The following is a 71,482-nucleotide window of genomic DNA, read 5'->3' on the forward strand; positions in this document are numbered from 1 at the left end:
GTATGCCTAAAACTGAACTAATTACTCTTCTCTAACCAACTTTTGACCAAAACAGAAAAAATGACTTAACTAATGGCCATATTTATTTATTTATTTAGTTGTTAAAACTTCACTAATATATTTTTGCTGAAAGTACCAAAAAATACATCTCCTCTAAATATCATAAGACAACTCATTTGATGTATGTTTAAGTAATGTTGACTGCCTTGTTTCATCTTACAAGCATGTCTCTTTGGTGGTTGTGACGGTGTTCTCATGAGTTCTATATAATGTCATCGATTTTAACCATACACATGTTCTTATATCTTTTCCACTGGGAGAGCCATCGGTGCTCGTGGGTGATGTGCACACGACCTTTGGAAGGGCACCCCTAAATATGGGCGCCCTTGGAGCAAAGGCACTTGGAGACTGGCATCAACGGATGATGGATGCGGACAAGGTTAGTTAATTTATTTTCTTTAGTACGTATCAATTTAATCTGAGGTGCGTTAGTGACTTGTATATCACATTTAGCTCTTAGTTATCTAAAATGTATTAATTTGGTGAGCAAAAAACACTTCTTATGTAAAGTTTTAGTTTTAAAAAACATTAATTTATATAGATTTTACACAATTTTAACTTTTTTGTAGAATACCTTTAATATATTATTTTACTAATAAAGTATTTGTGTATTTTAATAATTAATTGAACATTTCTAAATAATTTAATTTGATGTAGAAAATAACTTAGTCACGGCCGACTGAACATATTCTATTGTTTTTAGGAGTTTGCATCAAGGATGCAACTCCTAATCGTCGTTTGTTAGAATGTCATGTACATATGATTTTATCTAATGCTTAGATCCATGTTTTTGGTTTCATTGTTGAGGACAACAGCTTGATTATTAAATAATGCTTGTAGATCAACTATTGAACCACATGATAATGTCATTCAATTCTAACTAGATACCTTTCTAAACCATTTGTTTATTAGTTGATTTTGTACCTTAAGGTAACCATTTGTGGATTTTGTTCATTTTGTAACAAGTCTAACAAGTTGTGCTTTAGTACTTTTCTTCTTCTTCTTATTTTTTTTTTTGGAAAGGCGGAAATTTATTAAGGACGGACTATCAAGATGCTAGACGGATATAGAAAAACAAACACATATGAAAAACATACTCTGTGCAAGAAACCTGACTTATCTAGAGTAGTATCTAAGAATCGTTACTTTCTGTTGGACCTTAGGTAAAAATGTTTTTTTTGTTAGTTTAAACAATTAAATTTATTAATACGCTTACTTGGTTATGATTTGAGTTATGTAATTTTTTAATGAAAATATGAGTTGAGTTGAGTTGAGTCATTGGGTTAACATTGCATAAATATATATATATATATATATATATATATATATATATATATATATATATATATATATATATATATATATACTAGGTTAGAACCCGTGTAACACACGGGTTGATAAAAAGATAAAAAAAAAACAAATTCTATAATCCCTACATTAATATATATAATATGTAAGGCCCCGTTACCGGTGCCCTACTTTGGACGTTGGATTTACTCATAAACACTGTTCTAGGAATCAGAGTTAATAAAAACATTCGTGGAATATTAAAAACATTCAAACCAATGTATTACATGACCATAAATCCTTGTCTAAACGAGCATTCAAGTTATTTAAACATAAAACATTGTCTTTTAATTATCATAACATAACACTTCATTGAGATGCCAGTGTCTTCAAATCCATGCCATGTGCTTCCTCTCAAGCAAGTTGACTCAATCTACTCACATGCGTGCATACTAAAAGTCAGCTACGCTGAGTGAGTTCTAGTTAATCACATAACTTACTTTTCATACATAAAAACGTGCCCGAAGGTACGCATTACATACATAACCGGTACTTCATTCATCAATACATATTTATAGCTAACCTTACATTATAACGGGCATTTCACCCTACATACCTTGGATATTATTAGGGTCCGGTATCCTCCATCATCGGATATTATTAGGGTCCGGTCTCCCTTCATCCTCGGATATTATTAGGGTCCGGTCTCCCTTCATCCTCGAATATTATTAGGGTCCGGTACCCTCCATCCTCGGATATTATTAGGGTCCGGTCACCCTTTCTTCCATACCTTCATACCATACCTTTCTATATACATAATTGTAAGTTTCATACATACATACATACATCATTCATTCTTTATATATAACAATTTTATCATTAAACATTTACCTGGCAGTACATGCAATATCCGAAGATCGTTCATGTACCGACAAGCAGTCAATCATACCTTTTCACATAAAACATATATGGCATACACTTATCACTTAGGATAAGTGTATTAACTAATCACATCGAGTATGCACACAGCCCCGAAAACATAACAAGGAATGGGGCTAGAAAACTCACCTCAATGCGGTTGCGTTCACCGTTTACGGTCATTCCCCTCTTTAGCTGTGCACGACTAACTGTATAACAATTACGCATATTAATTATTATCACTATCCATGTCGTATTTTTAGTCCAATTATAACCCTCAACGAACGGGGTCCGGGGTCAGCGCCCCTGGCAGTGGGGTTCTATGGGCGGCAGCCCCTAGCAGGGTCCAAGGGGCAGAGCCTCTGACTGGGGTAGAGCTGCCAGGTCAGCTTGGAAAAATTTTATTTCCACTAACTGTCTTAACACATTTTCCATTAGAATTTTGAATCATGAATTAATTTACTAACTTAAAAGTTCAAGGGCTTCTTTGTAATTATATCATTCTTTACTAAGTTCAGGGACTGTTCTTGTCATTCCGTTAAACTTCTAATTCGTTACTGGTTCATAACGAATTGGCTTATCTTAGCGAACTGGTTTCTATAACGAATTGAACCCTTTAACAAACTGGACTCCTTAACGAATCAGTTCCATAGCGAACCAGTCCATATAACGAATTAGTCCATCTAATTCGTTATCTCTTCTAACGAACTAGCTATAACGAATCAAGGGTGATTCGTCATCCTTTCCCCTTTACGAATTGAACACGAATTGTAGCTAGTTCGTTATGCTCCCGTAGACGAATCAGCCAGCGAATCACCTTTAATTCGTTAAATTTCCGTTAGCGAACTAGGGTTAGGTCAGAGAATGTCAGAAACATTATCTGACATTCCCTTCCTCGTACACGCCGCCTTTCCGGCGCCGCCGCCGGAAAACCGCGGGTTCGCCGGAAAACGAGTTTTAACTCGTTTTTCACTGTTTTTCGTCCTGTTCGATCCATATCTGAGCTATGGTGACCCCTAAGCTCATCATAGGTTCGGTTTATACCCGATTCCACCCGGATCTCGTGACTTAAATGGTTTAACGGTGTCGGCTCGTCATTTCGTAACTATATCTAACGGGTTTAAGCTCATACAATATCATACTATCATTACCTTGGATCGGGATCGGTTTTCCTTGGCGATTTCGGCTAGAGAGAGAGCTTAGGTGTGTGTTTTGAGGGTGTCTGGAATATGTGTGAAATGAAATTAAATGGGTGATTAAAGGTTTATATATTTATGGATCATGGGCTTAAGCCCATGGTCTTTTCCTTCTTTCATAACTCAAGTCCATAACTCATATTCATTTAACCCAAAACTAGCCCGACTCATAATAACTCATATTTCATTTATAAACCGAAACTAGAAAACGGGATGTTACATAATGGGATCATATAAACAATTGACAAAACCATAAAAAACATACAAATTACAATTTTCTAAATATTTCCTTATATACAATGTTTGCCGTCTTTTTTGTGGCACTATCAACTTTAAGATCCTGAAATAACCGGCTAGAAATCAACATTTAACCCAAAATGTCATTTTGTTATAATTTTGACATGTTTGCAATTTTCAATACCTTGATTGAATTTGATATAATTTGCAACCGTTTGTCATCTTGTACCTGAAACATTTGATATTTATATGTTATCATCTTGTACTTGAAACATTATATAAACCATATAAATTGTAATATGGTTCTAGTTTTATTTTAACTAAGTTGTTTCTTAATGCCAAATGCAACTTATTTCTAACTTTTTATTGCTTGCATAATTGTTTATTTGAGATTTTCAAGAACTAAAACAAATAAAAAGTCATGTTCTTTGTATTATTTAAAGTAGAATATACAAAAAGTATGTTGTTATTATACTTACATTGAAGATAGTTGGAACACTAACTTCAAAAAAATGTACAAATTTCTACCTCTGCAAATTATAATGACAGTTAGTCCCTGAAGGAAAAAAAAATAAAAAAACCATATTGATAATATAGTATATACCAAGCACAAGAAGGTACATACATGAGAGATCATAATGAAACATACAAAAAGACCGAAAACACATAAAATATTTAAAAAGTATCAAAGCCCAATAAAAATCAACATTTTGATAATTTGCAGAAGATATATAATATACTGCTTCATATTCAACAGTTTTGTTTTTGATAGCGGGTTACTATTTTCTTTAAAACAATATGTTTGTGTTGAAAGTATTTAACATTTTGTAAAGTCGGTTGCCAAAAATTGAAACAGCGGAATCTTAATAACTTCTTAACTTTATCTTTGCAATAACATGACAAAAATATGATGAATATTAAATACAATAAATGGTGGTCAAATCATAGATAGTTGAATGCATATATCACCTCGTTTTTCCTTGAAATGCATCCATCTATTGTCTCCCTCTATAGCACAATATGATACATCAAACAATTGACAAAACTATATGATCACTAAGGCTGAGGGGTGTGGGGGGCGCGAGAGGGGGCGCGAGTGGGGGCGCCAGCCAATAATATTGTGACGTGTGGCAGAGAGAGAAACTTGATAAGATGGGTGTTGGTAGTGGTGATAGCGCCCCGGGCTATGGTGTGGAGGGGCGCGAGAGGGGGCGCGAGCGGTTTATTTTTTTATTTTTTTATAAATGTATTAAAAAAACGTATTATTAAAAAAACAAGAAATTATTTAAAAAAACACAAATTTTTTTGAAAATTCATATAATAAAAAAAACATACTAAAAATTAAACAAACAATAATATTTAATAATAAAACTAATCTAATACAAGATCCTCTGGTCGCCTCGCCCACAAATGTTCAACCAACTCATGTCGAAGATCCCCGTGTATCTCACGGCTCTTGATATTTGCTACGTTATGAAGTTTTTGTTGATCACTGATTGTGGACGGTTGTGGCGGAATGTCACCTTGGTAGTTTTGGCATATAGCTTTGCCCTCGTCTTCTAACGTCATGTTGTGTAGGATAAGACACGTGTAGACGACGTCCATTATCCTCTCCCGAGTCCAATAACGTATCGGGTTCGCCAGAACATAATATTGTTTTTTTATAGCTCCAAAAGCTCTTTCAATATCTTTTCTAGCAGACTCTTGCTTCTTCGTAAAATACTTCCGTTTGTCGGCGACTGGATCTGTAAAAGCTTGAACTAACACAGCCCATTCGTTGTAAATACCATCGACCAGATAGTACCCGTACTTGAAGAGTTCTTCATTTGCAACAAAAGATTGAGGTGGTTCAACCCCGTCGATAAGGTCGTTGATCAAATGTGACTGATCGATAACATTAAGGTCGTTATTTGACCCAGCAACACCAAAAAAAGCATGCCAAAACCAAAGATCCTGTGACACCGCCGCCTCAAGTATGAGGGTCGGCCCTTCATGATCACCACGGTGGAACTGACCTCGCCAGGCCGTTGGACACATAGCCCATCCAACATGCGTACAATCGATGCTACCTAGCATCCCAGGAAAACCATGTTTTTCTGCGTGCACCTCATATATGCGTTGGATGTCATACGTTGTAGGTTTACGCAGATATCTCCGAGCGTAAGTCGATATGACTCCTACGTACAATATATATTAAAAAATGTAATAAATATTTAATAAAAAGTAAAATTAATGTTTTTTACCTTGGCTAAAATAATGCCTCATCAAAGTATCGTTAGCACCCGATCGATCACGATCACGAGGTGGTGCTCTAACCCTCGGGAGTCGGGGTTGATGGGCTTGATTTTGCAAGAGATTTACCACGGCTGCGGTCAAAACTCCCCCTACATGAAGAAGCAAATCATCCTCTTCGGAGGAGTCGGAATCAGACGAGTACGACGACATTATTTTTAAAAAAAAAATGGGACGATGGGTTGTTTGGAGATTGAAGTTGTGTTTGATATGGTAAAAATGGGTTGATTTAGGGGTATTATATAGGATTTTGTAAAGGTTTTTTTTAAAAAAGTTTGAAAGAAATGAGTAATATATAGGAAGTGTTGTATAAAGAAATGGGTAAGTTTGGTGTTTTTTGAAGTTGTGTTAAAGTGTTGTATAAAATGGGTAATATATAGTAGTAGAAATTTTTTTTTTTTTTTTAAATATTAAGAGCCAACGGCTCATTTATCTTTCAAACGGCTATATTCACAAAACCCCAAGCACCCTAGCGCTCAACCTGTCCCGCGAACCCCCTGGCGCCTGCCTCTTTTTCCGCTCTCGCGCCCCTCTCGCGCCCCTCTCGCGCCTCGGTGGTGTGGTGCTCGCGCCCCGGGGCGCGATCGTCTGGCCTCTTGCGCCCTTTCTAGCGCTCCACACCCCTCAGCCTAACTATGATTACTAACTGGATTCAACTGGTTATTCAGAAACAACCTGCTATTCAATCTTTATCAACATTAGTATAAGTGATTATGATTCAACGTATGCAAAATAACTATTTTTTTTAAAATGGTTATTGACCCATAGTAATTATTTATTTTTATAAAGTATAGACATACATATAGTAAATGTATGAAATTAAAGTTTTGTATGCGGAACATACATCAACGAATGGATCGAAAAGGATTCTAAAGGATTCCGCCATAAAGAAAAAATAAATCAACAACATAAAAAATTAAGTAGAACACAAATATTCAGCGTTTGTAAAAAGAACACAAACTAACAATTATTTTCAACATTACTTGTGAGGTTAAGGATTAACATAAAATTATAATGTTAATTGAATTTTAATTGTCATATAATTAGGGTTTTTAAGTGAATTTAAATTTGGAATTAAAATAATTAAAAAATATATGAAATGCCATGTGGCACTTTGAAGCCATTTGGTTAAATATAAATGAGGAATTGGTGGAAAACCCATTCTTTTATTATATAGAGCGATATAGGAGAGAGATATTTTGATAACTTGATGAGTTGTAAAAACTTTGAGAACTCAATTTTAGACCACACATTTAATTAAATGGTATGAAATATGTAACTGATATTAAATTCAATTAAAAAATGAATCAGGAGAGAGAATAAGTATTTTTAATGATTACACAAGTTTAAATGTTAGTTACACATGTGTAATAAGTCGATTCGGTGTGTAAAAAAATACTGTAATTTTTTGTACATTACTTACACTTACGTATTACACATGTGTAAAAAAAAATTCAAAAAAAAAATTGTTACATTGAGTTCTTTCGAGTCCTTAAAGCTCAAAGCGGTTCTCAAAAGAAATCAATCATATATATATATATATATATATAAATCCGGTCCTACCGGGTAATCAGGCCGGTCGACCACCCTGCCCTCCTTCGAAGCCGACACTGCACTTATAGTTATTCTTTCTACTCGAGAGCCAATAGAAAGATAAATGCATAACATCATAAATATCATTCGGAAGCTTCCAAATAATCCACCAAAACACATATATAACTACATTCATTCACAACTTTTTTCTTAGCCACACTTAACGAAGAGTCGGTGCTTTTAGTATGCATGGAAAGAATCTTGAAGAAAGTACACTTCATGGAAAGAAGTCCATCACATGGTCAGTTGGTGATTTTTAAATACTAGTACTAATGTGCACCAGTGCTCATAAGACCAAAACTGTCACAAATAGTCCTTAAACTAAAGGAGATTAATTAGAGTGATGATTAAGAATTTCTTAACATGTGATAGATATCATGTGTATATTATATTAGTATATTAGATTAATCTTTGTGTGATGCACATTCCTATAAATATTAATTAGAGATATATTAATACATATAATTTTGATTTGGAATCATGTGTCATATAAATTTTATTTTGAATTTGTAGTACACAAAACATAATGATAAGAACTGATATATTTTGTATTGGATAATCGAATCAGTCTTATCATGAATCGAGCTACTTAATAATAACATGTTTGATTCGATGCATTCCGTCCTCGAGCTCCCATTACGACACAAGATGCCAGGTGTTACAAGCTATATTGACGGTAATGATTTGGTTGATTTGAAAAGCAAGAAACGAGAAAAGTTTCAAGCACGAGGAGAGTTTGACGACTATAACACATTAGCTTCTGAAGCGCACACAACCCAACATCGACGTTAGCGCTATGATGCTCCAAAATCGATGAGAGGACAACATAATTAATCTCGATGACGAACTTCAAAAATTGTCTCGTCCAATCGGCCAAAAGAAGTTAAATTCAAAGACAAAAGCAAAAGCAAAAGCGACAACGTTACCTGTCAATAAACTCGCTGAACAAATGAAAAATAAATTGTATCAAAGAGGAAACAATGGAAGTGTTTAAATGGCAAGTGACACAATTTTATTTAATCAAGACATTATTATACTAATGATGGAGCAACCGCATATGGATCCCGAATCGTGTTTAAATTGGCAACACGCTTGACGTTATGTGAAGAAATCAAGAAACGACATATCTTATTTTTCATTTTACTTTATATAAGCTTTTATTTTTCTAGTGTGCGTATGTTTATATTTTTATTTTACGTCTGTTTTTAAGTTTAATTTAACTATAAAAACAACTTTATTATTTAAATTATATATATGAAATATAAACAATTAAAATATTGTAAAAGTAATTTGATTTATATAAATTGAATTATAAAAGTAGCTGATGATGTGACGTTTAAAAAAAGGGTTTAGCGTTGTAGAAGAAATGTAGAAATGGTAAATTGCACTATCTATAACTTCAATTATACATTTATGTGCCAATAAACATGTATTACATGCATATTAAAATTTTTAAACAAGAACAGAGAATCAACAAGAATAATATATCATCAAGTAGAGAGATACAAAAAAACCAGTTTGGAATCGGTTCACTGTAAATCGACTTGAACTGGTGTGACAAATAACCGGGTTTAAAGTTTAAACATACTGGGTCCCAAACCGACCCAACCCGCTGAATTTATCACCGGTCCCCCCTCTGAACTGTCAAACCGGTTTTAAACTAGACCCATTTAAGAAAAAAACAGTTTACCGAATCGAATTGATTTGGAGTGGGTCGACCTTTCATGCTCCTAAACCGGTTTTGACCAAACCGTTTCAGTTTGACAGAAAAAACTGATTTTGTACACCTCTACCATCATCAAGGTCTACCAATGGGCCTGCTTTGCTTATTTGTCTACATTTTGGACTCTCTCTCTCCTTTTTAGGCCATTTCAGCCCATTTTTACATTTTTGGCCCATATTTAAAGAACTTAACTAGTTGTCTAGTATGGGCCTTTGTGTGTGCCAGAATAGAACTTGTCTAGTTTGGGCCTTTGTGATGTCTAGTTGTCTACCTAGAGGAACACAAGAAAACCCGTATTGAAACCGGTTTGGAACCGACCCAACTGTAGGGTTGATATCGGGTTATACACTAAAACCGGTTAAAACCCGGTTTCAAACTTGTGAAACTCGATCCTTCCTCCTCATAAACCGATTACAACCGACTCGGTTTTTCCAGAACCTGGTTTTGACTTATGTTGACCAAACCAGGATAGGTTTGTAACCCAAATCACTTTGGGCCCAAAACCCGATTTGTGCACCTCTATCAGTCTAGTAGTCTACCTAGGAGTGTAAACGAGTCGAGCTGAGCTCGAGCTTGGCTCGTGGGGAACTTTTTGAGCTCAACCGGTTTCTTATTTATTATATATTCAATCATTTTATTTTTTTAGCCATATAGTTATTTTTGTTATATTTAAATCTATAATTTTATGTATATAACACAATATATATTATCAAAGAATTTTAATCATAATTATATATCTTATTAATGACAGTTATTATGTGCTATATATATTAAATAATAAACATAAATAAACACACTAAAGGCTCATATATGTGAACCTCAGGGTTGGCTCAAGTAGCTCACGAGCAACTCTTCTCGGCTTGGCTCGTTTTCACCCTTATGTCTATCACTTGGTAATAAAATTATTTTTATAAAATTGGTTTGGTTGGTGGTTTGATCCTAGTATTTTATTTTTCCTAATGCAGCCATTTTAATAAATATCAGCAATATTCTAACAGAAATATGCATTGCTAAAGTAAAGGCTACAAACAACCTCCCAATAAATGAATGCAATTGCACAACTCAAGGAGACAGATTCCAAGTTCTGTTACAGAAGCACTAGAAGACATTACTGCCAGCTTTTATGACGAATACCGTAACGAAATATATACCGCGAATAACTTGGTTTGATCCATGTGTCATGTGTGGTCTAACTAAAGCTTCAGTTTATAACTTCGTTTAACTTTTAGTTCCTTGGTTAGAAATTATTCATATATGCAGAGTACTTAAAGTTTTCTGCATTATAACAGTGTGTTGCATTATAAGGTGTGGCCATTTACTTTTATGGAAAATGACCAAAATACCCATTTAACCAGTTTTTTCACGTAATGTCCACCCTCAATCTCGTCGACCTGCATACTTTTTAATCATTAGCCAACGAGTTTTTCAACCGACAAGATTCTGCCACTCGTCATAAAAATCTCGTCGGAAGCAAAAAAAAAAAAAAACTTGTTGGAAGACCTCGTCTTCCAACGAGAACTTTTTGCTTCCGCAAAGATTAAATGACGCGTGACAGAATCTTGTTGGTTGAAAATCTCGTTGGCTAATGATTAAAAAGTATGGAGATTGAGGGTGGACATTACGTGAAAAAATTGGTTAAATGGGTATTTTGGTCATTTTTTCTTTTATCATAATGGTGGTGGCCCACAAGGGTGGGCTTATAAGTTAAGATTGGTAAAGACAACATAAAGATGAGAGGCTTTCCTTACTATGTTAGATAAGTGTGTGTACTAATAAGGAATTGTCAGATTTACAGCACATATGCAACATGGGCTTGGAAGTGTGTGGTGTAAGCTGATGGTGGTGGCCATAACTTGACCATTGGCAAGAGTATACTACCACCCAACTACCCATGTTCATCATTCACATTTTAAATTTGGTGTCATTTCATATCCTTATTCAGGAGTCATGACATGTAAAAGTTGAATGGTATGTGCAACATTATTGAGTGTTGAAAATTTGAAATATATTGGTACCACAAGTAATTTAATTGATTTATTGTACAGGAGAATTATTGAATTGATGTGGACTAATAATGTTTTATTATTTTCATAAAAAGAAAAAAAAAAGGTACCATTGAAGCATTAAATCATTAATTATCACTATGAAGTTGTATGTGGTCTAGTGATAGGAAATATAAGTTTTTTAATAGAGACTCAGGTTCAACATTTTGGGGAACATGAACGAAGACTGCGATATTTGTGTTCTCCAGTTCGAGCTTAAGGGCGTCAGGATTTTACCGCTAGCGAGCGTTCTGACGGGTGAGTATATCCGGAACTGGAGTGGAGGCGTTTAAGAGCTCTGTACGGCTGGGTTGTGCAAGCTAGTGGTGGTCTTTTGCCATTAAGTCACCTCATACGAAGTACCTAAGCAATTCTCTGTTGGCCGTTAAAAAAATAATTATGTAGTTTTATTGAATGAATAATTTTGTGCAACCACCAAATTTAATTACAATCTTTTAAGAAGTCTATCAACTATTTAACCAAAAAGTTTAAAAAAAGGTAAGTTACAGGCTATAAATGTCTTTTGGTAATTGTTTACTTGGTAAAATAAGTATGATAATAAATGGCATAAATGCTTTTATAAATGAATATACTGTGCTCTCTTTGTACTAAAAAAGTATTGAGTAATTTGTTTTAAAATAAAAGAATGATTATTATTAATTTTAGTCAAATGAAAGTCTAGTCTTTTAGTCAATTATTAAATGGTTCTTAATTATGGGTAGTTTGAGATTTGAGAAGTTAGCTAAATATATAATTATTTTTAAAACACCTTAATATAGTAAGACAAACAATAATTATTAGATAAGGAAAGAATATTTTTTCTTTTATTTTTTCTTTTTTTCTATTTTTGAAATAATTGGCCTAAAAGACAAGTTGGAGACAAATGACAAATAAAAGATAAAAACATGTAACAAGGAATGTCGATAGTCTTTTGTCTAAGTGCAATTAGTAGTTAATCTCCATCAAAGTAAAATAATCAAGGTTCAAACCTTATAGAATGGGCCGAGTGGCCATCATGTGTAAGATTTAGGGACGTACATTCTTCGTTCAAAATATAATGATAATCTCAAACTGAATATAACATCTAGGCAAATTCCACATCAGTCGTGGATCATTGGTTCATAAGTAAATGTCTTGCCTCTTCAATCACCAACGCGTTTTGGGCTCAACGGTAGTGGACGAGAGGAGAGCTCCACAGTTAAGCGTGCTAAGCTAGAAGTAGTAGCAGGATGGGTGACCTCCTGGAAAGTCTCCACCTGAGCAACCAAAAACAAATCCGTGAGCTCGTCGTGGGCAAAACGGACAATATTGGTGGTGCGAGGGACCGTATGTTACACCGAATGTCTTAAGAAAATGAACGTTAGATGTACACCCCTTCTAGCCATCGCATTAAATCCATCACTTAAACGATATACACAGTAATAACATTTGTAAATCATCATATACTATCACGTTGGCTGTTCTATATAGCTAGTCGTAGACTATACTATACAAGGCCACATAGAAGCATATACGTGTACATATGGTAGGGGACGACTGTAAACAAGCTGAGTCAGGTTGGTCTCAGGCTCGACTCATTTATCTTAACTAGCTAAATGTTAAGCCGTTTATTTACTAAAAGAGTTGTACGCTTTTACCCATAATCAATAAACTTAAGTAACTACGTGTCCGTCTTTTATAATATGTCGTTAAAAAGGTGAACCAATTGTTCTCATTTGTGTAGCTATCTCACATATATCATCATATAATTATAAACTATATCTAATTTAATTTTTCAAAGTTTGACCAACGGCCTTATTGATATTGTGCAAACGGCCGTTCTGACCAACAGTTTTCAAAATTTGACCAACGGCCTTACGGATAGTGTGAAAACGGCCGTTTTGACCAAGAGTTTTTAATGTTTGACCGTCTATGGTCAGAACTGGCATATGGATATTGAGCAAATGGCCATCCTAACCAATAATTTTCCAAGTTTTGCTTTTTTGGCCCAAACAGGCTAATTGTGTTAAATCAGATGGGGTGGTGTAGCTATAACATGGCCCCTATCATTCGGATACTATGCAAAGGACCGTTCAGAGCAATAACTTTCAATGTTTGACTTTTTTGGTCAAGACAGCCGTTAGTGTTTTGTGGAGCTGATAATCAGATGGGGGTGGTGTAGCTATATCATGACCTTATCAAATTGAAAGAGGAAATTGAATTAAGTTAAAAGAGTTTTGCTAGTGTTTCAGGTGATAGAGATGGAGGGAGGAATTAATCCTGACGAAACGCTTGATTATGTCGAATTTCACTTATTTCCAAGCCAGAACAGGTTATTAATATTTCTCTTGCATTAATCTAATCATCTTACTTGTAATGTATAATATATCATCATCAACAAGAGCGAAAAACAAGCTAAAATATTACGTTGATGCCATTCACAAAACAGCATCATTTATCATTGTTTAAATGCAATTGTTCCATATGTAAATCGCTTTTTATCTTATGCAGGTATGAGGCAAATGCATGGAGTAACAACCGAGACGAAAATGTTGCATCCGGACCACTGGAACAACTGCTTCTGTTGGATTCACCCGAAATCAAAACTTTGTCCGCCAAAGGCTCCGACACAAAGGTCAAGATTTTACCGCCCGAGGATGTAAACGACGCCAGCTGGTTTACAGCAGCCACACTGAAAAGGTCCATATTCCAAATTTCTTTGTTCGCATTGTTTAAAGGCTGCAATTCTCTTGCTGCTTACCTGAATTTGTTTTAATTTGTTTAGATTTCTACACGTTATCGGTTTACCAGACATCCTTACTATTGGAAAGGAAATTTTACAGTTAGAGGAAACAAAAAATTTTCAACTCTCATTATCTGATACGGTATGTTGTAGATTATTTCGTATTTTATGTCTGCGCCTTTGCATTAAACATGCTTTTTAAAACCTAATGTGTGTTTTGTGTTTTTACAGGCTGAAGCTGATATAATTGCATCAACTGAGTCAAAGTATTTTATTTTTATTTTTACTGTCTTTCAAATTCTTATCTTACATGTTTTATTACTAACATGTGTTGTGGTTACTTATAGGAATGAACTACTGCTAGCAGTTGATTTGAGATTAACAGAACTGAAACAAGAAGTAGCTTCTGTGTTTAAACGGGCTATTGGTTCCAATTCGTCGCCTAAGGATATTTCAGACATTAAAAACTTCACCTTTCATTTCGCAACCAAGAATCTAAGGTATTTATCCCACATTGCCAGTCATTTTTTGTAGGGGTGTAAACGAGCCGAGCCTGAGCTCGACTGGGCTTGAGCTCGGTTCATTTTGAGTTCTTTTTCTAAAGATCGAGCTCGCCTCATGAGTTGCTTTTTAAGCTTGTGCCCGGCTCGTTTATTATTTAATAATTAGTTTATATATTTTGAGAAAAACCTTAAAATGAGCCTAAGCTTAGCTCAAGCTCGTGTAGTATTTTAAACGAGCCAAAGCTCGGCTCTTGCTCTGCTGTGCAGTGTGAAATTAATAAATATAAGTCCAAAGTAGGTACAACTTAAAAATACACAAGGCTCGAGCTCAGGCTTTATAAATAACCGAGCTGTATTTGAGGCTCGTTCTTGGCTCAAGCTCGAGCTCGAGCTTGAAAAAGCTCATTTTGTTTCGAGCTTTTTATCGATCTGAGCTCAAGTAGATCAGTAGCAGCTCGGCTTTTTTGCACTCCTATTTTTTGTCATGATTTCCCATTACCAAGTTCTGCAACTGTTTCAGGGATTCATTACGGAACTTAAGCACAATATCAACAGAAGTTGAAGATTCAACCGTTTCAAGTGAGGAAGATGAACCGTCTGTTGAAAGAAGTCGGGGTCTTACAAGATCTGCAACGCCTAGACGATCAGCGTCTCCAATGAGAAGAATCCAGATCGGGCGGTCGGGTTCTAGAAGAGCAGCCTCACTAACCATCAAAAGTCTTAACTATTTTCCAGTCAAAGAAAAGTCAACATCCCATAGAGATGCAGCCGGTAACAGTAGTGAAGAAGAAGATCCACAGGGACCCCCTAAGAAACTGAGTGTTCAAGATAAAATCAGTTTATTTGAAAGCAAACAGAGAGATCAAGGTGCAGTCGACATTCATAAGACAAAAACGAGTGTCGGTGCAAACAAAGCTGTACTTAAAAGATGGAGTTCGGGAGTTGGTGAAAAGGCTGATGTTTCTTCTCCAAGCAGTCCTAAAAATGTAGAACCTGATAGTAATATTAATATTAATAAAAATGAAACATGTGTTGAGTCATCTGAGCAATGCAAGGTGGAAGTTGACACGCCTGAACATGGAAGAGATGAAAGTTGTGAAAAGAATAACACCACCGTTGACTGGAGTCAACAAAAAGGAGCCGAGTTGAATGAGTTGTTCAATGAACTGATGGAAAGCAAGTCGACCGTGCGTCATAACGATAATATTAGAAACAAGAGTCCTAAAGAGCAAAGAGGAGGTTTTTATGAACTTTATAAGAAAAAGAGAGAAGAAAAGTTACAAGGGGAAGCTTCTAGAAAGTTAGTTGAGAAAGAAGCGAAGACGGGTTCGGTTTCCACCAAAGTGATTGGCACTAATAGAAGACTTAATGCTGCAAATGAACATAAAAAAACTCAAAAGAACTCGACTCAGTTGAGTAGTTCCAAAACAACAAAACCTTCTTCTGTGAAGAAATCTGCATCAAAACCGCCACCTTTGTCTGCTACACGCAAGTCATGGCCTTCAACACCGTCACCTGCTCGAACACCAACGGGCCCCACCTCAACTAACTCTACACCAACGAACCGAAAACTCCAATCTGCTTCGCCAACTGTCCGTTCGAGTCCAAAAGTTGAAAATTCACAAAGTAAATTGAAGACTCGAAATCAACACAACAAGATGCTAACAAGACAATTAAACTTACAAATGAGAAGAAGCAGCCGAAAGTGACTGAAAACAAAAGGATGACAAAAACCAATGTTAAGATTGTTAAAACCGACACCACTGCTTCTGCTACTAATACTCTTAAACTGAATTTTTATAACAAAGTTACCAAGAAAAGCAGTGTGGTTCCTTTGGAAACGAAGCCTTTTCTTCGTAAGGGCTCTGGGACGGGTCCCAGTGTTAGTCCAGTCATCAAGACCAAAGTTATGGCTCAGAAAACTGAGGAGAATAAGACAGTTACAAAGATTAATATAACCGGTCAAACTCAAGAATATGAGTATGAACCACCCGAAACATGTGCTAACATAGATTTTGAACCTCGGGTTGTTAACCTTAGCCTTAGCCCAACAAAATGTGAGGAATTAGAAAGTATTGGTGATGGTGACGGTTCAGGGGTAGAAATGTCCGAAATTAATATTCCAACTAAAGAAAAATTAGAAATTTCGCAAACTGCACGGCTAGTAAGTGAAGAGCATGAACAGGATGAGATAGTTCCATGCAAGGAAAGCCCTCCAGCCAATGTGGAACCTCCAGCTGGATTTGTCTGTCCACGTGTACTTCACTCGTTATCTCAAATGCTTCTCGAGGACAACAATGAAGTGGAAATTGATGAGTGGGGAAATGCGGAACACCCTCCCACTATGGTCTACCAAAAAGATGCACCGAGAGGGTTCAAACGACTCTTGAAGTTTGCACGAAAAGCTAAAGCTGATTCTCATCAAACCGCTGGTTGGTCCAGCCCGTCTGCATTTTCTGAAGGAGAGGATGATACCGAGGAGTCTAAAGGTATAAAATAATACACGGTCCACTCTCGAAAATATTTAATATTTTATAATGTATTATCCATGCAGGTCAATCAAGTTTGACTAGATATAATGTGCAGAATCAAGCTTCCATGAATACAACAAAAGGTAAAGTCTACTAATTTTTTTCTCATACGATCTCAGGTTAACGGGTCAAAACATGTTCGGGTTGAAGTTGAACATTAGTAAAAATAGGTCAAACGGGCCTGGTTGACCCACAAACATTTTTTTGTCCATTTAACATTTTTTGTAAATATTTAATATGTTAATTATGACTACATAAACTATATTGTTGTAATCTAAATCTAAATCTTTGAATCTTAGTTTTTATACCTCTTGTAAATTCCGATATTCTGTGCTACTTTTGTTTTTCAGCAACAAGGTCATTCTTCTCTCTTTCAGCATTTAGGGGCAACAAGACCAATGAAACCAAGCTTCTTCAATATTAAAGAATAATCAAAGAAAGCAACCGAACTTTATATTATACATTCTACCTTTTTTTACACAGGTGAACTTTGGTTCTTGGCTTTTTACATGATTTTGACCAATATACTCATGAACGGGTCAAATACAAAACGAAAAGGGTCAAACTTGCTAAAATCCGCACAAAATCATTTTTAACAAATACTACCTTAAAAATCTTAACATTCAAAAATGGACAAAAAACTGTTTTGAGAGTCAGCCTATTACCAACCCGGCCCGGCGCGTTTAAAGTTATATGTTTCAACTGATATCGAAAAACAAAATTCTTATTTTCAGTGCGGTATGCTTCTGGGACATGTAAATCCGTTGGTACGAGTAATTAACCAGTTGGATGCTTTTTGGAAGGGCTATGGGCGAAATGAGCTGGGACGGAAGATGAGTGTACAGAGCTGCACAGAACTCTTGTTATATAACTCTTTATGGTTATTTTGTTATTTTAGTTTTCGAGATTGTTTATTATGTGTGAGTTCATGTACAATGCAGGAATGCATGTTTGTAGTTTTCTCTGGTTAGTTTTGTGGGATCTTGATATTTGTCTGTTGCATGCGTTTTTAATCATTTTACGTCTGGTTTTTGCGTTTTCTTTATTCAAAGTCACTTAACAAGAGCGTGTTCGTGTTCAATACGCAACCACTAAAAGATCCACATAATCATTTAGAGGAACAGATGCTGTTATGTACATTCTATGTGTCACATCTAACACAATAAGTGCACAAACTTTTTTAAATATGTTTATCTCAATGGTTGTATGAGTTGAAGGTCTAGTCTTTTAAATTTCTTGCATGTTAACTCACTTCATTAAAATATTTATATTAAAATATTTATATTTATATTTATATTATTATTTTATTTTTGTTTTTCCTAAATAACAATATTATTATCGTTAATTTACTTTTCATAAAAGGGTAATGTTATATGGACACCAATTTTTAGGAATTTCTAGTTACTTCATGTAGTATCATCACATCACTCCAGCAATCAAATCAACATTACCTTATATATTGTCTTATACGTATGTATACCATCACATTCCTATACGCCCATATACCTTTGTTATATGGGTTTTATGACATTGTACATCTTCACATCAGTCATATTTTTGGCAGTCTAACATATTATACAATTTGTACGATATAACAGTCACTAACTCATACAACCCATATAAACATTATGGCTCGTATGATGCCTCATTATAACACGTTATATAACCCCTTTATAACCACTTTTAACCTGTCATATGGCCCACATGAAACATTATGTTTCCTTACCCCTAACCCTTACTAAAAATAGACAAAAAAAACTGTTTGCAAATTAAACCTGTCCCATTTGACCATTTTATCCAAAATCTAGTTTGCTACATTACTTAACTTTTAACAACCCAAATTAACTCATCATTTCATCTTGTTTAAATACAAACAATATTTTTACCACTACACTTTGGCAGTTACAACCCACTTTATTTTTCTGTTAAAACTTAAAACAAACCCAATTTTGGCACCAAAAACCTTATTTCTTCCTCCACAACTCATCCCAGCACTCAAATCATGAAACTTGAATTAAACCCACAAACATTAACACACTGGAAACCGCAATCGGATTGGTACTCTCCAACTCGCCTCCACCACACCCCGGTCGAATACGATTTCCCGGTAATATCATCCACTCTTCACTTACTTGATAATCAAATAATAATAATAATAATAATAATAATAATAATAATAATAATCTAATGTTGATTTCCTTTATGGGTTTTGTTATTCAGGGCGATCGGTTCATACCCAACAGGAGTTTGATGGATCTTGATCAAGCTTGCACCTTGTTGACCACAAGAACCAGTTATCCACCCAAATGCAATTTCAGTGTTAGTTTTCTTCATTTTCTTGTTTTTTTCTTTTTTTTTTCTGAATTTCAAGATTCTTGTGGGTTTTGTGTTTTTTGAAAAGATTTTATCTTTTTTGTTTATTTTGGGCTTTTTATTAAAATTTATGCAATTTGATAAAAGGGTATTTTAATCAGGATTTTTGGGTTATTTTTTTGTTTATTTTTGGTTTTATTATTTAAATTTATGCAATTTGGTAAGAGGGTATATCAAATTGGTATCCGGGTCATGCAATTTCAGTATTGGTTTTCTTCTAATTTTATCAAATTTTGTCATCAATTTTTTTTAAATATTCATTTTCTTGTTTATTCTTCTGAATTCCAAGATTCTTGTAGGTTTTGTGTTTTTCGAAAAGATTTTTTTTTTTGCTTATTTTGGGTTTATTATTAAATTTATTAAATTTGGTAAAAGGGTATTTGAAATTGGTATATGGGTCATCCAAATCTTGAAATTCTTGAAAAGAGTTTGACCATGGTCAAATCAGGATTTTTGAAGTTTTTTGGGTTATTTATTTTTTGTTTATTTCTTCAAATTTATACAATTTGATGAAAGGGTATGTCAAAAACTGTTATTAGTTGAATTTCTAGTGTTTTTTGGGTTTTGTATTTCTTCAAAAGATGTTAACTTTTTTGTTTATTTTTGGCTATTTTTTACATTTATGCAGTTTAATTAAAAGTGTATGTAAAATTAGTATATGGGTTATGCAAATCTTGTAAATCTTGAAAATGGTTTTCATGAATCTTGAAATTCTTGCATTTTGTAACAGAAAGAATACCGAAGAATAATGGAGGGAAATCTGACGTTAGATAGCGAAGGAAGACCCTTTAGACTGCTTGTTTTTAGAGGAAGCCCGATATCAAGTCGAAAATCGATTAAATACGTTGATGAAATCCGTCGCGATGACGAAGAAAATTTCCAAAAAAACAAGCATCATATAAACCAACAAAGAAAATTACCAAAGGTAATATCTATATTCAGGTTATTAAACTTTTTATAAAAGTATTAACTTTATCAATTGTTGTTTTGTTGTTCAGAAAGAAACCAAAATACTGGATGCGCCTTTGATTCGGGACGATTTCTACATGAATGTGATGGATTGGGGGACGAATAACATTCTTGCAATTGCATTGGGGCAAGAGTTGTACTTATGGAATCCGGTGAATCAAGCCGTGGATTGTTTGCTTTCAACCGAGGGTTCAAATGACCGCCCGTCTAGTATTTCATGGTCTCACGATGGCAAAATGCTCGCGGTTGGTCTTTCGCAGTCGCAAATTCAGCTTTTTGACTCGCAGACGAGCACACTTGTAAGAATTATTATCTCATTAAAGTTGATATAAGAAAATGTAATTTTAAATTTTAAGAAAAATGTTTTTGGCTTGTCAAAAAAAATATAATAATAATAATAATAATAATAAATTAAGAAAAATGAACATTTGTGCAGATTAATAGACTAGAAGGTCATCATGCAATGGTAGGAGCAACTTCATGGAATGGTCACATATTAACATCAGGCAGTAGCCAAGCCATTTTGAACCATGATGGTATTATTATTTTTACTCGTTTTTCGTGATAAAAAAGCATTAAATTAATAACGAACAAAATGTAAAAAAAATTATTATTTTTGATTGGCAGTGAGGGTTAGAAACAGTCTGGTGTCGTGTTTAAAGGCGCACAGGAACCAAGTTTGCGGTTTGAAATGGTCGATTACGGGAAACTTACTAGCTAGTGGTGGTGATGACAGTGTTGTGTACATATGGGAAGCTTCAAGGATGAACTCAGCCCGGTTTGTCCACCGGTTCACGAACCATGTGGCTGCGGTCAAGGCACTCGCTTGGTGTCCTTATAACTTTGAAGTGTTGGCTTCTGGTGGTGGCACAAATGATGGGTGCATTAAGTTATGGGACACTCAACAAGGCACATGTATTAATAGTATCAACACAGAAGCACAGGCAAGGTTTTTTTTTTTTTTTTAAACTTCAATCTCACTGCTTTGTGTAGTTGTAACTTGTGCATTAACAGTTGTACTTTTTTATTTTTTAGATTTGTGCATTGGAGTGGAACAGGCATTATAAGGAGATAGTTAGTGCACATGGGTATAGTATACATAATGCAAGTAAGAATAATAATCTGTCTCTATGGAAGTACCCTTCGATGGTTAAAGTCGGTGATTTAACGAGCCATTCAGCTAGGGTGTTGCAGCTGTCTCAGAACCCGGATGGGTTGACTTTGGTTTCGGCTGGTGCTGATGAGACGCTTCGGTTATGGGAGATATTTGGGCCACCGCCACGGTCGAATAGAGAGCATAGTAGTATTTTGTCTTTAAAAACATCTTCTATAAGATGATAGATACATGTTGTATATGATAGAAACTTGTTTGTACCACATTGGTACTACAGTTAATATACAGTTTATAATATTACCTATGTTTTATGTTTTATTTGGAGATATGTCACATGTCATATTATTCTTACTTAAATTTAAAAATATGTAATTTAGAAGGTATAAATATAATATATTATTATTGCATCTGCGTTTTGAACTTTGGTCATAATACTTTTACCATAACGAATTAAACCAATATTGTCTGAGTTTCTCCGTGTCCTTGCCACAACACACGCTAACTTTTGAACATGCAATGCATATAATGTGTCCAATGTATTAAAACTTAAGCTTTATTATTTTATTATTTTTTTATTAAAACTTGAATTAATATATTTCAAAACTATTAGTGTTTAACCCTGTTTAAAAATTACCTAGATAAAGTTAATACTTAAATTTAAAAAGATCTAATAAATTGTTTAGGAGGTAAAAAGTTTGATAATTTTGAATTAAAAGATATTATATACACCACGCAATTTTCTTTATGCAAATTACATAATTTGTCCATTCATTTTATTATCAAATGGTAACATTATTATTATCATCATAACTTGTTTTTGTATCCATAACACCATTACATATATACACTTCTTTTTTGGTATGTATAGACAATTTCATAGCTTCATTCATGGCAGATCAATTTGAAAGCTTCCAGACTTCTTAACACCGCAAATCGGGCAGTTCTTAAGCCTCCGCTCGCACACCAAACACACACACAAATGCCTACACGGTAGCCACAACATACACGCCCGTCGACTATTGCACTTCCTACATTTAATATCCACTGCCGTTCTTTGTCCCCTATTCGGATCAACAAAACACGAGTGTGCATCTTCCTGAGGTGCAACGTTTCTGCTTGGTTCGCCTACAAACCGAGGCTGGTTTATGTTATTTTCCAAACAAAATGTTTTTTCTTCATAATGTAGATATAACTTTCTTAACAACTCCACTTGTTCCTCTTTGTCTTTTAACCTTCGTTCCATTTCTTTCCTCTTTTCAAATTCGCCCGTGACGGTTTTTCGCCAGAAATCCTCAATGCTTTGTACCATTAGGTTCATCTATATACAATGCATCATAAAACATTTAAAAGTAGAGAATATTAGTTATAAAGAAGGGTTTTTTTATGTATCAAATCAACGTGAAAAAATGAATTATTAATCTTTTTATGTGTCAAATTTAATCACAAGCATTTCGTTTGGTATATAATAACCAAAGGAAGCAATGAAATAAATAAATTAAGATGTCAAGAAATATGTTTTTTTTTTCTTTTTTTGCACTAAATTTGTGTTAGCCCAGGCGGATATTCAGATAAAACAAACGAACACGAGATATTTTCCGTGTTTGAAACCAGGATTTGTTGAGAATGAACATGTACAGTTGGAAACTTGCAAAAGATTGTGACAATCGTGTTTGTGTTTTCAAACCACGGCAACACTATATGTGAAAATTACGTCTCATAAACAAATACCAAAAACGAAACAATTTCTAAACTGTTATAAACCAGATATACAATACCCTATATAACTATATGTGACAGTTATATTCTTGTATATATATATATATATATCCTAATGTACTGAACATTTAAGATTAATCTTATTCAATGCTATACTGGATTCTCTGGTTTATTTTATAAACAACACCTTTGAAAGAAAAGAAATTCATCAAATAAATAATTATAATTAACGGGAAATAATAATAATAATAATAATAATAATAATAATAATAATAATAATAATAATAATAATCATTTTGAAAATGAAATCAAACAAAAGAGAGAAAATATATATAGTATATATTCACTTACATGATAATTGACAATGAAGTTATGTTGTGGAACCAAAGCAGACACAAAACCATCATCTTGAACCACTTCTTGTGATCGAAACGGCGACGGTGGTGAGATTCGTAGATCGGTTGCGACAGCATTGCGTCGAGGCTCGAGCATGTGGCGGGACGGGAATTGAGTGAAGGGGTTTGTGAACGGGACTCCACTCGTGCGGTTTAATATGTCCATCCGCATACGTTTATTTGCGGCGGCTGATGTTTCACACTCGTGGTTATTATTATTAATCTTGTTCTTGTCCTTCCTTTGCGCCATATTATTTTAAAAAGTGGTTGAATGTTGTTTGGTAATATGAATGATAATAATATGATAAATGTTAAGTGTGAATTTGGCGGGAGTGTTGAGGGTTATATAAGGGTATGAAACGGTGGCGGGACGGTTGGAGGAGTTGAGTTTGGAAATATTATTAAAATATAACTAAAATAAAATTACTGTTTTGTGATTGGAGTGTGACAAATAGGCCTATTATTAAAAAATTAATAAACGTATTTTATGAAATTAATATTTTTGTTTTTTCAAAGTAGAAAATTGTGAGAAAATAAAAATATATTATGTTAAGTATTGAACGATTATATTGAGTTAAAAGAAATTGAACATAAAATTTTAATTAATTAGTTAATTAAGGTGAAAATTTAAACTTTATAATTATGATATATGGTAAAGTATTAAACTAAATTCAATAAATTAAATCACATTTCAAATATCTATGAATTATGTATGACGTCTTTTTTACCTTTTTTTTATAACGAAAAGTAGACATGGTAAAGTTGCTTCAGGTTCAAAACCGGTCTATTTAATCAACACATGATCAAAACCGGTTTTGGGTCAAACCAGTTTTGAAAGACAAAACTTCAAATTTATCAATTTGATGGAGGCCAAGTTACAAACCGGATTAGGAAAAAGAAACCGGTTTTAACCGTTTTTTTTTACTACCGTTTCGGGTTATAAACCGGTTTGAAAGATCGAGAGTACGAACTGGTGCCAAACCTACGGATTGGGTTGGGTTACAAACTGGTTCTAAACCAGTTTTGGGGGTTAGGTACCGGTAAACCGGGCCCAAACCGATACACCTCTACCAATGGGTATTCGAAACTTGGAAAGATGGATCAAGAATGGGCTTCCAAAAATAAAGAAAAACATTGGGCTTTTTGGATGAGGGCCACCCAGCCCGGAATCGCACCCATCCTATCCGACTCGCGGATACAAGCCAGGTTCCAATTCCCAAAGAATAACGATACCCGAAAGGCCAGAACAAGTTCCACCTCTACCCGGTCAAAGCCCGTAGCCGACAAAAACTGATAAAACCCGGTAAAAATCCAGACCATACCAGGAACAGGTTCCTACCTGACCCAGTTCAAAAAGAGAAACCCGATTTACCCACTCTAAATATACCTATCTAAAGAGGTTATTGACAGGTTGAACTCGTAAATTGGGATATTTTATCCTAGTTTTTAAACAAAGTAACAAGTCCCTCACTACTTAATACAATACCAAAACTAATTAAAAATTTAAGTACATCAAATTTAGAAACTACATAAACAACCAAGATTCAATTAAAACAAAAACATTTTTTAACTATATATTTTTAAAACTTACACATAAATATTTGTTTGGCTCTTAATAGTTAGGCATTTAAAAACCACCATCAATAACTGATTTATGTTCTTCCAGTGGGACAATCAAATCAACACAATGTGTAATTATAAAAAGTTCAAAATACTAAACATAATTAATACATAAAAAAAAAAAGAAAAGAAAAATTATATTTTCTGCAAATTATGCCCAAGCTCTTTTCCTGGGAACAAGGTCTTTAATATTTATTTCATCAATTTTTGAAGCAACAATGAAATCATTCAAACTCAAACCTCCTGCAAAAAGTTCAACTCAAAATCAGAAAAAATAAAAATAAAAATAAAAATTGATGAGTACAGATAAATGAAATGGTGGTTACCGATTGTGGCGGTCCAGAGCTCGGCCGTGACATTTGACTGATCCTGTTGAATGTTAAGAGGATGACCCGTGGATTCAACGGCTTTAGAAATACGGTTTATGAGTTCTGCTGCACATCCAGCATCTTTAAGCTTCCACAAGCACTGCAGCTTTAATATTCCGTTTTCGTTTACTAGTTTCCAACCAATAACCTACAGGGCAATGCAGATACAAAGATTATGATAAGTTAACCGGCTTTATATCGAATTCAAAGTTGCTTAAGTTATTTAACAAAATCCAAAATTTTTAATAAATTCGTATGATGTCAAATCAACTTTGTACACCAAAGTTTGTCACATTATACGGTCATATAGGCCTTATGAACGTGTCAATGCTCACACGAGTCATTTTGGTGATGTTTGTTTAGCTTAAACTTCATAAGTCTTCTTCGACTTTTGAAGTTAAACTATGACCTTGCAAATCCTAAATTACGGGGGTGTTTGGCCAAGCTTTTTTAGCAAAGCTTATAGCTTTTTTAGCTTTCCTTTATAAAATAAGCTTAACTTGGTGTTTGTTTGAGCTTTTTTAGTTTATGTTTATAAGCTTATATAAGCTAATTTGAATAAGCTTTCTTGAAGATGGTTTTTTAGCTTATTTGAAGAAGCTTATTTGTTTAAGGGGGTAAATTACTCATTTGTCTTCAAATGATGATGGATAAATAATATTGAAGCAACTTATTACTAAAACAAATTAAAGAATGATGGATTTAACAACTTATTAAGAAGTATAATCAACTTGTAGAATATAAGCTAATCCAAACACTTAAAAAGAGCTTATCAAATATAAGAAAATAAGCTAAAAGCTACATTAAAAATATAAGCATAAGCTAAAAAATGAAAGCTAGGCCACACACCCCCTACAATGAGATTCACAATTTATTAAAAAAAAAACAAATTATCCACTCACTTGTGGCATATGTACTTCTGTACTTTCTAGTTTCTACTGTCAATACTTCCATTATACTTTCAAGTAGGGGTGTAAACGAGTCCAAATTCGGTTCATTTCAAGCTCTCTCTTTTTTTTAAATATGAGCTCCGCTCTTGAGTCATTTTTTCAATCTTGAGGTCGACTTGGGCTTGGCTCATTTATTGTTTATTAATTTTGTTTTATTTATATGCATTTTTAATTTACTTTTTATATATTTTGAGAAAAACTTAAACGAGCCTAATCTAGGCTTAAGCTCATGTGCAGTACCTTAAACGAGCCAAATCTTGGCTCGAGCTCCGGTTCAATAACTAAACGAGCTTTATTTGAGGCTCAATATTGGCTTGAGCTCAAACTCGAGCTCGGATTGGGTTCGACTCATTTATTATTATTTAAATAGTTTACATTAATTACTTTTATATTTAAAAATAGGGGTGAGCACGGTTCGGTTTGGTTATTGGGTAAAACCCAAACCGAAACCGAAACCGAATCTATCGGTTATTTTAGAATACCAACTAATCGTTTTTCAGTTATTCGATTATTCGGCTATTCGTTTATTTTTGGTTGCGGTTTCGGTTTTTTTATTGTGAGTAGACATTAAAAAAATAATAAGAAGAAGAATTCAAAAAAATAGAGTACCTCGTATATATTGAATTCAAAATACAAAAATAGGCACGCATTACGTGGAACCAAACAAATACAAAGTTGTTTTAGTGGTAGAGTTTAAAATTTAACAAAGTTCTTAATCAAAAAAACAATAAAAGTTTGACCCGAATCTTCATTCATTATCTTATAAGATTAGACTCAATCTTCATCATCTTCATAATCTTCATCACCGTCAATGGTAGATTCTTTTAGTGTTTTGTTTCCTGTCATAACATCTTAAAAAAACACATAGAAAACATAGGTTCAATTAATCGGTTCGGTTTTTTTTTGGAAAAACTAAAAAATTAACCGTCAGTTAATGCTTCGGTTTTGTTTTTTCTGGTTATTCGGTTAATTCGATTTTCTCCTATTTAAATATACAAAACCCTTAAATGACCCTAATCCCGGAGCTCGTGTGCGGTCGGTTCGATAACTAAACAGGCTTTATTCGAGGCTCGATTAAGCATAACAAATTAACAACTAAACAATAGACCAACAACAATCAAACATAATAACAAACTAACAACTAACAATATTATTAACAAGCTTACCTTTCTCAACAAACTCTTGGCATCATCCTCCGAAATCGGAGGCTGTGATGGCGAAACCGGAGAGCATTGTTGTTGAGCCAAAGACAGAGCAGCAATATTGGGAATCAAAATCTTATGTTCAGTATCAAAAGTTGCAACATTATCACTGAAATTAGTCTCAATTTCAGCTGGATACGGGTCCCTAGCACCAAAGTCTCCTAATAAGTCGATTCCACCCGAAGCGAATATTCGGGTGGTTCTTGATGCTTTGAACCATGGATTATTATTATTATTATTACCAACTTGACGATTGGTGGTTAAGTTGAAAGATGATTTATTAAGACTAGTGTTGGTGTTGTGGAGAGTGAGTGGTGGTGTGATGGATAAAGTAGCAAAAGAAGAAGCCATTTGATTTGAGAATAATAATAATAATAATAATATTATGAGAAAGAAAACTTTGTTGTGGAATTGGATGATGAATGGATATGATAAAACAGTTGGTTTGGTTTTGTATGTATATCATCTTGTTTTGGGTGGTTGAGAATTGAAAACAAGTTGATGGTCTAAATCAGCCGGGATTTTATTATTATTATTATTATTATTATTATTATTATTATCAGTAGTTTATTACTCTTTGGGAAAATCGAGGTGGGTTGATAATATTATTATCTTTTTAGGAAGGGTTGATAATATTATTATTTTTTTAGAAAAATTGATTTTTATCGTTCTTAACTTTAACTATCTTCTTATGGTAACTGCTAGTTTTAACTAACGAATTGGCTGATGGCGGTCCCAACTTTTAAAGTATTTGTTTCTAACGGTCCACGACTAACGGAATTATAACGTCGTTAGTTTCAGGTCGCCGGAAAAATGTTTTTGGCCGGAAAACACACTCTTACCTTAAAACTCAGAAATTTTGTCCCAAACATCATGGTAACTTTGTATCGTACCTTTAGAAACATTTTTCATGAAAAAACCCCAATTATTGAGGTCGTCGGAACCCTAGAACCATCGTCGGAATCAGTTGATGGTGCTTAAGTGATTGTGGTTAGTTGGCGATGAGTCAATTGGTGGTGGTGGCGGTGTTCAAGTGGTGTTTTCCGACAAAAAAATTGACTTTACCGGTCAAAAACATTTTTCCGGCGACCTGAAACTTAACGATGTTAGGATTTTGTTAGCCGCGGATCGTTAGGAACAAATACATTAAAAGTTGGGACCATCAGTGACCAATTCGTTAGTTGGGACCGACAATGACCAAAAGGCAATAGTTGGAACCAATAAAAACCAATTTTCCTTTTTTTTAACGGCCAACAAACAAAGAGAGAATTATTTAGGTAGTTCGTATGAGGTGACCCCGAGCTTTAACATAAACACACTTTTAACCTACCATTTTATGCATTTTTACCAACACATTCAAACACTTGGATTAACCGAAACATTTTAACTTCCAATTAGTTCACTTCAGGAAGTTACTATAAAATTCATTTACTTAATTACAAGTAAATGTTAGCTTAACACATTGTTTCGCCGCATACATCACATATGTTACTTGGTTACACATCCACATAACTTGCACCATTAGCGTAATTTCAACGCTATCAAGCAATTTGGCTACTTAATCAAATGTTACTATGCTGGTATGAGAAAGAAACAGTTTACATCTTCACAACAACAGCTACTTGTCCGTCGTTTTTGTTTTCGGTAATTTGGTGTCTAGCTGTTTAGTGTTTGTATCCAGAAGCCCAATGCCATTTAGCCAAGACCTGCAGCCAATTCACAAACACCTTTTTAATTTAAAATGCTATTTTATCTATGGTTTATATTTATAGCATATTAATCTATTTGCATGATGATAAGAAGGGGTTGGATACATACATAAGCAACTCCGGAGACTGGATAAACTCTTCTTTATGCTGTGTGCAAAACGCTTCACAGGCCCAGGGCATATGACCATCAGCCAGCACCCTAACGCCACCATCACTAACGATTTCAACTTTTACTCTTTTAAGTTAAATCGTAAAAACATATTAAAGTAGAGTTGAATTACCGTTGTTCCTTCTTAAACGTGTTCCACAGATGCATCATCCGCTTCTGATGTTCGGTAACACCACCAAACCGATTCAAATTCTGAATTCAAGTAAACATTGTACGTTATTTATTATTTGCTATCGCATGTAACTGTTATTAAACTTATTATCTGTTACCAACACTTACCCTTATGCCCTCGATAGCAGCAACCTCCTTATCAACCTCGTCTTCACTGTCTGCCTCAGCATACACCTCAGCCAATGACATTGGCTAAAAGTAGAAAAACCAGAATTAGATACTGATTGCGTGCTGTAAAGTTAGTTACAGACAATAAAGAATTAGAGGATTAAAAGGTGAGAACCTGAGCTGTATGAGAATGCACGAAAACCCGTCCCTCCAGCCGGGATAGGCTGAAACAAGAAAAGAAGAAAATCATGTTTAAAATTCTGTAAAAAAAAATTGAAAATGCTGAACATACTTTCTAGCACTGTGTCTTCTTGATCTTGCAGAGCGCGGATCGGAGGTGGATGGGACGCTGGGTCCAGGCGCTGATGTGGAAGGCGGTTCTTGTACAGAAAAAATGCCACCAGCAGCTCTTGACTGACCAGCTGCGGTAGGACTTTATAGCAATTCCCAATCCAGAGGCTCAGAACCAACAGACATTTGGAAAGAAGTGATGCGTGTTTCTGATGATCTTCTTTTTCTTGCAGATCGCGGCCTGGTGGTTGGTGGATGCCGAGTCCAGATGCTAATGTGGGAGCCGGTTCTGGCACAGGAAATATGACATCAGTAGCTTAGCAACAATATCATCATCAGCAGCAGCAGCAACACTTGACTCACCAGCTACAGTAGCCGCAGTAGGATTGCGTAAACCACCTGAAATTTGGAAAGAACCAAAACCAAAATTTCAAACTTAATTTCAGAAAAAGATCAATGAACAGTTGTCAGTATGATCTATCCTATCTTGCCAGGCATATTTAAGTCGAAATCAAGTAGGAACGCACGATTTGCATTTTGGTTTAGTATCGTTGAACCCATTCTTCTCGTGGGCCTTCGGCTGTGAAAAATGAGCTTACGTTTAGTTAAATATAAAAATGAATTTGCTTGAACTTATTCAAAAGCAAAAGCCTATAAAACAGCCTCACTTACCAAAAGAAAAACTCCCTTTCTCCAGTATGAAGTTTTTCGCCAACAGTCTGAATTCAAGAATAAAAAACGTTACAACAACAAAACAAAAAAAAAACAAAAAAAAAAATTTATGCAATCATAGAAAAGAAAAAGAACAGAAATATGACCTCAGATGATGATGTGGGGATAGATATAGCCACAGGCTGATGACCCCCTTCATCCTAAACAGCAGCATTATATGCTATGGTAAGTAAGTTTTTTATTTTAACGTGGAAATTAAAAACCATGTTCGATTCATGAAATTAACCAACCAAGAACTCATAGTTAAAAAGATCATGAGAAGCTGGAAGGTGACGTTTAAGTCCCTGAAAGAAGACATCAAGAAATACATATCAACATCATAATACTCTTTTAAGGGAAATAAGTACTGAAAAATATTATACACAAATAAGTCCATATTTACCATGAAGCTTGCATAATTCAAGGTGCAAATTGGACAAGTGTAATCCTCTTTAACTGTATAATATTTAACATGATCTCAGATAGTCAGATTTCAACAAGGAAACATATTAAGAAAAGTAGAAACTTATAATACAGTAAACAAAAGATACCTTCAGTCCTCTGCAACTCATTATCGTAGTATTTATATATGTATACCACCTTTCCTGTTCTTGGCCTGACAACAAAAGCATAACCAGCTGTAAATTTGTTTCCAGAATGGAATGCAAAAAGATACACTTTAAACATTAACTACCTTACAAATTGAAGCGGATTATGTGTAGAATTCAAGTCCAGAAGGGGTATATCTTTTGCCCAAAGCTCCTGTGCAGTTATAGCAACAGGTACTTGCTGCAATATACTCTATGGTAAGCGATTATAATATAACCGATAAGAACACAATCAAGAAGATACGTACCCCTTCTTCTTCAGAGTTTGGTTGAAATTTAAAAGATACGAACTTCTTCCCATCTGAACAGCTCAACTGTAAATCAACCCAACACCAATCAAGCTGACAGTCGTTGACATCAACTGTGTTGCACTCTAGTATTGTTTCATTAAATATACTCAATAAGTTTACCTTCATGCAACATGATCTCAAGCTTACAGTTGACCTAAGCCAAGCTTTCTCTCCTAGACTTATATCAGGAGAATTTTCCTTTGAAAAATGAACGAAGTCAACTGGAGACTTCCCCATTAAACAGTAACCCTCTTTAGCTACAAAAGCAGGAACAAATCATATATAAGAAAATAAACCAAAGAAACTGAACATCGCATGATATCAGTTATATGAATTGTATCTTACAGGGAAAAACCCTTCGACGATCAGTCAAATCAATCTCCGTTTGATTAGCTAAAAGAAACAAAGACGCTCACAAATTAAACGAACAAAAACAGAATATTCTTCAGAATACAGTCAAACTAGCAAACATGCCATACCAAAGCTAACCAGAAGTACTGCAAGAGAGCCAGGTTTGACTTCTGATAATTTGTTAATCTCATGAAGAACAAATTTGGAAGCCATTGTCAGTGCTCCATCAAAAGCAGTCACCTTGCAGGCTCGTTTGAACCTATATTTGCTAGATTGCTGCGTCTAGAAACCAACCAAGAAAATCAAACACATGGCATTAGTATAATCCAAACACAACACACACACACAGAACTACCTCCCCATCTGGCGTAGGCACTGATCTTGCCAATAGTACATACAGAGGAAAGATGGACAATGTTTGCAGTCCATCATCACGAAGTCTGTTTGTGGATACTGATAATTGTACCCTGAAGAAAACACAATCCAATCAACAAACAGTGAGCATTTAACCTTCATCACTTAAATATCTACAAAAAATGTTATTTTAAGCTTAAACATCAGGAAACAAAGGATTTATAACTGACTTGTTATGTAAACGACATAAGATATAAAGAAACAAGATAATGTTACAGTGAATAAAATATATAGTTGATGAGTTAAAAAGGCTTTGAGATTATGTAATATCCCTTACTTTCTTTTGTTCTTCTTTTCTATCTTGTAACGCAAACATCTTGTTAGAAATGATGGCTGCACAAAGATCATACAAACTGTTAATAAACTCTACATATGTATCATCAAAATGGAGAAGAATGATAAATAAGTAAATTACATTTCTAGAAGCCTGGTCTTGAATAAGGTCGTAAAATCCTAAAGGCCTCAAATACACTGACAAGCTTTCTTTCGCTGCTTCTCTTTCTTCCTCGGGCAATTGAGAAAGAATGTGTTCCGAATCACTGAAGTAACTGCAAAAATGATAATTTGGCAATCAGACACAAATAACTGATTGGAGAACCAATAGCAATATAAGAAGAAACACAAACAAATAATACTGCACATGCAATGGACGCCATATACTGTCTAAAGAAAGCTTAATTGTCAAGATAGATACAACAAAATGCAAGGTAAACATACTCGATTTCATGAGAAACAACATGTGAGACTGGGGTTGTTCTTGTTTGACGCCAAATCACAAACTCCGTATTTTATGCACTTTGGTCCCCTGCAAACCTGCATATTACAAATGTTGAACTGATCCAGTTATAAAGATGTGTATTTTAAAAGTCCAAGACTTTCCCCTGTTTTAAAACACTTTCAGAAAACTATTTCTAAAGAAAAGTTGTAGATAACATTTTGTGATTCCGACAATGAAGAGTGTACCGGATCGGTATTAAAATCGATTTTATATGAACTTTTTTAAAATCATTTCCTTTTCTTGTATAGTTTCGACTGAACACAAGAACCGAGATCTTGACCACTTTAGAAACAAATTTCTATCTCAAAGATTCGTAAAAAACATATCAAGGATTTCGCACACATAACTATTGCAATCCACATTACTGATCGATAGATCTAATCAAAGAGAACTCATACAAGTATAAACCAAAACAACAAATATCTAATCGGGCGAGAAACAAATGAAAGTAACATAAAGATATTAGATCTAATCGATTAACAATTAACGCATATCAAACGAATAAAAGGAATTTGTACCCTGAACTTGTCGCTACTGACGCCATTTTCAAACTCTTCAAGATTGGTTTTACTTCAAACCCTAACTTTTCCCCTCTTCAAATGTATGATGTAGTTTTTAGTGTGTTGGGCTATAAATCTAACATCGTATATATAATCGTACAAATTTCAACTCAACCCCCACATCTTAATTAATAACAATCAAATCTCACATTAATAAAAATGCAACTACAACCCACAAGGCCCCAAAGGCAGAATAATTAAAACTTAACACCCTACAAGATAGTAAACACTAAAGTATCGTGTAATACAAGATATATCTCAAATAATAATGTATTCATTGAGGGCCTAGTATTTCAAATACCGACACTATAAACAAAGTGACACAGATTCACAATAGACAAGGCCTCGCAACGTCTCATAACCATAACACAATCATACAACCAGTGTCCTAAAGTTGCCATTATGAATCAAGCAATTAACAAAGGGTGCCATATAATAACTTCATGTAGCAGAGTTACCAATCAAAGTGGATGATGTACTGTAGGTTGTGACTGAAGAGAACCATTTAAGAAACAACTTAAAATGTAATCCAAATTAGGTGAGTTTAAGAAACAACTGTCCTGAGATTATCAAATGACATTGTCTCTCATAGTAGGCAATCTTATAGTAAACCAGTAAATAACTGTTTTACAAGCTTTATTCAACTTGAGGGAAATTAATCATGAAGCTAACATTTGTTTTAGAGGTGCCATTAAATCACTTCTCTTATTTTGCAGTTGACAGATTTTCGTTTCAACTTCTGTTTTCACCATGATCCGAAAGATCAGGAATCAACTCAATAAGATTATAATAGATTTTGTATTAATTTACAGAAGCCAGTTACATTAAATGTTGTTTTAAACCTTCTAACGATAAAATTTAGGCTACAATAGTCTCAAGATTAATAGCAAATTTAGAGGACTTCATTATCTCAGAAAAGTAAAAACTAAAATTTATTTTGTGTACGGAAGAATTCAATAAAAGATTCAGCAATCAAAAGCTCTCAGAACAATGATATTTTTATTTTAGCCCTGTACAGTGTACATGTTTAAAATTCAACAATCAATTTTTATGTGACTCGAACAAACAAAGAGTGTACCTAACTGGAATTAATCACGCAAACTTAAAATCAGTTGCTTGTTTTGTCTACATTTTGACCAACTAGAAAGACAACAGATTTGGCCACTTTAGAAAAATTTCAGGTTCATTCATCTCAAAGAGATTCGTAATAAACATCTCACGGGGGGTGTAAACAAGCCGAGCCCAAGCTCTACTAGGCTCAAGCTCAGTTCGTTTTGACCTGCAAGAGCTCAGGCTTGGCTCGTTTATTATTTTATATATATATATATATATATATATATATATATATATAGAAAAGGGTTCAAATAAGAATAAGGAGTTTCCTAGGAATGGTAAGAACCAACAAATTTTTGACATTTGGCATTACAAATGATGGTGAAAGAACAATTCTAGGAAACTATGTCGGTTATAATGATGAAAGAGTAATTCTAGGAAACTATGACGGTTATTGGTAATTTTAAATCTCAACCATTGATTAACATGATCCAATGGCTATGATTTATTCCTAGTCTTCATAGGAAACTACTTATTTTTAGGATAAACCTCCCATATATATATATATATATATATATATATATAGGGGAAGGTTAACGTGCAAATGAAATTAACGTGCTAAACGTGAGAATCAAGTAGAGTAATTATATATACAAGTAGAGTAATTATCATAGAGTAATTATGTAATTACTCTATAATGTAATTACTCTACAATGTAATTACATAATTACTCTACTTGATTCTCACGTTTAGCACATTAATTTCATTTGTACGTTAACCTTACCCTATATATATATATATATATATATATATATATATGTTTTTAGTTACTTTTATAATTTTGAGAAAAACCTTAAACGAGCGTAATTTCGGCTTGAGCTTGTGTAGCACCTTAAACGAGCCAAAGCTCTCGGCTATGCAGTGTAAAATCCATAGAAGTCCAAAAGAGAATAAACTTAAGAAATATACAAGGCTCATCAACGCTTGACTAGCCTAAATTAAAAGTTTTCAGAACAATTATATTTTTATTTTAGCCATGCACATATCTAACATTTAACAATCAGCTTTATGTGATTCAAACAAACAGAGAGTGTACCTGATCGTAATTAATCAAAATTATACGCAAACTTCCAAAGCGGTTTCTTGTTTTGTATACATTTTGACCAACTACAAATGCACCAGATTTTGACCACTTAAGGAAAATTTCGGGTTCACTCATCTCAAAGAGATTCGTAATAAGCATCTTAACTGTCAAGCACCCCAGTCTAGGGGTGTAAACGAGCCAAGCCAAGACCGAGCTCGAGCTCGGCTCGTTTTGACCTACGGAAGCTTAAACTCAGTTCGTTTATTAATTATTCTATACAGATTTTTTTGTAATTATATTTATAACTTAGAGAAAAACCTGAAACGAGCCTAAGCTCAGCCTGAGCTCGTGTACCTTAAATGAGCCAATGCTCGGCTCGAGTTTGTTGTGCAGCGTAAAACTAATACATAGAAGTCCAAACGAGATCAAGCCTAGAAATATACAAGCCTCGTTAACGCTCAACGAGTCTGAACAAGCTTCCCATACAAGGCTCGAGCTCAAGCTCAATAACTAAACGAGTTTTCTTTTAGGCTCGTTTTGACCTATGATAGCTTAAGCTTGGCTCGTTTATTAATTATTTTATACATGTTTTTAATTATATTTATAACTATAAACAAGCTGAAGCTTCACTCGAGCTCATGTAGTACCTTATACAAACCAAAGCTAGGCTCGAGCTCGGTTGTGCAGTGTAAAACTAATAATAGATGTCCAAACGAGATTAAACCTAAATATATACAAGCCTCAATGAGTCTAAACAAGCTTCCCAAACAATGCTCGAGGTCGATAACTAAACGAGCTTTATTTTATTTGAGGCTCAGCTTGAGCTCGATAAACCTCGGTTCATTTCAAACTTTTTTATCGATCCGGTCTCAAGTAATGTGATTCTCATTACAACTGTAGTCCAAATTACTAATTGATACAATTACAAACCAAATCAACAGTCAACAGATACATATGAACGAATACTATACTATCGAGTAACCCTAGGTTCTACTTCAAGCCCTAATTTTTGCCTATTTAAATGTTTTAGTGATTGATAATAGATTCAACTTCACAAAATTAAATCAACGATAGATTATTATTATTATTATTATTATTATTATTATTATCTGAACAGTGTGAATTAGCTAGCCCATGGTGACGTGGAGAGTGTGTTAATCCGGCGAGATTGAAGATGAAGACTTGTATCTGTATTTGGTAATCTAGCCATGAGTAAACGGTACGGTTTGGTACGGGTAATTTTTGAATTCTGCGTTCTAAATTTTGCATTCGATATGAGTACCCGAGCTCATCCTGATTTGGTATAACAAAGTTTGGTTGCGCTTTACCTAGCAGCTGTGGTGTGAAAAAAGAATAAAACCATAAAACCGAACTGTGTCTATAACCCAAAATAACGAATTCGAATCGGGAATTTGGATTTCGATTCAGTTATATACTTATACTAGTTTTAGAGCCCGTGTAACATATGGATTATCCAAATTATAAAATTACAGGTAAAGAAAATAATTACATAACGTATATAAAAAAATGTATTACATCTATACTATGTGTATATAAATTTATTTTACTTATACCACAAAATGATCTTTTTTTTAAATGAACTTAATAAAAATATTCACGTGCAAAAACGTATCCGAGAACGCTCGTTTTATTAAAACTTTAATTGTCAGTATCATATGTGTATAATTGAAAGAATTCAAGGAGAATGTTTCTCATACAATAGTAGTTCTGACCGCTCAGCCTATATACTAAAGGAGTGTTACATTTATTGATATATTAATCAATTTACAACCCATAGAAGGAAAGAAGAACATTATTTTATAACGAAGAATGTTCTTCAAGAACTATGTTTTTCTGAACGAAACCATAAAAAAGATTTTGATAAGTTTGATAAAAATAACATGTTAATCCATTCAATTTTGTGAATATTTTGCTTCATTTGAGCATAGTTTTGCATGACATGTTTCCCATATAACGTTCTGATCACCATTGAAGAAAAAGTTAATGCTGACACAAATATTTCAAATTTGATACAAGTTATAAGATACGCTTTGGGGTGACATGTCGTAAGTGTTCACTATCTATTCTAAAATTTTAATAGTCGAGGGAAAAATAGTCAATTTACCAAATCCTGAACCTTTTGAGTTTTTCCAACAATGTCATTGAAAATAAATTTGAAACCCAAATCATATTTAAAATTCTAACTTTCATACATTTGACATTTTCAAGTCAACACTTTGAACCCGTAACAAATTTGACGATAAATTTATTTGCATTCTCAAACTTTTAAAAATACTCAGATTTCTCATTTTGGCCCATAACAAATTTTGAAAGTTTGTACCAAACAATCTATTTACCAATTTTTTATTGTAAAAACAAAATTTAAGTTCCACAAAACCCGAAACAATTCATAAAAAACCAAGAAAATAAATATGATAAACTTTGTTATATATGAAAGTGATTGGTATATATTTACTAAATTACCCAAAAAAATATAGTTTACTAAATTAACCGAAATAATTAATTGATATATTTAAAGCATATATTTATAATTTATAGATTTATATGACAATTTAAATAATAATAATAATATTAATAATAATAATAATAATAGATAAATGGATTGATTTAAAAAAAATGAATCAACTTTTAAGCATAGATTTATGATTTAATAATTAAGAAAATTACTTTGTAAAATAAAAGCATGTTCGAGTTTTGTTTTTCTTTATAATCTTCAACAATATACATAGTAAATATGTTAATGATAACATTTTAAATTGCATATTCTTTTCAATCTTTAACAAACATGGTTTGTTGTTAATTTTTGAATTTCACAAAGTATTTTGGAATATATAGTAAAATAATATGTTAATATTTATTTTTATAAAAATGTATAAATATAATATAAATAAAATATAAAAGGAAAGTGAATATGGACTGGTCAATTAAGATTTGAAGAGAAAAAAGTTGTAAGGTTTAACCATAAATTGACACGTGCCATAATTATTTTATTTTATTAGAATATGTAGATTTGAATCCGAATTTGGAATAGTTTTTGATTTTCAGATGTAGTAGCTGGGTGTGAAAAAAAGCAGGAAAAGAAAACTAAAAACCGAATCGTGTCTGTGACCCAACAAAACGAATTCAAACTAGGAATTTGGATTTTGATTCGGTTAAACCCGAATCCAAATTTGGAATTAATTTTTATGATTTTCGGATTTGTATTTTCTTAATGCGATTTGTTATGACCTAGTGTGGATTTTTATAACCAAAGCAACTCACTAACACATAATAAGGCGCAATAGTGTAAAGTATTCATAGATGCGGATCATAACATCCGATATGACGTGTTATTATCAACTAATGTGGGTTTAAGAAACCAAAAAAGCGAACCAATATATGACAAGACCCATTAAAACTAACCGTGTTAAGTAATCAAACACATTGATTAATAGCTAAAAAAGGATTTTTTATTAATCAACACGTGTTTGTATAGTTAAAAGAACCCAAAAACAAATGATAACGTCCATCAAATACCATTATATAAAATTCTATAAAAATTGACGATTTTACATGTTAGCAACATAGGCTAACATACCAAAAAAGAGTTCTTGTCTACAAGTAGTCAAATACTCCACGAATATTCACTTTTAAATGATTAAATTGCGAACATTTTCAAATAACTATGAAAATAGTTTGTTACATCTTACAAATTAAATAAAACAAAGTCCAATAGTCCACATATCAAATGCCATTGTCAAAACTTATAAAATAAACATAATACAACTTCTGATCAAAATAACTTGTTACACATTGTACAAAAGTTTACAAAAGATATATACACACTCCATTGCTCTCAATTCTCAATATCATTGTTTCCATGAATGTCGACATGCTGCGTGATCAGACCAGTGAAACTCCAACATATCATCCTCACAAGAACCCTTAAACCTTTTCCAATCATGAAGAACCTTGATCAAATCAGTGACTTTAGCTTTAATACTCTGGCAACAATTCGCATGAACCGTCGAAACCTCCTTAACATCTCTACTCTTTTGACAAAATCCACTGAAACATATCGTGTCTAGGAACCTAACTCGAAGGCCTAACCGTTTAAAAGCGCCTTTTCTCATTAAATCATATAGAGCATCTTGTTCTTTCTTCCCTTCTGAATTATCTTTCTCTTGATACCATTCGTCGTACAATGCAATGGTTTTGTTGTTTGATCTGATCATGTAGAAACCCGTGTTGATCGGGTTGTTGTGTGACCATTGATCACCGTTGAAACGATCTAAGCTGATTTGAAGATCCAAGGTTTCGTCTATCATCAGCTGTGGAAATGGATTCCTTAGCCATAGTATATCCATATCCTACAAATTTGAAGAACAAAGAGCTTGAATAATGAATATCATCAATATGTTGAAGAAAATAAATTACATCAAAATTTAACATATCTTTTACTTTTGTTTATCAATGTATAAAACTTGCACTTATTTTCACTACATATTGGATGCAACATATTTAAAGTCTTGTCCAATTGTGTGCTATATTATATTAAGTGGTATTGATGCGGTTATTATAACATCCTGGGCAGATTTCATATCAGTCATGAACGGGAGATATTCGGTTTATAAGAAATTTGGTGTCTCAAATAACAGTAACGTTTTTGAACGCATTACGTAACGCTTTTGGACGCGCTGAATGTGGTTGAAAAAAAAACTCCGTTTAGGTGATTGGTAACATGAGGATGGGTGACCTTCTGGCTGATAAATGCATGCCCAACTAGATAAACTTTAAAAGAAAGTTGTGCGAAATTAATGGACAAAACAAATAATATTGGTTGATATGAATGATCGGACGTTAAAAAGCATTAAAAATTGCGATAATGCAAGTATGTTGCATGCACTGGATTAATACACAAAACAATATATGTTTTAAACAATTAGAAAGGTGAAACATTTTACCGTGAAAATAAAGTTGTAACCATGTTTAAGAACATCTCCAAGAAAAAGTGTTCTTCTCCACATCATCTTTATGAAATCATCGGACATGAACATCTTCTCACCACCATCAAACTCGACACCCTCAGTTTCCAATTTGTAGCAGTGTAGTTTTAGAAACATGCATTTGTCATAGGCAGTTTGATCAACCGCAACGATCAAAAGATGTTCCTTAAGCGATTGAGTGGCTTCACCTAGCCAAAAGGCGTCTAGGAATATGTCAAGCATGGGTTTATCGCCTTCGGTGTAGGCTTTATTAGCAATGGCTATGATCACGGTATTGGTTTCGGTTGAAGCTCCTGCCAATGCCTCTCCTAACTCATCTCTATATGTATTTTCGTGCATGTCGGGCTACAAAATGTTGACATGAACATATCATAAGGGATCCATGAAATCATGTATAGGGCTTGAGGATATATCATGAGGAAGCTCACCATAGATGGTTGTGATTGTGATGGTAATTCTGATTCTGGTTCTGATTCTGATGGTAATATTAGGGGATTGGAGCGGTAAAATTTATTGGTCATGTTTGTTATCGACAAGGATCCGTCCTTGTTTGATCCAAGATAAATGACGAAAAGAGTAAACAGGGAGAAAGACCATAGGCCAAGAAGAATTCGAGCCTTGGGGTGTTGACCACCTGATATTTCGTGTTCTACTACTTTCATGATGGCGCCGATGGTGTTTTCCGGTTGATTTGGCCGGAGGGATTGATGGATTGTTATGTGATCATTATGTTTGATTGGTAGAGTATGATGATGAAAAGAACCAAAAGGTTTGAAGGAAATGAAGAACGTAATTGATAAAGAAACTAAGGAAAAGAAAAGAGGAAATAAGAGCCATTCAAAACATAACTAACGTAACTAACTTATGTGGGATGTGATGAAGCTAAATGGACTAAGTGACTTGCGTGTCTAAATATGAAGACATCTTTTAAGTTTAATACTAGCTTTTAGCCCGCGTGTTACACGATTTATCTTTAAGGGCTTTTTTTTTAAAAAAAATATAATATTATGAATATATATTTTTAATGCATGATGTACTTAGGTATTAAAATTAAATGTTACATGAACATATAAAGTATAGTTTGTTTTATTTTTCGTTCGTATATCAAATGAAGTCCATGGGTTTTCAATTTAGCGTGACCCAAGATTTTGTTGTTTAAGATAATTTGGTTATTTTTATTTGTTTTTTTGTATGTTCATTTGCGTTCTTGTATGTTTTCGAGAACTGCTCGTTTAGGTTTTAAACAAACGAGCATGATCAACATACTCAGTTTTTTAATGAACGGACATGGACACCAAATTTTGTTAGAATATATGTACGTGTTCGGTTAAAGTTAAATATTCGAACACGGACATGCCATAATTGTCCAGTTCTCCAAAAGAAGGTGCCGGTACATGCATGTTCAACAAATTATTCTAAACCACAAAGACACTGTAATCACATTTAGTGAAAAGAAAACCTAAACAGTAGCTTCGATCTTTGATATAAACAAAGTTTTGTTTGAATTAAACTTAATATAAAATATAGATAATTAGATATAGGGGAAAGTTAACGTATAGTGATAACTGTGAGAATCAAATAGTGTAATTATATATACAACATAGTGTAGTGTAATTATAATTACACTACGATGTAATTACATGCAAAGGAAGAAGCTTGTAATGCTCTTGATTCACCCATGTATGCCAAAACGATCCGAATTTATACAATCGTCTGCAAATTTGGATAAAATAAAAAAAATCCCCCAGTGATAGAACATTGTAGTTTTTTCTTTTATAAACAATTATAATAGATTTCTTGATTCACTCAAGTTTATCATAACCCATATATATAACACATCAAGGTTCAACCTTTTTATAAAAAGATTTGGTTTGTTGATTAAGAAAACTTGTTGGTCTCTTTTTTTTAGCTCAAAGCATTGAACAAAATATGAAAGTTATGCCATCTATTCAGATGACGAGAAAGCTAGAAAGTTATACTTTAATATTCTATGATGAACAGTGACACTGCGGTCTCGAGTTTCATTTAACTAAGGAAAGGGAAGGAAAATGAGGGATAGAAAAAATGTAGAAACCGTTCGATATAAAATAAATAAAACACTTTTAATACGATTACAATACAAAGAATGAACAAAAACACATATCTAGAAAGCATTAAATTACAGTACAATTACAACTGAAAAAAATCAAAGTACAAAGAATCGGGTAGAAGTTGGTGACCGAGGATCGTGTTGAACACGAGGTCCTTAAAACAAATTCCGAGTCTCTCCTCGTTTTGTTTCCCGGGGTACAACGGCCGGAGTAGTATGCACTGCCGGAGTTGACTATGCACCCGAATTGGATCGGTTCGTACCTTATTGGTTGTGTTGGAGAAGATGAAGAAATGTTGGAGAATTTGCAAGCTCTTCAAGTTGCAAAATGGTGTGTCTCAAACCCAAGCCTTGCCTTTGTATTTATAGTGGAGCTAGGATCAAAGACTCAAAACTAAAAAATAAATTGCATTAAACGTCTTTAATGTTTTTTATTCTGATTTTGAATTCAATCCGTAACTCCTGTCGAAAAATAAATTGCATTAAACGCCATTAATGCTTTTTATTCTTATTTTGATTTCCAACCACTCATCTTTGAGCTTCGATATCTCATTCATCTTAGCTCGGTTTTGGACATGGTTTGACTCGTTGTGATGCTCTCACATAAAGGATAACAAACCCGTAAATAATTATTTATAATACGCAAATATAAATATGATTATTAATGTCCAAAAATTAGCAAACTCATTTTTTTGCTAACATTTTTCCAACAATCCCCCACATGAATGGAAATTGATCCGCTCATGCAAGTTTCAAACGATGCAATTCAGCGGTTGAATATTGTAGGAAAGGTAGGTGTTACCCTTTGAACCCTCCTGTGTGAAGTATACTTAGCCTCCTGGCGGTCTTTGAACATACCCCGTTAGTGTAGACGACAATACACTTCACACAACATTGTCCCTGGTTTAGTCAACCCCTCACTGTCGTGTCCTATTATGGTCCTGGAACACTAGCCTGGTTCCGCGAGAGCTCTAGGATTTTTGCCCCAAAATCCATTTGAAGCGACCCTACTTCTCTTTCATGTAGGTGATTCCCGCTCGAATCTTTAAAAGCCATAGGTTATTCTTGATTTCTATAAGTCATTAACCTTTGTTATGTTTATCCTCGTTTCATGTCACTGATTAGAATGGACTAGGACGCATGCATGCGCAACGCCCTTTAAGTTTGGTTTGGGGTACTCCCCCACAGTGACTACCCTTGGTTTCATGATTAAGTTTTCCTATTAAACTTAGATCTTGGGATCTCCAGTCAACTAAGTTAGGTTTCCCTCATGTCCCCTTTTCTATGGGCTTCAGTCCCATTCCTCTTGATGACTTATAAACTAACTCTTTGCTTAAGCCTTTGGTTAATGGGTCCGCAATGTTATCTTTTGACTTCACATAGTCAATTGTGATAACACCCGTTGAGAGTAGTTGTCGTACTGTATTATGTCTTCGTCGAATATGCCTTGATTTGCCATTGTACATTACGCTATGGGTTCTACCAATTGCTGATTGACTGTCACAATGTATGCAAATAGCCGACAAAGGTTGTGGCCATATTGGAATATATTCCATAAATTGACTAAGCCATTTCTCCTCTTCGCCACACTTATCTAAGGCGATAAACTCCGATTCCATCATGGATCTAGCTATAACTGTTTGCTTAGACGACTTCCAAGAAATAGCCACACCACTAAGTGTGAATACGTACCCACTTGTTGATTTGGAATCTTTTATATCCGAAATCCAATTCGCATCACTGTATCCTTCGATTACAGCCGTATCACGGTTATAATGGAGTCCATAGTCTCTCGTGTATCTCAAGTATCTTAGCAACCGCGTGATACTTTTCCAATGTTCCTCGCTTGGATTACTGGTGTATCTACTTAGCCGACTCACGGCATAAGCTAAATCGGGTCTAGTACATGTCATAAGATACATTAGACTACCAATTATTCTTGAGTACTCACGTTGAGTAACCCCCTTGCCTCTATTTTTGAATAGATGGTGGGTCATATCAATTGGTGTTGACGTGACACGCGTGCCATCCTTATTGAATTTCTCAAGAATCTTGTCCACGTAGTGAGATTGACTCAAAACAAGACCGTTTTGGGTTCTAGTGATTTGTACCCCAAGAATCACGTCCGCGAGACCCAAGTCTTCATGTCAAACCTCGCTTTCAACATGTCTTTTGTTGATCTGATCATGTTATCATTACTCCCAATGATAAGCATATCGTCTACATAAAGACATAATATCACATATCCTCCCGGCGTCTCTTTTACATAGACACATTTGTCACACTCGTTTATTTTGAAACCATTGTCAAGCATGACATGATCAAACTTTAAGTGCCATTGTTTTGGAGCTTGCTTCAAACCATGTAAGGACTTGACAAGTTTACATACCTTGTCCTCTTTTCCTGGGGCAGAGAAACCCTCGGGTTGCTCCATGTAAATCTTTTCATCTAAATCACCATTTAGAAATGCGGTTTTTACTTCCATTTGGTGAACTTCCAAAATTCGTAAAGCCGAGATAGCAAGAACCAATCTTATGGAAGTTATTCGCGTGATAGGAGAGTAAGTGTCAAAGTAATCTAGACCCTCCTTTTGTCTATACCCTTTGATTACTAATCTTGCCTTGTACTTATCAATACTTCCATCAGCTTTCATCTTCCTTTTGAATATTCACCGATATCCAAGTGGTTTACAACCCGGCGGAAGATCTACTAACTCCCAAGTATGATTTTGCAATATAGAATCTATCTCGTTCTTAATTGCTTCTTTCCATTGAGGTGCTTTCGAGGATGTTACCGCCTCGCGTTAGGTATTGGGCTCACCCTCCACCATATAGCTCATGAAATCCGAACCGAAAGACTTTTCAATCCTTGGTCGTTTACTTCGTCTAAGCTCACTCTCGTTTTCCCCGGGTTGTTCATGTCTATCATGAACCATATCATCAAACGCTCTTGATGTACTTGCTTCATCAACCGATTTTAATGAAGTTGAGTGTGTTTGTCTTAAACAAGGAAACACATTTTCAAAGAATTCAGCGGTCCTCCATTCCACGATAGTGCCTTCATGTACATTGGGATTCTTGGACTCATGTACAATAAACCGATGCACATTACTATGGTGTGCATATCCAATAAATATGCAATCCACAGTTTTGGGTCCTATTGTCAATGCCTTTGGTGATGGAACTGTCACTTTGGCTAGGCACCCCCACACTTTCAAGTATTTATATGATGGTTTCTTACCCATCCATAACTCATACGGAGTCTCGCTTATTTTCTTGCGGGGTATCTTATTCAAGAAATAGTTGGCCGAGACAATAGCCTCCCCCCCACAGGTCATATCTCACTCCCGAGCTAATCAACATGGCGTTCATCATCTCTTTCAAAGTGCGATTCTTACGTTCAGCAACGCCATTTGATGGTGGAGAATATGGTGGGGTTAGCTCATGTATTATGACACTTTGCGCACATAATTCGATCCGCGAAAGGTGAAACATATTCACTGCCCCTATCACTACGCACGACTTTTATTCTCCTTTTAAGTTGATTCTCAACTTCATTTTTATACAAGGTGAACTTGTCTATTGCTTTATCCTTACTTTTAAGTAAGTATACATGGCAATATCGAGTAGAATCATCAATAAACGTGATGAAGTATTTGTTCCCACCTCTTGTGGGAGTGGCTTTTAAATCACACACATCGGTGTGAATTAAATCAATGGGTTCAGTTATTCTTTCAACCAATTTGAAAGGCTTTTTCGTTGATTTTGGATTCAACACATGTTTCGCATTTGGATTTTGAATCAATTTTAAACTTTGGAATGCTATTAAAATTGATTAAGCGACGAGTTGAATTAAAATTTACATGTCCTAGTCTACCATGCCAAACACAAGAATTTGAAAACTCAAGCATGTAAATAGAAGTAGTAGTTTTATTCATTGAGTTCTTAACAACAGTTACATTCAATTTAAACATAACATTGTCAGCATAACCCTTGCCAACATACATTCATTTCTTAGACAAAATAACTTTGTCCGATTCAATCACCAAACGAAATCCAAACTTGTTGAGCATCCATCCCGAGACAAGATTCTTACGTATCTCGGGAACATAGAGGGTGTTGGACAGTGTGAGCTCCTTCCCAGAAGTCCACTTCAAGACCACATCGCCTTCTCCCATGATATCCGCAGTCGCATTATTCCCCATATAAAGCTTTTGGTCACTCACCGCCTCTTTAAAATTCTTAAAGAATTGTTTGTCGCCGCAAACATGGCGGGTTGCGCCGGTGTCAACATACCATCCGTTGGGAGCGCCCCCCCACAATGTTGACTTCCTCGATGAAAGCTGCTTCCTCGGTTATCATCGCCACGAGAGGAGTGCCATCCTCGTCTACCATATGCGCGCGCGAGCGCTTTGGTTCCTTGCATTGGTTGGCACGGTGCCCCACGCCATTGCAGTTGTAACATGTCCCTTGGAAAGGTGGACGCTTCTTTTTCACAGCCCCTTTCTTTACGCCAAGGTCCATTTTTGCTTTCCCTTTACCGCCATTACCTTTACCCTGTTTACCCCTTTGGAGGATTGTCCATGCTCAACTAATTTTGCCTTGGCGGGAGCATCCACCATGGTAACTTTTTGAGCCACCTTATTTTCCTCCTCAATACGAAGACGAACAATAAGATCCTCCATGGACATCTCCTTTCGTTTGTGTTTAAGATAATTCTTAAACTCAATCCAACTTGGGGGTAATTTCTCAATCACCGTTGCCACTTGAAATGTCTCACTAAGTTCATTCCCTCGGCATAGATATAGTGAAGTATAACTTGCAACTCTTGGACTTGGTTTATCACAATCTTGGAGTCAACCATTTTGTAATCCAAGAAACGAGCGACAACAAATTTCTTTGTTCCCGCATCCTCCGTTTTGTACTTCTTCTCTAAAGACTCCCATAATTCTTGGGCAGTCTTTATTGAAGCATACACGTTATACAACGAATCCACAAGGCCGTTTAACACGTAGTTACGACATAAGAATTCCGAATGCTTCCACGCATCTACCGCGCTCAATGCTTGAACGTCGGTCTCCCCTTCGGCGTTCGTAGCCGGGGGAGCGGATTCCTTCAAGAACCGTGCTAGGTTCAAGGTGGTCAAATAGAAAAACATCTTTTTGTTGCCAACGTTTAAAGTGCAGACCCGAGAACTTCTCGGGGTTTTCAGCGTGATTAGCCATGGTGGACGCTCCCACCACGGTGTTCAAAGGGGTACCGGTAACGGTTTCGCTTGACGGTGTTGCCATTTTTCCTGAGAAAAATAAACTTCGCCCAGTTAATAATTCAGAAAATATATAGTGGATGCTCCCACTTTAATTAAAAGTTACTCAAAACTTTTATCACAATTCTTGAATTACTCAAACGAAGGTGTTCTAAGTCCAACTTTGAAGGGACCAATGATGAGTTTTCATTGAAAAGAATAAAGTTAATTGTAACCGGATTTTGGGTTTACCAAAGTACTCCTTTGAATAAAACCCAAAAAAAATGTTTTTTTTTTTAAACCGAACGGTGTTTTAAAAAATTTGTTTTAAGATTGTAGGAACCGTTCGATATAAAATAAATAAAACACTTTTAATACGATTACAATACAAAGAATGAACAAAAAACACATATCTAGAAAGCATTAAATTACAGTACAATTACAACTGAAATAAATCAAAGTACAAAGAATCGGGTAGAAGTAGAAGTTGTGACCGAGGATCGTGTTGAACACGGGGCCCTTAAAACAAATTCCGAGTCTCTCCTCGTTTTGTTTCCCAGGGTACAACGACCGGAGCAGTATGTACTGCCGGAGTTGACTATGCACTCGAATTGGATCGGTTCGTACCTTCTTGGCTGTGTTGGAGAAGATGTAGAAATGTTGGAGAATTTGCAAGCTCTTCAAGTTGCAAAATGGTGTGTCTCAAACCCAAGCCTTGCCTTGGTATTTATAGTGGAGCTAGGATCAAAGACTCAAAACTAAAAAATAAATTGCATTAAACGTCTTTAATGCTTTTTATTCTGATTTTGAATTCAATCCGAAACTCTTGTCGAAAAATAACTTGCATTAAACGTCTTTAATGTTTTTTATTCTTATTTTGATTTCCAACCACTCATCTTTGAGCTTCGATATCTCATTCATCTTAGCTCGGTTTTGAACATGGTTTGACTCGTAGTGATGCTCTCACATAAAGGATAACAAACCCGTAAATAATTATTTATAATACGCAAATATAAATATGATTATTAATGTCCAAAAATTAGCAAACTCATTTTTTTGCTAACATTTTTCCAACAAAAAATATGTAGTGTTCCCGAGTTCCATTTAAGAAAGGAAAAGGAAGAAAAGGTTAAAATAGGTGTTCCCGAGTTTCATTAAAAGAAAGAAAAGGAGGGGAGACAAGAGAAAATGATGAGTAAAATAAAAGAATTTGTATCTTTCCAAATTGGAAAGATTATGAAGGAAAATAAGTTGAAGAGAAGGAGAAGATACCAAAAGAAAAGATAAGAAGAGAAAATTTTCTTTTCATAAATGAACTCGGGAACACAGCGTGAAGGTTTTGCTACTTATTTCTAAAAAATAGTTTAAAGAAGGAAAAAAGAATAAATTTGTATAAAGTAAAACAAAGAAAAAATATAGTAATTTGATGACGACTCACCTGCTCAGCAATGTTTCCAGCTTGTGAAAGAGCATCTTGATTCTTAGCAGCTTTGTTAACACTAATCTTGCTCATTTCTTCATACAACTCATCCACCACCACATCTTTATAATCCTTATCGTCTTTACACTCCTACTTGTGCTTAACAGACCACCCGGATGAACCAAAATCTTGCGATTTCTCAGATAAATCCATGAATAGTGACCTTGTAATCACATCCTTTTCACCCTTATCTTTTTCATTTGATTCAGCAATAATCTCATTAAGCATCTTTTTATATATAACACAAACCGAACTACATCTGGATAATGGGTAAGCGAGCAACAAGCTGCGCCGCTATCCCCTTTTGAATCGCAAAGCCTATTCTACTAAATATAAATCCTTGGTTCATCGGGCTCTGCGAGTCACTGTGAACCACCTTCTGCACCCGCTCCAAGAAGCGAACCGCCTCGGGAGCTAGGGATCCAAAAGTGTCGAAGGCAAATGGAATGAACACGTGCTGATTCTCCAAACACGATGTCTCATGCTTAGCAACATTCCTAGACTCCGCTCTTAAAACCGCCTGTCCCGGTACGAAGCCACTGTCTCTTAGCCCCACCAACGGGGACACCCCAGTGAGGTCAACACACGCATGCTTACCCCCTGCCCAGCCAAACACAAGAACATCCGCATGACGCAGGGTAGATCTTCCCTCACGCGGATCAGTCAAAAATTTAACAGGTGCCTCTTTCTTGGCTGAGATTCCGGCATGTCCCATAACACATCTCTAACCCAGTCATGACGATACTTGAATCCCGGCAATTCCTTACAGTGGAGGGTATGCTCACCGAATCTATCCAAACAAGCTTTTTTACAAATGGGGCATAATTCATCTAGAGGGAAAAGGGGAATCATAAGCCGGTATTTAAGGATGGCTCTGTATTCAACTGCCGACATCCGTTGCCCAAGACCTTCAATAGGCACAACAGTCAAAAAATCCTGGGCATGAGCCCCCTTAAGACAAGCTAAAACTGCCTTTTGAACCAATAAGAATACCAATAAATATAATTATAAACAAATAGTAATAACCTTACCAACATATATACATACATCTACAGCTATCGCCTTTTACAAGCTCTCGACTATCGCCTTTACCACGTGGACATGCAGACTTCAATGACCAGAGCAGCTCTGTTGACGTTCCATTTGGTTCTTTTACACCACATAAATTTGTCTAGTATGACCAATTTATAATATACAAATTACAATCCATGTCTAACAAGAAGCCAAGGATAGCTTATTTTATTGCCATATGAATTACTCTCTGCAGATGTATACCTCTAAAGCCAATAATCTCATATGAACATTATATTTATGAGTCCAAAGAGTTAATAAAATTACTGAATGGTCTAAAGCTAAAGTAGTTATTGTTGTGTGTTTAGCTGTTTATTTTTGTGAATTTAAAATAAAAGTTAATTAAATAAAAGATTTTGGGGTAGTTGAAACCTTATAAGACCACCTGTTATGGTGCGTTAAGCCAGCGTTATGGCTCCAAAACGCGGGGGGAACACTGCCCCCACCTGCGTTATGTTGAAGTTAAATTTGTAAGCGTTGTATATACAACGCTGAGAATGGCACACGAATCAAAAAATGTTACCGTTGGGTTAATGGAGCCGTTGGATTTTTTTTTTAAAAAAAACTAATTATATTTATACTATATAAACAAACCAAACTCATATTTTTGAACACATTCCTTCCAATCTACCAATTTACACAAATATTTATATCTTTTACACTAATATTTCTACCATCATGTTTCCAAACAACAACCAAAATATTCTCGGTTTCGGTCAATATGCCCGTCAAGCCAACCAAAATCCACAACCGAACCAATCTACCGCGCCGACGCCAACCGTACCCGTCCCGCAAATGTATGACCCGCAAATGGCCGCGTACTTCGCACTTCTACAAAACTCTATGCCAAATGCGGTGCCCGGTTTCCAAAACCCATCGACAAACATTTTTGCGGGTTCGGGTTCCCAACCCGCCCCGGAGACCCAACCCGAGGTCGAGTTCGTGCCGGAGACACAACCCGAGGGCGGTTCGAGCCAACGCGGACGTTCGAAAAAACACGCAAAGAAGCCCGCCGGCGAACCTCGGGTTAAAAAGACGGTGATATCGTGGAGTATCGACGAGTGTGTACTATGTGCTCGTGCTTGGTGCCAAATATCGGAAGATGCCAAATGCGGTAGGTTTTTAAAATGCATATATATATTTTTTAAATTTCTTATAACAAACATTAAACTTGTAATGTTTTTATTTTTTTAGCGAACTATCAAAAAACGGGGTATTTTGGCACAAAATTATAGAGAGGTTTCACAACCTTGGCGGGGACTCGCGTCGAGAAAAAGATTCGTTATTGTCGAAATGGGGCGACATAAACACCAAATGCATGGCTTTCCATACGGTTTTCTCTCGGATGAATCGAACTAGGAGTAGCGGTGTCTCGGACGCGGAAGTCATGGATAACGCGTTGGTTGAGTTTCAACATAAGGTCGGCCGGACCTTCAACTACTTTGACATTTGGAAAGACCTCTTGAGGTTTCACCCAAAATGGGGCTTGGTGATGGATGCCGAAGTCGAAGCCAAAGGCGAAGGTGGTCCGCGTAAAAGAAAGTCTAAAACATCATCTTCGGTTGATCCAGACACGCCTCGTTCCGACGCTCGAAACTTCAACTTAAGCGATAATGACCCCGTGAATACCACCGACATGCCTCGGCCGGGGGGTAGAAGAACCAAAGGCAAAGGAAAGGGGAAAGGGGCCGGTTCGTCGTTGGCAACGGGTTCGAATCCCGAATTGGAAAGCCAATTCCAATTAATGAACTCTCGACTCCAAGATTTACACCAACTTGGAACCCAACGACTTCAATTAAATTTGGACGCCGTCGACCTACTTCGAAGGAATGAGATGGACAAAGACATCGAGATTTTATCAAACGAGCCATCCGAAGAAGACCCGATAGTCCAATCTCTAAAAGCCGCTCGACGAGCGAAAATTTTAGAAAAATATAAATGAGTTTTAGTTTTATTAGTATTATTTATGTTTTTTTATTTTAATTTGACGTATTTTTTTTAATTTAGTTTAATGTAATTTTTATTTGGAAGTTTAACGTAATTTTTAATTTTATGTTAATTTATTTAAATGAATTATTATTTAAAAAACAAATAAAATTATAATGACTGGGCGCCACGTGGCGCATAACCCCTGGATGTGAAGAGTTATGACTACAACCTGTTTTTGTACAAAATCATAACTCTGACTGGGCGCCACGTGGCGCATAACCCCTGGATGTGAAGCTTTACGACTACACATGATCTAAATACATCGGCTCTTTCTAAGTAATTTGAAATTGACATAAATTGGTGCTAGTTGAGGGAACCACCACTCCCCTTTTCTTATTGCTTTATTTTATTTTGTTGGAAATAATCACTTTAAATGACGTAGTGCATTAGAGTTTTCAAATCACCCTTTTCTTTTTAACAGTTTATTATTGTTATTATTATTTTTTTTTTACTTTTTTACAACTTGTTAAGCCAAAAATAATACCTAGTAAAACATGAAAATCAATAATTTATCTTTTTTCATTTTCTTTCTAGCTAAAAACTTTTAAACTTAAATAATATTATTAAAGTAAAACATATTATAATATTATCAAAGTAAAACATATTGTGCACATATCATTCACCTATGCATATAAATGCCACATCAGTCGATCTTCCATTAAAGATGGAAATGTGTGCTACGGGAATCGAACTCAAGCCAACAACCGAGATGGAAGCTTAACACAAACACAACAACCACCCAACTAAGCCATATTGATGTTCTATAAATTGAAATATGAATCATATATATTGAAATAATTAAGCTTTATAATGAAATGATTGAATCTCATTAACTATGATTTTAGGAGAATCTCATATAACAATAAATATGTTTCTATAATCATCTAAAATTTTAATAAATGTTTAGCCGTGATTTTTTTTGCATATATAAATTATATATATATATATATATATATTAGTTATGACGTCATTTGGGTCAACGTTCGGGCCGGGTCTGAAAACATTGTTTAAACCTTAAGATTTTCCACCCTAATCATTTTAATCTCTTTCTCTCTCTCTCTCTCTCTCTCTCTCTCTCTCTCTCTCAGCTTACTAACTCCACCATCCACCATCTTCTATATTCCGGTAAAGTAGATCGGGATTAATCATTTTCCGGTAAGGTTATATATTATACTCTAATGACCAACAATGTTATATGATTTTCCCGCAATGTTATATCTTTTTCCGTTAAGGTTTTCCGATATGGTTTTATATTTATTTTAATTGTTATATGATTTTGTAATAATCTCTTTAGGTTGTATATCAAAATCCAAGATTGAATTGATATTTTGAAGTTATTACGGTTTTCTGGTAAAGTTTCCGGTAAGATTTTTGTTTTCCATTTTTGATTATGTTTATATTAATTATTATATGATTTTCTTATAATCTCTTTAGGTTCTATATCAAAATCGAAGATACAATGGAGATTTTCCCTATTTCGTTTTTCCGTTAACGCGATTCAAATATTCTGGTTATCAATTAGAACATCAATTTTACATTTGTGCACGTAATTCAAATCTTTCATAATTGGTAATTCGTTTATTATGTGATATTAATATTAATATTTAATTGTCTCATTTTAGGTTATGTTCCCAACTTGATATAGCTAACTTCGTGGGTTAAGATTTGTTGATAAGATATCTTATTTTTTGTTTAATATTGATGTATAAATGTTAGATAAATTTATAAATGTTACTTTTATGTTTTACTTGCATATTTATATATGTAGATTATGAAAAATGACAAGGTTTTGTTGTCAAATTCAGAGTATAGGTAGATATGTATGTTTATTTAAACTTTTGTAATTGTTTATAACATATGAATCCATTTTGTTTATAACATATTAATTTTATTAGAGTTGTACTTTTAATTTTAAATGATGCAGTTATCATTTAATTAATATTTGAATAATTTTTAATTACGCATAAATATCAAGATTAATGTATACAATTAAAAAAGAATTATATAATGAAATTGATTTTAAATAAAGTAATGATGTTAACAATTACTGTATGTTTTTTCTTCCTATATATTTTTATTAATATTTTTGAATATGTTACTTATATTTAATAGCAATATTTGTCATTTGTAGTATGTTTGGATTGCTAAATGGCAATGATTTGAATATTCGCAGACCAATTCCATTGAAGTTGTTGTCATCTCTTGATGAAGAGTTTTTGAAAGCAATATCTTTCTATAATATTTTCAAGATTTGCATTTTTTAAAGTTTCTTATTGATCTCTTATACCATATTATATTAAGATTAATAATTAGTTTATTACTTTTGCTAGCCGAAAAGTATCATCTTGCTCGAAACATATTTGTGTTGGTTGAATATGTTGTTTATATTTATATGAGTTGTTGATATGTTTTTCCACCCGTGTGTAACACGGGCTATACCCTAGTACATTCACTGTATTATTTCAACTAGTTAGAAAAAAAATATTTGCTTTAAGCCCAAAGGATATGGCTGGTTAAACGGGTTGTATTCAGAATCTTAATTAATAATACAAAAATATTCCCAAAATTTCAAGAAACTACGTGAAAATGAAAGTATAAGACTATAAGGTATACTTCCCAATATGCCGTTGAAAATGACTACGTGGCTATCGGCAGAACGGTGTACACCACCCCCTTCATGTTGGGGTAGGTGAGCGACAAATATATTATGGAAAATATGCCGTCCAAATCACCGATTATATTATGGATTTATATGTTTGATTTGATACTTTCTAGAAACAAATTCTATATTTTATGTAATATAACCGTTGAGGTTTTATAATTCAAAATTTAGTTGATTTTTTTTAAGTAAATAATTTATTAAACCATATAAATAAACCCCTTCTTTCTCATTTTTTCCAATCAAATTATTACAAATCTCTCTTAACTCAAACCTTTAATTCAGTTTTGTTATGGATTTTTCATCCGATGACGATTCGAGTTCGGTCGTTCCGCTTTTTTTCATACGATCGTGTCTACCGTAGTCGCAATAGTAACCGAAGAGGGCGAAAATTCGTCACCGAAAACAATAAGAGCTGCTTTGAACAGAGATCGTGAGCGCATAGTAGCTGATTACTTTGGCGACAATTCGGTATATGGCGAACAAATGTTTAAGAGACATTTTCGTTTGAGCAAATATTTATTCATAAAGATAGCTAAAGATTTAGAAGCCACCACCCATTTTTTAGACAATCGATGGATGCGAGAGGACGTAGAGGTTTTACAACTTACCAAAAATGCACTGTTGCACTACGTCAAATGGGGTACGGGACGGCATCCGACGCATGGGACGAGTATTTGAGAATGTCCGCGAGAACCGCACGAGAAAGTATGTACAAATTTTGTAAGTGTGTCATCAAGATTTATGGAAACCAATATCTGAGAAAACCCAATTTGAATGACATTCAACAACTATACGAAGCACATGAATCTAAACACGGTTTTCCGGGAATGCTTGGTAGCTTAGATTGTATGTATTGGGAGTGGTTTAATTGTCCAACTGCTTGGAGAGGTCAGTAGATGAGAGGTGATCATCGTCATCCAACAGTGGATTTGGAAGCAGTAGCTTCACAAGATTCGTGGATATGGCATGTGATGTACATAAAACTATACATCTTTTCGGCATCAAATAATCTCTAAAAACTGCAATTTCTATTAAATAACATATCACAAAAGGCTATTTATCATAATAAAATGTAATTTTAGGTGAAACTAAGCCCCAAACGAAGAAACAAGCGAAAAGACAAAGAAAAATGAAAGAAAACACAAGAAAAACAAGAAACAATCCCCCATGCCTCAAGAAACACACCCCATGCTTCTGAACACCAGAAAAAAACAAAATTCTACAAGAAAAGACAAAAACTGAGAACAAAAGCACGGGGCCGTGCCTCTCAACCACGGGGCCGTGGTCGTCTACAAGAAAAAACAAAAATAAATTTGGCACATGTCATAAAAATGAATGGGGGCGTGCCTACGTAAGCACGGGGCCGTGCCTCTCACTCCAGATTGCCTATAAATAGTGGCTCATGTTGCACTCATTTGGTGTGCCTTGAAAAGAGTTCTATCCGGTTTTTCTTATAAAAACACACATTAACACTCATATTGAAGATCTAGTGAAGAGTGTGAAGGCTTGGAGGTCATCACCATCAACCATCATCATCATCATCATTAAGAAGGAAGATTCATCTACATTTGGTTAGATTGTTCTAGTTTAATCATGTGTTTGTTATCATCATCCATCCTAATGTTAATCACCATGCTCATTATGAGCTAAACTCCATTTAACATCTAAAATCTATGAAGAAGCTTTGTTTTACTTGATGATTATTTAAAACATGTGGTGTAGTCTAGTAAAGTACATGGTTATCTTACAATTATATTTTGATGAGAAATGTTTCACCATCCTAAAATACTAATTCAAAGTTGGTGATTGTCAATTATATTGGCAATCGTTCATGATCGATTCATGTTCTTGAAAGATAGAAATACTTTAATACATTATCGAAACATGGATCCTTATATTGTACTTAGAAATGATGAGATATAAGTTATGATGTATTTCTCTAAGTCTTGGTAATACGAAAATGGCTTTGCTTAGGATATCATGCTAATTAAAGAAATCATATGTTAACGGAATGTGTAATTATAACTGTAAGTCCCAAATCTGGATCACTACAATTATGATATCGATAGAACGAGTATTGGTGCGGAATACCAACACTCGGTGATTCAAGAACATGAATAAGCACACGGAACTAACACAAGTTTGCTTCAAAACACACGTATATTAAGAATACATCGGGTGCTTAAGCACTTACAATACACGATCACAATGACTTGGAATGAACAACCCTTAACCCTATACATGATATCAACTATATATAGGGACACCAACATACTGGTCGGCCCTACAAACAAAAGCCCACCGAGAACACAAAGGAGTTCTCGGTTTACATAACAGTCCGTACCACCAAGACCAATACAAGTAAAACTAAATGCAAACTAAGTACAAACCACATAAACTAGGCCCAACAATCTCCCCCTTGGTTTGTAGCTTTGTCTTTTAATCATGCTCCATGTAATCTATGTCAGCATCTTTCAAAGCACCCGCCCAAAATCTGCATCTGATAATTGAAGCTACCATACCAGTGAATTCTTTTGCTGCCGTTTCAAAAATCGGATCAACAATTTTCTGGATTGCACTCAGAGTCTTGATATCCCTTTCTTTGAACTTCAGTAGGTATCTTGGATCAACAAATCTTAACTGATCCTTTCCTTTCGCCAGCTTGATGACAACTGTAACAGTTACACTATCATACATCCAAAATCTCATGTTTTCCAACGTGCCATCAGGAATCTCGTCTGGTACATGAATATGAGTGGCCTTGGTTGTGGCAGGCCACATGACATTGACCATTGTTTTCCCGGTCTTTGGATCTTGAACTCCCTTTGCCTTCTTCAGAAAAGACTCAGCACTCTTCATGTTTGGGAAACCTCTGTCGACTTGTCTTCTCAGAAAGTTCCAGAAATCAGTACCCCACTTATCATTCATTGGATTGGTGAATGGTGAATTTATCAGGTCACTAAGATCTACTTTGGTCTAGGAACCAAAGTCTTTCATCTTCTTGTAATACTCAGTTGTTCCTGACTTCCTCTTTACCCACCACATATTCTTATCCGCATTAAAACCCCATGATAGAACTCCGATCGATCACCGTATTTATCAGAGAATCCCTTTTGAAAAGTAACCACGAACCTGTCTGGATGATCGGATGATTCAACATTCTGATTCGAGTTCTTCATCACTAGAGTTTCTTCTTCCCCTTTTCAAGTAAGTTCTTCTTAATTCTGTCTGATTTCTCCTTGGAGATGGGGGGGGGGGGGCATCCATGTACTGTTGCAGTGACTCCGACTCATCAATGTTGTCAACAGGGCGAGCAGTAGAACTACCACCTTGACTCATGTTGGTCATTTTAGAGGCTACGTCATCACTACCTTTAAATTCATCTCCAAACTTTTGAAACAACTTTTGTTGGAGGTCGAGGTACAAGGCCGTTAATTCTCCCATGTTAGACTGTAGTTCTTTGATCTTAGAATCTTTATCAGAGTTACCTTCTTCCAACTCTTGAATACGAACATCTTTGACTACCGAATCTTGTTCGAGTTCAAAGACTCAATGTTGCAATGCATGAATGTCAACGGGAGCATCTTCAAGAACCACACCTTTACCTTTATTCTGAAAGTAAGTTTCTTGCATAGCCAGAATTTGGGCAATCTTGTCTGATGTACCTGAGCTTGATTGACCCTGAGTATCTGGACCAGATGAACCTGAGGGAATATCATTAGTGTTGATGTGTGGAATATCTGTCTCAAAATCAAAATCACTACCAAAATCACTAGTCAACAAATCATGAAATGATGGCTCAACATAAGATGTATCTTGTTCAGCTTGTATTTTTGGAGCATGTGACTCGGGTTGAGCAGTTTGTTGTAATGGGTAGTTTGTTTCATCTGTAGTTGGTGTAATGGTTCTCTCACATTCACTGATTAGCACGCCAGGCCTTAGGTCTTTTTTTATTCGTTTGCGTGGACCGAGGTCTGCTACTGGATCCTCAGCTATATCTTCTTCAGTGATTTCAGCAACTGTCTGAGGAGGCTTCAGAGCAGTTGACTATAGCAATGCCTTTACAGTTTCCAAAGCACTTAAATTCTCAGCACTTGTAGAGGTACCTGACTGACGGTGTTCAGTCTCATCATCTTCATCACCAGAAATCTCGTAAGTTGCAACACGCGGTTGAACTGGTGCCGCGTGTTCATCAGCAACCTGAGCTATGACAGGCTCAACTTATGTCTCAGCAAATCGTCCAAAATTTTACCAGAGCATGAAGGCCCTTATAAACGATCTTGGAGCCTTTCCTGTTTTGTTTCATCAACCCAAAGGTATTGGGTCCCAATGACTTTAAATCCAAAGTATCAACAGACTTGACAAGATCTGTATAGTGAGAGTCGAAAATCATTCGCAGGAACCTTGGATATATAAGAAACATCTCCTTCTTCTTCCCTTTCAGATTGCTCATCATTTCATTGAAAATGAATTTGGAATAATTGTAATTCCAATCCATGATCAGAGCAGTGATAGCAGACATCTGAGACACGCAAGTGAAAAACATGTGAATCAAGAATCTCCAGTGGGGGTGAAACAACTTCTTGATTGCCGGAGGATAGGTGCCCTTGTAACCCATTCTGGTGAGAACCTCAGTAATAGCAGCAGGGGAATACTCAGTCGGGTAATCAGGTTGATCACCAAACAGTAACACCTCTCTCACAATAGCCTCAGTGATAACAATCGGCTTCTTTTTAACTTTAGAATCTATAGACACAGCTCCATCTTGTCCTCGTAGGTTGATTGAAGCGTTGTTCTAAAACTCCATGACCACCTGCTTGCAGATAACAGGATTTTCTCGTAGTGCGTGAGAAATCCTGCATGTGTTGAGACCGACAATCATAGACTTGAATTCCTCGTGAAACAGAGTTGGATCATATAATTTTCCTGCTACATTGTGCGAATCAACAATCTTTAAAGGATTCTGATAAGCCATTCTGCACCAAACGCATCAAGTTAGATAAACATATAAATTAATTCGATAGTATTCAAAAATGGTTCATGACACGTAAAAGATTTTGGCCCGTAAGGCTGAAACAGGCCCATATAGAGCCCATTTGAAAGCTTAAACGTCACATTATTTGGCCCAATTATAAACCAGTATAAAATAAGGCCCAACAGGATGGATCTCGGTCAACATGGGGAGTTCTCGGTCAAAGAAAGTCATGAAAACAACCGAGAACAGGAGTTCTCAGTCATTTAGCCGAGAACGGGAGTTCTCTATCAATACAAGGTGTTCTCGGTCAACGAAAGTCAACCGAGAACCCCTTGACAGCTGGAGACAGAGAACCCCTTGGGGTTTTTCTTGAGAATCGTGCAGTTCATCTTTATCCCACAGAGATCCAATTCAAATCTCCATTAAACCTGCAATTTGACCAAAACAACCAGCCGAAAACACTTTAACCAAAACCCTAAGAAGCCCACCAGCACTTCTAATTACTTAAGTTATCCCCGAAATCAGTTTGGCAACATCAGTTAAGCCTCTGTCGGTACCAAGATCCCGTAAAGCCTTGTCCAATACATGTTAATCAAAGAAGAGCACTCTGAAAGATGATTAGCGAAGATGGTTTAGATTTCGGCTATGAGCTTGAGAGAGAGAGAAAGGTTTTTTTGTTTTGAGAAAATAATGAAAGTGGAAAATACTTAATACCACTTATATTTACACAAACATGGGCCGAGAACTCTAAAAGAGGCTTGAACCAGTGAAAAGCCCAACAAAATTGACCAAGCAGCCCAAAGGAACCAGAAATTCAAAGCCCAAATTTAAAATCAAGCTCAGTTTACACAGACGTTTCGAGGAGAGCAATTTCGGGAAAGAAAGAAACAAAATAAAATAAACACGATGAAACAAAATTAAGTTAACCAAGAAAAAAAACAAAATAAATCCACATTAATATACACAATAACTCCCTTGAATTTATAAAGTCGGGATCAAATTTCAGTTTTAGTAATAACGCCGCCCCTTTTTTTCCCGAAAAGATCCGAACATGGAATCATATATTTTAAGAGGTTGTCACTAGGATTCAAGTTCAACGTTATTATGGCATAAAGAGACATGTTGATAGCAGGTATAACATACTTAGCATGATTTCATTGCATCAGTTATATGATTAAGGTTCAGTTCGGCATAAAGCTTAGATGGACATCACTCATGGACCTGTGATGCCTCCTATCTCTTCTCAAAGCGTATTTGGCTTTCCCCAGATCACCCCAATTTGACTCCAACCCCCTAGTGCTTGATCAAAAGATTTTTATAAACAACAAGAATTTAAGCTTTAAGGTTGAACGTTAGATTTAGTGCCAGTAAACTGACAATCCTTTCATTCGAGAGATGACAGGACTTACTTGTGTGCCCCCATCTCTGTAGTTCTAGTTAAACCCTTTAAGCCTCTAAAAATAGTTTTAATGAATTAGAATAAACTCAAATAACTTTTTTTTTTGCTTAATAATAATAATAGTAGCATAACAGTACAGTATTTTTGGTGATCAAGACACTAACGAGCTCGTGTATGACTGGGTAATTGCTTTTCTGCCTATCATTCGGAGAGATGTATTTGGAGACATGCACATGTCTTCAAAATGACTCTCCAAATTAAGTTTAGCAAATTTATTTTATATCACTTCAACTTTTACGCATCATGGAAAGCTACCATACAATATTAATGACTGTTCTAGAGCCTTTTAAGCTTAATAACTTCACCCGTTAGGCACACAAAAACAATTTATCTATCACATTCCAAAGGTTGGATCAATTTTCGTTTGAAAATATTTTGATGCTTTTGAGAAGCTGTTAACAGAATAGAAATATCACTTCCCAAGGAGTTACATAAAACATGCGTGTTAAGGATTCAGTCACCCCGGTCACTATTAAGCTTTTAGGTAAATGGCTATCCTATATGACCACAAGTGGTTAACCAGACCAAACATGTATACTATACATGCCCTTCCAGCTCAAAGTTACCGACGTATTTTTAAGTGAAAGAACACAAAACACATCATAATCGCCCCAGGTGATTTCACTCGTTGGGTAAATGGCTATCCTGTGAAACCACAGGTAGAACACCGGACCAACCATATACGAATATATGTCATTCAAACTTGAGCAACCGACATAAATTTAAGCGAGAATGAATCTTGAAATTGTTTTTTTATATATATAATAATAAAACCAACGCACACACACTATTTTTGACTTTTTGATTTTTAATAAAAAAACAACGCACACACACTATTTTTGACTTTTTGATTTTTCTCACCCTAAATTTGTGCAAGAATAACAAATATGTACAAATTTATACCCAAAAAGACTCAATCCTCGAAACGAAACATTTTTAGAAAACCCACAAGCACATTAAATTTAGCTATTCCGACCGGTTTTGTAAATAAGTCCGCCACATTGTTGTCAGTGTGGACTTGTTCAAGATGAATTAATTTTCGATCGAAACAGTCACGAATTAAATGAACTTTGATGTCGATGTGCTTGGTTTTGGAGTGTTGAACATGATTTTTCACAATGGCAATGGCCGCATCATTATCACAAAAAATAGGAGTGTCAAGAAATTCCAAACCGTAATGCAGCAGTTGGTTTTGCATCCAGATAACTTGAGAGCAGCAAGAAGATGCAGCAACATACTCCGCTTCGGCAGTCGAAGTAGATACCGTCTGTTGTTTCTTACACTGCCATGAAATGAGACGGTCTCCTAAGAACTGGCAACCAGCTGACGTGGATTTCATGTCAATGTCATCTCCACCATAATTGCTATCAGCAAAAGCATAAAGATCAAATTCTGATTGTTTGGGATACCAAAGACCTAACTTTGGTTATCCCTTCAGATATCTAAAAATACGTTTAACAACAATTAAATGAGAGAGTTTAGGATTAGCCTAGAACCGAGCACACTGGCAGACTGCAAACAAGATGCCAGGACGACTTGCTGTCAGGTACATCAGAGACCCGATCATCGATCTGTAGTATGTTTGATCTACGGGACTCCCATCAAGATCAGATGACAACAGTGGTCTTTCCGCCATAGGAGTGTTGGCACTCTTTGAATCTTGAAACTCGAACTTTACCAGCATATACTCAACGTACTTCCCTTGATGTAGTAAGATTCCTTATGAGCTTTGGCGAACCTGTAGCCCCGGAAACGTTGTTATTTCACCCAACGAACTCATCTCAAACCTCTTCTTCATTACATCCTCAAATTCTGTACACAACTCAGCACTGGTGGATCCAAAAATGATGTCATCAACATAGATCTGGACGAGAATCAAATCTTTTCCGACAGTTTTCCGGAACAAGGTTTGATCGATGGGTCCACGCTTGTAGCCATGATCAAGAAGGTGCGCGGTCAATGTAGCATACCACGCTCGAGGAGCCTGATGTAACCCGTACAATGCATTGTCTAACTTGTAGACGTGATTTGGTTTCTTAGAATCAACAAAACCCGATGGCTGATCAACATAAATCTCCTCCTTAACTTCACCATACAGGAATACAGTCTTAACATCCATCTGATACACTGTAAACCCCATGAATGATGCATATGCCAGAAAAATTCTAATAGCCTCAAGTCTAGCCACTGGGGCATAGACTTCAGTGTAATCTAACCCCTCAACCTGACGAAAACCTCGAACTACCAATCGTGCCTTATTATGAACAATAACCCCGGTGTCATCTTGCTTGTTTCTGAAAACTCATCTAGTATCAAGAAATTTCTTTCCGTCTGGCAGTTTAACCAATCTCCAAACCTTCAACTTATCAAACTGATTCAATTCTTCATGCATAGAATCAACCTAACTTGGTTCCTGAAGTGCCATTTCTACATTTTTAGGCTCAATTTGAGAGATGAAACAGGAAAACATGCAACTGTTTATGTATCCTGTCTGACTTCTGGTGGACACTCCCGTTTCAATGGGACCTATGACGTTTTCAATCGGATGATCTTTCTGAATTCTTGATGGAATTAACTGATCAGAGACATCACCAGTAGATTGTAGATTTGACAAGTTTCAATATCATCGACAAGAGGGTTCTTCCATCCAGATGTCGATGTACTATGAGAGTACGAGTTGCTGGTGACATATTCATTTGGAATGTCATCGGGAAACAATGTGCTCCCGAAGATCTGACGAATAGAACTCTCCCCTTCAACATTAGCTGCATTTTCAGACATTTTTGGCGAGCATTCTGGTTTTGGAGTTTTGTTGGACTGAGTATCAGTGGTAGGTGAAGCATTATTCAACTCTGTAACATCATCATCAATCAGTGGAGAAATATGAGATACATTCTGTGGATTTTCCTTTGCAGCTTCCACTGTGGGACCACATAGAGGTTCAGTGCTGATGACTGGAAACACATTGAATGGTTTGAAAAATTCATTGTAGTCAAATAGCCAATCGGGACCAACACGAGCATCAGTCTCATTTTCTTCCAGCCAACGAACCTCATAGGATTCCAAAATCTGTTTGGTGGACTTGTTGTAGACCCTGTAAGCTGTATTTCCCGCATACCCAACAAAGTAACACTCATCGGCTGCAGCCCCAAACTTTTGGAATAGTTTCGAGATTCAGTAAAGTGAATGGACAACCAAAGGCTCTGAAATGTGCAACAGTGGGTTGATGACCGTAAACAATCTCATATGGGGTCTTCATCTTGGATTTGTTAATTATCACCCGATTCTGAACATAACAAGCCTTGTTAACAGCTTATGCCCAAAAGAACAGTGGCAGTTTAGAGTCACACAACATTGTTCTTGCAGCTTTGATAAGAGTTCTGTTTCTTCTTTCAGCCACACCATTTTGTTGAGGTGTCCGTGGGGCGCTGTACAGACGAAGCACCCCCTTTTCGGAACATAAATGATTCAAAGTTGCATTTTTGAACTCTGTTCCATTGTCACAACGGATTCCCTTCAGCTTTAGATTCAGTTGATTCTCCATGAGCAAAATGAACTTCTTGATTAGATCTGCAGTTTCACTCTTATTTGACAAGAAAAATACCCATGTAAAACGTGAGTAATCATCAGTAATAACGAGACAATAAGAGCTACGAGACAAACTCAAAACATGAACGGGCCCAAAAAAGTCCATATGAAGTAATTGAAAAACAGACGATATGGTATTAATCAATTTTGGCTTGTGAGATTTTCGATGATGTTTACCCAAAGCACAAGCCACACATTTTTCAACAGTTACAAAATCCTTGATTGGTAAACCACGCACTAGATTATTTTTAGCAAGACGATTCAGATTTTTAGTATTAGCATGACCAAGCCGATGATGCCAAAGCATTGCATTATGTACTGACACTTTTGAAAACAAACAGGTTATTTCGTCGGGAACATTTTTGTTCATGTCGATCACATAAGCATTATCTTTTCGTTGTGATCGAACAAGAATCCATTCTTCTGGTATAATTATACTAGGTTTCATAATTAAATACTCCTTTTTAGTAAAATGAGTTGAAATATCTTTGTCACAAATTTGTGATACGCTCAAAAGACTATGCTTCAATTCTGGAACAAAATTAACATTTTAAAACTTTAAAACACCATTACTTATAGTACCCTTCTGAGTGATCTTTCTTTTCTCTCCTCCCGCAAAAGACACATACCCACCATTAAATGTTTGAATGTCGTGCAGCTGGGTAATGTCCCCTGTCATGTGCCTGGAACAACCACTATCAACATACCAAGGTCTGATGATATTCCTCCATAGCTGTCCCTGCACAAAGTGCGGGATTAGTTAGTTTTTGGTACCCAGTCCATACTTACACTGGGTGACCCTGATTCATCTACAGTTGTCACGGATTGCCACGACATGTCCTTTTGATCATCAAATATGGAGTTAGTAGACATTTTTACCGGAGATTTAGGCAACCATCTATGTCTGTATGATTTAGAATTATAGGTACGAATGGTTGTCATAATCTCCGGTGTTTTAGATGTAGATGGAGACGAATCAGCCTTCTTCTCCTGTTTTGGTCTAGTCTTAGTGTTCATGTGAGAATTTGAACTTGGAACACCATTTCTGACCTTTATGTTGGACATGTTAGGTTTGGTCTGATGAGGACTAAACCTGCCAGATTTGTTTCAATTCCAATCATCGTCAGAGGAACTAGCTTGATAATGCCTGAATTTTTGCCTGTACGCGTTATGAGGCATGTATGGCATATTCCTATGATAAAATCCATAGTATGGAACGTACGGATGATGTGGACAATTTCTGGCAATATGAACAGGAGTACCACAATTAAAACAAGTTTGACGTTTTATGAAAAAATCATTTTGGGCAACTCCTTGTCTGGACTGGTTGTGTGGACCAGTTTGCTTAAATTTGCGAGAACTCTTGTTTTCATTTTTTAACTTATCATCTTGTTTGTCATTAGAGCATCCCTCTTTGACAAACTTAGGTGTAACGTATTTTTTAGAAGTTTTTGAATTTTTTGTTTTATTAGAAACCATATTATTAGAGTTCAAAGTTTCAACCGAATCAACCACACAAGAATCCTTGCTCTTTAAAACAGAGTCCACACAAACAGTCGGAATAACAGATTCAAAATAGGAAGTTTTAAAGAAACATCAGAAACAATATCATTATCAAAATCAAAACTAGGGTCGTCATCCTCATTAGTCCACTCCTTCACAATTACTTTTTCTGCACATGAAGTAGACACATTAGAATCGTTCATATTTGAAGTGGACGGACCGGCATACGCAGAGCTGGTCTCATCTCCCTTGTCTTGTTTACCATACTTCATGTTCTTTATCTTTTCTTCCTGTTCTTTGGTAACAGGGGTAGGGACATAGTTGTGGTTGTATGGTGGGGGAACTTGACTGAATCCTATTCCCTCACCTTCATTTTCTTTCCACCATAATTGGTTTTCAATCATTAAGTTGACAACATTACTGGAGCAATCGAATTTTTTAAAATCAAGTTCAGCCTTTTCAAACTTTCTAGTTAGATTTAGGATTTCTAACTTGGAGGCTTCTAGTTTAGCAGTTAACTTAGCGATTTCTTGTTTAGCATCAAGATGGTGACAACTTTTTATGTTAAAATCAGACTTAAGCTTTTTAATATCCTTGTTCTGGGCCTCTATTTTATCTAGAAAGCCCTTTTCATTTTTCTTAAGTTTAAAATTTTCTGATTTTATTCTTTCCATATCTCTACTTAGATTGTCGTTTTGAAGCTTATACATTTCTATTTTCTCACAATAATTTAAAGAACATGGTTGAAAACGTACCTTAGATGAGTCTGGAGAAGTGAACGCCATATACGCAAACTGAAGCTCCTTGACCTTCTCCTCAGCAACATTTTCTTCTCAAGTGTCTTCAACATTGGCGAAGTTAGCAGTCTGATTTCCAATGTTAAGGGCAACCATCTGACCTTCCCAAGAAAACGTTTGAGCAACCATACCTCTTTCACCATTACCCGAACTACCTCCAGCCTCACATCGATCATTCCCAACTGGAACCAATGCCCTTTCCGTATTTCCATCCTTAGCTGGGTTAGTACATTCACGAGCAAAGTGACCCGGCTCGTGACAATTGTAGCATCTGAGAGTCTCTTTGTTAAAACCCACCTTTTGATTATTGGGCATGTTCCAATTATTTCTACCCGTACTTTTAGTAAACTTCTTGGCACGGAAAACTGCTATGGCAATTTTCCACGAGATGTCCATTTCTTCAACATCATCGGGATGAATCTGATCTAGTTCAGCAGCAACTACAGGTTGAACCAAGTCTCCGGCCAACAAAGAATGATAACAATTCATAAACCCCGCCATTAGAGCTATATTCTCTTGAGTCTACTTTGGTATGGAGGGAATCTGGCTGAAGTTCTGACTGGGAGTGGTTTTACCAGAGTCATTTGTAGACTGACCAGACTTGGTGAAAAACGTTGGAGCTGGTTTGGGCGAATTGGATGATGATGATTGACCTAGAGTGGATGAAAACATATGGAAGTTTCCATGAGGTGGTTGTTGAGTAGGCTTGAACAGTGAGAAACTATCTTGAGACATAAGAGCACTGTTAGAAGCTACGTTGTATCCAGCAGCACTGTAGGAACTAGCATGATTTATTGCCCGCTGTTTATCATCCATATCACAGGCTTTAATAGTGGCTATCATTTCAGTCATACCCATTCTGTTGAGATCCTTAGTCTTTTTGATAACCACAACATTCATGTCCCAACTTTTCGGCAGGGAGTTCACCAACTAGTTGTTTATTTCTGAGGTTTGTAGATAAATTCCTGCAGTTCTCATTTCACTCACAAGAGATATGAACCTTTGAAGTTGGGATTCCAATGTCTCTCCCAAAACATGATTAAACATGTTAAACATCTGTCGTAGAAGGTCTTGGCGACTTCTCTTCATGTCTTCATTTCCCTCATAAACTTCTATCAGTGCTGCCCACAACTCTTTAGCAGATTGAAATTCTCTAAACTGAAGGGCAATCTCAGGTGAGAGTGCCATAGTTAGAGTTGAAAGAGCTTTCTTGTCTTCCTCAACTTTAGCAAAATCATCATCATCGTACTGAGCAACTGGTTTCACAAGAACCTCGTCAGAACCATCCCTTTTATAGGTGATCCTTTAAGGTCCCCTCACAATGCTCTTCCAAATTTTGGGATCTTTCATCTTGGCGTAGTGATCAAAGCGAAATTTCAATTCACTGAACCCCTCTTGGGACAATAGACGGGGTATACGAGTAGCAGTGCCCATGATGAAGTGATGAGTTGGTGGAAGTGCTACCATTAGTTAACTGGGCCATTTTAATTTGATTAAAGATTGTTTTTTAAGTCCGATTTAAAATAAGTCCAATTTAAAATTCCAAATCCAAGTGAAATAGGCCCAAAACAGTTAAATGGGCTAGGAACAAAATCAAACTGGTTGACCGAGAACTCAGACTTTGACCAAGTGTTTACCGAGAACACAAGTGTTGACCGAAACTCCAATCTTTGACCGAGAACTAATGTGTTAACCAATTCTTTGACCGAGAACTCCAAGTTTGACCAGGATTTTGACAGAGAACCCACAAATTGACCAAAAGAGGACCGAGACTAATCTTGCCAAGAATTAATCTTAGCCGAAAACCAACTCTGGCTGAGAACTACCAGTAGCTGAGAACAGACTATCACCAAACACAATAATCAGCCGAGAGCAGCTAAGAATTTCAGCCGAGAACTAATGTTTCACACCCAATAGTCAAACAGAATGTAACAAACTTCCAAATAAAGTGGGATTTGATTTAGTTTCCAAATCAAATCCGATCTTTACCCAAAAACAGTTCAATCTTCTTCTCCGATCAGTGAGTTTCCGAAATTTTAACGACACCACCAAAATTGATATCTTGAATCCGTTGATAGCACAATAACGAATCTGGATCACTATAATTATGATATCAATAGAACGAGTATTGGTGCGGAATACCAATACTCGGTGATTCAAGAACACGAATAAGCACACGGAACTAACACAAGTTTGCTTCAAAACACACGTATATTAAGAATACGTCGGGTGCATAAGCACTTACAATACACGATCACAATGACTTGGAATGAACAACCCTTAACCTTATACATGATATCAACTATATATAGGGACACAAACATACTGGCCGGCCCAACAAACAAAAGCCCACTGAGAACACAAAGGTGTTCCCGGTTTACATAACAGTCCGTACCCCCAAGCCGAATACAAGTAAAACTAAATGCAAACTAAGTACAAACCACATAAACTAGGCCCAACAATAACCTTTATAAATCAACCAAGGGGAGGTTGTGTGACTAAACTACAACCACCCGAAGTTGTTAGAATTGGTATTTGAGAAATCGAAGTCAATCCTAATCTTTCTACTCTATGAAACTATTTGCCAACTTAAATTGACATTCTTGAGGTAGCATGACATTAGGAAATGGTGGACTTTAAAATGCGCATGTTACCTCCTTAGTGCCAAAGATGCTCACTTAAGGCTTAAGGAGTTATCTATCATATATTGCTACGACAAGTTTACCACATGTTTGAATATTAATTATCAATGCTAAAATGGAGTGGATTCTTGATCTTAGATGGTAACCTTCCTATAATTGAACTACTCGTTTAGAATCTCTCGTCTTGGTCACCTATATATTATATATAAGTATTTATATTTTATAAAAAGTTCGAAAATTAACCCCAAAATGATTAAAACTCCGATTAAAGTAAAACAACGATTGATCATTAGAAACATTTGTGTCCACGGATTGATACTTGGTTCTTACCAATACTATTCTACATATACGATAGGTACACTTGCCTATTTTGTGTGTGTTTAGTCTTTGTAGAAATCACTTTTATAAATTAAAACACGATCTTGTGCAAAAGCAAATCATTCCATCTATCAATATTTCACCACACGCACAGCACGCATCAAGTTTTTGGCGCCGTTTCCGGGGACACGGTACGTTTCTAAGAACGATCCAAGTTTTAATTTAATCATTGTCTATAATTGAAAAAAAAAAATTTAACTTTTATTTTATTTCATTTTTGTTACTAACTATTAAACTATATAATTTTACGGCTAGCCTAATTTTAACCTTTACTTACCTAACCTTTACTTTAGCTTAACTAATTTAGACCTTAGTTTAGTTTAGAATAGCTTAGCCTAACTCGTAGTTTAACTTAGACTAACCTTTAGTTTAACTTTAGCTAACTCTTACTTTAGTTTTCATTTTGATTTAGTCCCATGTATGTCCTCTACTTTTGAGCCTGAGCTTGTTTCTCCAATTTCTGAACCGGAACGACTCTTTCGTCGATAAGC

At 35.4% G+C, this 71,482-nt stretch overlaps 7 protein-coding genes across 10 annotated transcripts; 3 read left to right on the plus strand and 4 right to left on the minus strand.

The window, feature by feature from the left end:
- Positions 1 to 13,570: 13,570 nt before the first annotated feature.
- Positions 13,571 to 16,282, plus strand: LOC143567216 (uncharacterized). The gene is made up of 6 exons (XM_077053684.1): positions 13,571 to 13,659; positions 13,839 to 14,027; positions 14,113 to 14,212; positions 14,302 to 14,336; positions 14,418 to 14,570; positions 15,094 to 16,282. The coding sequence occupies exons 1-6, from the start codon at positions 13,589 to 13,591 to the stop codon at positions 16,280 to 16,282; spliced, it is 1,737 nt and encodes a 578-aa protein (XP_076909799.1). The 5' UTR covers positions 13,571 to 13,588.
- Positions 15,759 to 18,157, plus strand: LOC143567214 (uncharacterized). 3 transcript variants are annotated; one of them, XM_077053679.1, is made up of 4 exons: positions 15,759 to 17,062; positions 17,128 to 17,187; positions 17,455 to 17,587; positions 17,839 to 18,157. In XM_077053679.1, exons 1-3 carry the CDS (start codon positions 16,297 to 16,299, stop codon positions 17,526 to 17,528), a joined length of 900 nt encoding a protein of 299 aa, XP_076909794.1. In that variant the 5' UTR covers positions 15,759 to 16,296; the 3' UTR covers positions 17,529 to 17,587; positions 17,839 to 18,157. The 3 variants fall into 3 exon arrangements, with proteins under 3 accessions (XP_076909794.1, XP_076909795.1, XP_076909796.1); XM_077053680.1 differs by having other exon boundaries at positions 17,482 to 17,587; XM_077053681.1 differs by lacking the exon at positions 17,455 to 17,587.
- Positions 18,158 to 19,063: 906 nt separating this feature from the next.
- On the plus strand, positions 19,064 to 21,784 carry LOC143567200 (cell division cycle 20.3, cofactor of APC complex-like). Its single transcript, XM_077053667.1, has 7 exons — positions 19,064 to 19,211; positions 19,325 to 19,423; positions 20,208 to 20,402; positions 20,476 to 20,745; positions 20,883 to 20,982; positions 21,074 to 21,390; positions 21,482 to 21,784. The coding sequence occupies exons 1-7, from the start codon at positions 19,107 to 19,109 to the stop codon at positions 21,782 to 21,784; spliced, it is 1,389 nt and encodes a 462-aa protein (XP_076909782.1). The 5' UTR covers positions 19,064 to 19,106.
- A 3,527-nt stretch (positions 21,785 to 25,311) lies between these two features.
- LOC143567201 (putative pterin-4-alpha-carbinolamine dehydratase, chloroplastic) lies at positions 25,312 to 28,204 on the minus strand. Its single transcript, XM_077053669.1, has 3 exons — positions 27,776 to 28,204; positions 25,618 to 25,807; positions 25,312 to 25,534 (listed from the first exon to the last, which is right to left on the minus strand). The coding sequence occupies exons 1-3, from the start codon at positions 28,160 to 28,162 to the stop codon at positions 25,443 to 25,445; spliced, it is 669 nt and encodes a 222-aa protein (XP_076909784.1). The 5' UTR covers positions 28,163 to 28,204; the 3' UTR covers positions 25,312 to 25,442.
- Positions 28,205 to 29,571: 1,367 nt separating this feature from the next.
- LOC143567215 (polycomb group protein EMF2B-like) lies at positions 29,572 to 30,562 on the minus strand. Of its 2 annotated transcripts, XM_077053683.1 has the most exons (5): positions 30,261 to 30,562; positions 30,144 to 30,192; positions 29,969 to 30,052; positions 29,802 to 29,881; positions 29,572 to 29,719 (listed from the first exon to the last, which is right to left on the minus strand). In XM_077053683.1, the coding sequence occupies exons 3-5, from the start codon at positions 30,047 to 30,049 to the stop codon at positions 29,593 to 29,595; spliced, it is 288 nt and encodes a 95-aa protein (XP_076909798.1). In that variant the 5' UTR covers positions 30,050 to 30,052; positions 30,144 to 30,192; positions 30,261 to 30,562; the 3' UTR covers positions 29,572 to 29,592. The 2 variants fall into 2 exon arrangements, with proteins under 2 accessions (XP_076909798.1, XP_076909797.1); XM_077053682.1 differs by having other exon boundaries at positions 30,144 to 30,562.
- On the minus strand, positions 30,531 to 33,195 carry LOC143567205 (polycomb group protein EMBRYONIC FLOWER 2-like; the record flags this gene model as incomplete). Its single annotated transcript, XM_077053671.1, has 14 exons — positions 30,531 to 30,658; positions 30,787 to 30,839; positions 30,932 to 30,978; positions 31,078 to 31,131; positions 31,222 to 31,275; positions 31,374 to 31,426; positions 31,522 to 31,586; positions 31,665 to 31,759; positions 31,827 to 32,125; positions 32,214 to 32,261; positions 32,348 to 32,501; positions 32,575 to 32,686; positions 32,911 to 32,966; positions 33,049 to 33,195. Coding segments are annotated over 14 exons (1,365 nt in total), but the record flags the coding sequence as incomplete, so codon positions are not given.
- A 6,630-nt stretch (positions 33,196 to 39,825) lies between these two features.
- LOC143567202 (uncharacterized protein At1g28695-like) lies at positions 39,826 to 41,841 on the minus strand. Its single transcript, XM_077053670.1, has 3 exons — positions 41,543 to 41,841; positions 41,073 to 41,459; positions 39,826 to 40,478 (listed from the first exon to the last, which is right to left on the minus strand). Exons 1-3 carry the CDS (start codon positions 41,774 to 41,776, stop codon positions 39,978 to 39,980), a joined length of 1,122 nt encoding a protein of 373 aa, XP_076909785.1. The 5' UTR covers positions 41,777 to 41,841; the 3' UTR covers positions 39,826 to 39,977.
- Positions 41,842 to 71,482: the final 29,641 nt, after the last annotated feature.

Source organism: Bidens hawaiensis, unplaced genomic scaffold, assembly GCF_021521415.1.
Source record: "Bidens hawaiensis isolate Kalapana, Puna unplaced genomic scaffold, B.hawaiensis_p1.1 tig00023236_1, whole genome shotgun sequence".
NCBI classification, from domain to species: Eukaryota; Viridiplantae; Streptophyta; class Magnoliopsida; order Asterales; family Asteraceae; genus Bidens; species Bidens hawaiensis.

Coding starts and splice junctions, on each gene's coding strand:
- LOC143567202 (XM_077053670.1), bottom strand. CDS start 41,776: ATGAAAGTAGTAGAACACGAAATATCAGGTGGTCAACACCCCAAGGCT. Junction 41,460..41,542: donor CACAATCACAACCATCTATG/GTGAGCTTCCTC, acceptor AACATTTTGTAG/CCCGACATGCACGAAAATAC. Junction 40,479..41,072: donor GTTACAACTTTATTTTCACG/GTAAAATGTTTC, acceptor TCAAATTTGTAG/GATATGGATATACTATGGCT.
- LOC143567201 (XM_077053669.1), bottom strand. CDS start 28,162: ATGGCTTCTTCTTTTGCTACTTTATCCATCACACCACCACTCACTCTC. Junction 25,808..27,775: donor CCAAGAGTTTGTTGAGAAAG/GTAAGCTTGTTA, acceptor ATTGCCCTGTAG/GTTATTGGTTGGAAACTAGT. Junction 25,535..25,617: donor GCTCTGGACCGCCACAATCG/GTAACCACCATT, acceptor AACTTTTTGCAG/GAGGTTTGAGTTTGAATGAT.
- LOC143567215 (XM_077053682.1), bottom strand. CDS start 30,218: ATGATTTTCTTCTTTTCTTGTTTCAGCCTATCCCGGCTGGAGGGACGG. Junction 30,053..30,143: donor TGCATTCTCATACAGCTCAG/GTTCTCACCTTT, acceptor TTCTACTTTTAG/CCAATGTCATTGGCTGAGGT. Junction 29,882..29,968: donor CTGCTATCGAGGGCATAAGG/GTAAGTGTTGGT, acceptor ACTTGAATTCAG/AATTTGAATCGGTTTGGTGG.
- LOC143567214 (XM_077053679.1), top strand. CDS start 16,297: ATGACAAAAACCAATGTTAAGATTGTTAAAACCGACACCACTGCTTCT. Junction 17,063..17,127: donor TGATACCGAGGAGTCTAAAG/GTATAAAATAAT, acceptor TTATCCATGCAG/GTCAATCAAGTTTGACTAGA. Junction 17,188..17,454: donor TTCCATGAATACAACAAAAG/GTAAAGTCTACT, acceptor TTTGTTTTTCAG/CAACAAGGTCATTCTTCTCT.
- LOC143567200 (XM_077053667.1), top strand. CDS start 19,107: ATGAAACTTGAATTAAACCCACAAACATTAACACACTGGAAACCGCAA. Junction 19,424..20,207: donor CACCCAAATGCAATTTCAGT/GTTAGTTTTCTT, acceptor ATTTTGTAACAG/AAAGAATACCGAAGAATAAT. Junction 20,983..21,073: donor AGCCATTTTGAACCATGATG/GTATTATTATTT, acceptor TTTGATTGGCAG/TGAGGGTTAGAAACAGTCTG.
- LOC143567216 (XM_077053684.1), top strand. CDS start 13,589: ATGGAGGGAGGAATTAATCCTGACGAAACGCTTGATTATGTCGAATTT. Junction 13,660..13,838: donor TTATTTCCAAGCCAGAACAG/GTTATTAATATT, acceptor TATCTTATGCAG/GTATGAGGCAAATGCATGGA. Junction 14,028..14,112: donor ACAGCAGCCACACTGAAAAG/GTCCATATTCCA, acceptor TAATTTGTTTAG/ATTTCTACACGTTATCGGTT.